At 31.5% G+C, this 57721-nt stretch overlaps 1 protein-coding gene and 1 long non-coding RNA gene across 3 annotated transcripts; one reads left to right on the top strand and one right to left on the bottom strand.

The window, feature by feature from the left end:
* The first annotated feature begins 4014 nt into the window (after positions 1 to 4014).
* Positions 4015 to 5979, top strand: LOC103492298 (peroxidase P7-like). The gene is made up of 3 exons (XM_008452603.2): positions 4015 to 4262; positions 4569 to 4760; positions 5250 to 5979. Exons 1-3 carry the CDS (start codon positions 4056 to 4058, stop codon positions 5796 to 5798), a joined length of 948 nt encoding a protein of 315 aa, XP_008450825.1. The 5' UTR covers positions 4015 to 4055; the 3' UTR covers positions 5799 to 5979.
* A 1873-nt stretch (positions 5980 to 7852) lies between these two features.
* LOC103492296 (uncharacterized) lies at positions 7853 to 51966 on the bottom strand. Of its 2 annotated transcripts, XR_007818962.1 has the most exons (9): positions 51754 to 51966; positions 50767 to 50833; positions 50477 to 50543; positions 50187 to 50253; positions 49898 to 49964; positions 49609 to 49675; positions 49320 to 49386; positions 8549 to 8684; positions 7853 to 8148 (listed from the first exon to the last, which is right to left on the bottom strand). It is a non-coding gene; the product is annotated as an uncharacterized LOC103492296 (long non-coding RNA). The 2 variants fall into 2 exon arrangements; XR_007818961.1 differs by lacking the exon at positions 8549 to 8684 and having other exon boundaries at positions 51754 to 51961.
* Between the last annotated feature and the right edge of the window lie 5755 nt (positions 51967 to 57721).

Raw genomic sequence — 57721 nt, 5'->3', positions numbered from 1 at the left:
TTTTTTGGTTTTATTTGCAAAGGGATGATATATTTGAATATGACTTGCTTTAAATTGACAATTTATAGAGATTATTAAATAATAGGCTTGATCATAGATATATTGAGGATTCAAGTACCACTTCATAGATTATTAAATAATAACATTGACAATCTTTGTATGCATACAAAAATCACATAAAAGTGGGCCAAAAATGGTACCCCATGAACAAGAAAAAAAAAAGGTCAAAAAAATTTAAGCAATTAAGGATATGTTTGAATATGAGTTGCTTAAATTATTAATTTATTTTTGTTCATGGGGTAGCATTTTTGGCTCATTTTTTATACATAAAAATTGTCAATGTTATTATTTAATAATCTATAAAGTCTCTCTTGCCTTAATTCCCCAATCAATGAAGAGAAGTAATATCTTCTTTCCACTTTTACCACTAACTTGCATCGATGCATTTTTCCTTTTACAATAATAGATCGATAAAAGTAGGAAAATTCGATCTATTAAATAATATGATATTAAATTTTGTTTCTCTAATTAATTTAAGTTTTTGGTTACTCTAATCTAAACGAGATAGAAAAAGAGGAGAAAAAGAAGAAAGACGATGGAAAGAAATCGTGCAAAAAAAAAAAGAAGAAAAAAAGAAGAAAAACGATAGAAATAAATCAGAACCGAATCTAAGCAATGTTGAAAAAAGAAAAAGAAAAGAAGAAAGACGATAGAAAGAAATCGCAACGAAAAAAAGAAGAAAAAAAGAATGAAAAACGAAAAAAATGACAGCAAACAGAAAGACAAAAAGACAAACTTGGAATATTTAAAAATGACTAACTTTATAAACTTTGTTACAGAATCGTAAATATTTTAGTAGTTTGTTATATTTATGAAAATTAATTTAATAAAATAGATAATTATTTTAAATAAAATTTTTTTAAAAATATTTATAATTACAAAAAAATAATTACAATTTATTTATGATAGACTACGATAAATCAAAATAAACTACAATATGTATCTCTAGATCCATCGTAGATAAATATCATCATATTTCATTATATTTTGTAAATACTTTGATTCATTTTGTTATATTTAAAAATAGTTTTAATAAAATATTTAAAAAGTATATTAAAAAAAAGCGAAGAAAATGGCACTTAAAATTTTCTAAAGTATAATAATTGTAGAAATGAGATGGAAAACCTCATTTTAACCTAAACTGACCTTAGCAACTTTGACTGCAATGCTTAAAATTTAATTAATCAATATATATTACGACAAACCATAAATGTCATTAGGTTTTGAGATTTCCTAAATTTGTTCACTCTTTAATATTATTAGGACTAGAAAATGGCTATTTACATTTTTTTCTAGAGAATTAAATTTTCCGTACAAAGGGTTGATTTTTCAAGTTTTAATTTTAATTAGTCAATATATTATAAGAACCATCAATATAGGAAAATTATAAAAAATAGTAAATTTAATTAACTATTTACAAAATCTAGTCAAATTTCAAATTTTTATCGATGATAAAATTAATAAACAATGACATTGATAGATAATGATAGAAGTTTATTGATTTTTATTGTTAAAATAATTTAAAATTTTACTATATTTGAAAATACTACATATAATATAATATATATAGCTAATTAATCTTATTATTTTAAGATATATTTTTGTAAATTAGCATCGTTTTTCTTTTCTTTTTCTTTTTTTTTTTCTTTTTTATCCTTTTTCATTTTAGGAATTAGGGTTACAATAATTTAAACCACAAATCTTTGACTAACTATGCTATTTTAGAGACTTTTGACTAAAGTTTAGGGTTTAGGGTTTAATGCTTATCTCTATTCAAATAAAGGTGAGAGTACTCATAAAAAATTTGATGGGTTGATACTAAACACTCTTTATACTTATCATACACATCTATACAATATTCAATTGGGGATAACTGATTTAAACTTCTGACTTTTTAAAAGTGTATGCTTTATGCTAATTGAATTATGTTCGTATTAATTTTAAACATTTTGACGTGTGAAACAATGATAGCATTAATTAATTTGGAGGATCGATAAAGACTTGAGTTGTTTGTAGTCATAGAGTTGTTTCTTTTAGCCGTGGAGTTTCTAATTATGGTAGCAACTTACCAAAAATTTTATATCCTATCGATTTTCTTGACATCCGAATGTTGTAGGGACATACATTTAATTGTTCCCTAAGATTAATTGAGATACGTGTAAGTGCTGGTCTCTCTACTTCTTGGGTAGGTTAAGGTGGTGGCCAAAGTTCGAAAAATGTTTAGTGGGTGTGGTTTTTCCAACTATGTAATAATTAGTTCATACATTTAATTTTTTTTTCAAACAATTCAATTTGGAGTTTAAGAATAAATAAAAATTATAAATTCTTTATACTTGATGACACAAAAAAAAAAAAAAAGGAAAAAAACTACAAAATGGACAAAAATCATTACACTTGCCATTTTTAACAACGCTCTATTCAAATTTTTGATCTTATTTTGTACGAAAATTATTTGTTATAACTTATTGATAGTTTTAGTTGTTATTTTTGTTTGTTCTCTTAAAACACCATTTAGATATAGGCTTGTATAATTTAATGTTTAGATTTATTATTATTATCATTTTAACATGTCGAAAATATAGAAAATGTAAACAGTGTATGGAAAGCTGAGTTATGTCAAAGTTGTTAGCTTTAATTTTAATTTAAAGCGTGGTCCAGTACATAAGGGCCGTGCGGACTTGACGTCATCCCCACCTTCCTCCAGTATCTCACTGGCAGTCCTTCGTGAGTGCTACTAAACCCACTTCGTACCACACCACCGATGGCTCGCCTGAATGCCGATTTAGTAAAGTTTGTCAAAGTGAGTTTAACTCAACGATGGTATGACCTTTTATTCTAGTGATGATAGGTCAGGTTCGAATCATCTCAATTTTTGTACTAAAACACTCATACTTTGAATATGCATATAGTTGTTGTTATTTTTGTATTATTATTATATAAAAGAGTTGGAAGAGGTGTTCATAGCTTTGCTCTTTTAAACGAGTTAAATTGTTACCAAACAAACAAACGCTAGTTAATTTTGTAATATCAAAAGTTCATAAAGTAAACCGATACAAAACTCAAAATTAAGATATTAAATTTGTAATGGTAGAGTGCAATGCCCTAAATTCATATCGAACACATGTGTTTATTTATGAGTTATTTACAATTTTGACCTTAAGATTTATAGGAGTGCAATACATAAACTTTCTATTCTAGTAATACTGTTTTGTATTAAGAAAACATTTGTCTCGTAGACTTAGCTAGTACACTAATATAATATGAATCACGTATATCCATATATCGATTTTTATACGTTTTCTATATTTCTTAATCGTTGGTTTTGTAACAAGAATTTTTTGTTATATTTACAATATTTTAAAAATATGGTTATACATTCAATTATTAGTTCTAAAACTACCATAGTCATGGCAATTATCAAAGGTTTTTACACTATATCATAAGTCTTACAATGCATAATGTTTTTGAGTTGACAAATGTATAGTTAGGTTTCTACATGATTGGGCAATAGAGTGTCCTTCCCTACCAAACCCTCCTTTTTGTTCAAAATAAATAAACAATAAGAAAAAAAAGTCAATCTTTCAACTTTTTTTTTTTTTCTTTTTTCTTTTGCTTGATATTCATATATATAAATATATATATATATTTTCATTTCCCCATGATTGAAAAATTCTTCCCTATTTCCCTCACAACCCAACGTTTACAAAGTGGAGAGAACTTTGTTTTTATATAATTACCATCAAACTTTGAATTCTATACCTTCACAAAGTCACAAATACCCCACGTCTTTGTCACGTGCATAACATTTTTTTTATAATTATTTGTTTTAAAAATATAATAATAAAAATAATTATTGTTATAATAAAATAATAATAATAATAATAATTTGAATATTTTTGTTCTATAAATAAATCGACTTTCCAAAGCTAAACCCTCACAGTACTCTCTAAGTTTCATATTCTTCTTCTTCTTCTTCTTCTTCTAGTTGTTCTCTAATGGCATCCATTAACGTTTCTTATCTTTTTATCCTTCTTTTCCTTTTAGCCTTCTCAGCCAATGCTCAGCTCTCATCTCGTTTTTACTCGAAAACTTGTCCCAAACTCGAATCGATTGTTCGTGCTGGTATGGCCAAAGCTGTAAACCAAGAAAAACGAATGGGAGCTTCGATCCTTCGCTTGTTCTTCCACGATTGCTTCGTAAATGTACGTACAAGGATAAGAAGAACATCATAATTTATTTTGTCCTTGTTTTTCTTAAGTAGAGAAGTGGAAGTTTAAACATTTATAGTATCCTAACTTTTTTTATCTATGCTTGTTTTTTTTCTTAATTTTTTTAGAAAGATAATGTTTTCAAGAACTTAGACAATTTCTTAATTTTTAAAATTTAGCTTGATTTTGAATTTTTATGGGTATTTGTTTTTAATTTAAACAAACGAGACTATAAAAATAGCTTTAATTCAATAAGACAGAAGTTTAAAAGTGAATTTTGTGATAATCTTTTAAATGCAGGGTTGTGATGGTTCTATATTACTTGATGATACTCCAACAATGAGGGGCGAAAAAAATGCATTGCCAAATAGGAATTCAGTTAGAGGGTTCGAAGTAATTGACGATATTAAAACTCAGGTGGAAGCTGCTTGCAATGGAACCGTTTCATGTGCTGATATTCTCGCTCTTGCCGCTCGTGATGGGGTTGATTTGGTAATAATTTTAATCCTTATTATTTTATTTCAATTTAGTCTTTTTCTTAATATAGTGAGTATCTATATATCTATATATATATAGTTGTGATCTTACGTAAAACCGTTTTATGTAAGATAAAATTGCAACAATTTTTTATTAAATTTATTATAGTTTAGACAACTTGATAAGCATATGATATTCAATATTCAATTATCTTATTATTTGTGTTATATGATCTACTTTGAAATATTTAATATATTCTTGACCTTTTCATGCATTATTATCTTGCATGCAATTAATACGTACAAAATAATATTGAAAAAAAAAATTATATTTTTGTGTATTCTACGAACAAGAAAGAAAAAATATATATATATATATAGTCCAAAATGCCTAAACAAAACAAATTTATTATAAAACCAAATTGTTTGTTAATTTTTTTTAAAAGTCTTTTAAAACACAGTTAACGATTTCTTTTATCTGCCTTAAAATTTTTATTCTTTCTAGCTTGGAGGACCAAATTGGGTTGTACCACTTGGTCGAAAGGACTCGAGGACAGCAAGCGAGAGTGAAGCAAACAACAATCTTCCTGCACCAAGCTCCAACCTCTCAACACTAATCTCAACGTTCGCTGCTCAAGGCTTTAACGCCCGCGAAATGACAGCTCTTTCCGGCGCTCACACCATAGGTATGGCACAATGTCGATTCTTTCGATCTCGGATCTACAATGATACCAACATCTATGGTGCCTTCGCTGCCCAGCGACAAGCTAACTGTCCAATCAACGGTGGCGACAATAACTTGGCCCCTCTTGACTCAACCAACAGTATGTTTGACAATAAATATTACGTTGACCTAACTAATAAGCGCGGCTTGTTCCATTCGGATCAAGAACTCTTTAACGGTGGTTCACAAGATGGATTGGTTCGAATCTATAGTTTAAGTTCCCTTATCTTTAGATTGGATTTTGCAAATGCGATGATCAAGATGGGAAATCTTAGTCCTGCGAGTGGAACGGTCACTGAAATTAGAAAAAATTGCAGGGTGGTGAATTAATTAATCTAAATTAATTAAACAATAAGAACAAATAAATATATGCTTAATTACAAAGAAAGATGCTTTTTTCAAAGAAAATTTACTTATTTTCTGTTACTTTGTTGGTTTCTACGTGTGTTGTTGTAGAATCAGAATATTTCTTTTTCCAATTGAAGGATTAAATGCCAAAGTACTAATGAAATTTTAATTTACTTTTTAGTCCTTTACTCATTCGTCCCTGGTAAATTATAGAATTGAAATAATGGCCTTAATTAATTCATCTTTTTTTAGTCCCTTTAATTAAATTAAAAAAAAGTTAGAATTTAAAAATATTTAAAAAGAAATTTGACACATAGTAAAATATAATTTGACTATTATTGAGTGATTTATGAGTGCAACTTCGAATGTCTATTGTTTTTCTTCTCTGTATTAATTGTCATATTGAATTAATTCTGAAATAGTATCGCTGACAAATTACTTATGCTTTCCGAATAAAAGTATTTAACATATAACTTAAACATTTTTTTTTATCAATGAGGGGATAAACAACAATGAATTTATTGAAAAACATTTTTTTCTCTAGTCTCCAAACGTATTTTATCCCAATACAACGTTTGATCGAACAATTTGATGAGATGTACAAAGATGTATACTAGACACACCTAATCTTTTTTATTTTCATAATTTGCTGTTTAAAATTGTTGCTTGCTAGTGAATCTTTGACAAACTATAACCAAAGGACTTTTAAGTCTGAATTTGTTTACATTATTATTTGAACTTTCTAATAGTACTAGCAACCCGAAAACATGTTGATAGTAATCTATACGCTGACACACAAAAAACCATCGACAATATTGTCGAGAGGTAAGAGTTGGGAAGGGATCTCTTGGTACATAATACATGTCATCGGCGTATAAAACTCCATCAGTATAGAAAATATCCACTGACGATATATCCCAATGGTTTTAGGATATCATGAGTTGATCTCGACAACACTGTTGACAATTTTCTGTGCATGGTGTATAAATTGCCAAGTCCTAGGGATTAACTGTTTGACTTACACTGTTTAGTCAAACATTTATTGTTGTTTCTCTGTAGGTGATAAAACAACAATAGTGTTTGATAGTTTGTATTATTAACTTCAAGGTCAGAAGTTCAATTCCCTCACCCTATCTATTAATATAATACCCTAAAAAATAAAGACAGAAAAAGAATGATTCAGTTGTTTGATGATGGCCTGACATCAATTAAGAAACATTCCAATTGATCAATACATACGTACTTTATGCTTAGATTTCATCAAAAAATCGTTTTCTAAAGGCCATCGGTGGCCATAGAGCAACAACACATCAGCTACCTACATGAAAAAATTGGGCCTCCAACTATACTAAATATAACTTATAGAATTGGCGTTACAAAAAGTCTTCAAAACTGAAGCTAAGAAAGAAATATGAAATCTAACAAGGGAGTGCACTTCACTAGGATCATTATCCTTAAATATTTGATTGTTCTGCTCCCCAAAGCTATCACAAAATACACAAACCCTAGTGAGTGATAAAAACAAACCTTTCTCACAAAAGGGTGGGGTTGGAGGAAAATTTCAGTTCAACAAGTTCAGAGAAAAAATAACATATCAATATGAATTAATACGCCACTTAAATCTAATATTTTAATAGAGCAAAAAGAAATATATAAGATAGCCAGCCAGACATAACATCCCAAGAAAATTTAAGCTAAAAACTTGGAGAAAGCCTATCAGCCAGCTATGAATCATGGTGGGTCTTACCAGAATATATAAAAAATAAACCCAAAGCTTTCAAGGAAAAATATTACAGCCTCACCAAATGTAAGATCGATGCTCGACATCCAAGGATACTATGTTGGCCCAAAATTCTAACATACCTAGAAATAGTTTCATTGTTTCCAAATAAGTCGATCATTAAAAAAAAAGTAAAATAGTGTGTTGATTGTGAATGAGATTGTCACCTTTTCAAGTGGTTAATTCTTGGGTTATGGGAGATATTTCTAATTTTAGTTTGAGGGGTATTTGATATCTCAGTCACCACTTATTCAAGTTTATAGAATCCAATCAAATATTATATTAGATAAAATTTAAATTCTAAATTGGCATATTGTTGAACAATTGGGCATGATATGAAAGGGGAGGACAAAGCGTCGGATGAAATAGAAATAAATACCAAGCACCTGCACAAAAAGCAACATTCTCAAGATCTAGCTATATTTAATGCTTCTATTTTCAAGGGTTACAGATTCTGAATAGTATTGGCCTCGGTGAAAGACGTGCTTGTTTTAAAAGAACAAAATTTTTCATTGATACAACAAAATGAAATTAATGTCGCCAGAATATCACCTGTATATAAGACAACATCCAAGTTATACAGAAACATATAACGAAAATTTTATGATAAATTGACGACATAAACATGAGCATAGATTTATCATGCCTAAGAAAATCAAAAGTTCTTTCATTTCAAAGAAATATATTTCAGCAACATAAAAATCATAAATCCCATTAAGATATATAGATCACCAAAGGAAGAATCAGAGGCATGAGAAAATAACTGAGTTAGCAGAAAGATATTTGGGGGATGAGCATATAGGCCTTGGATATTTGGCAGTCGTCTTTGACTTTTTGGGATTTGGATCGATAAAACTCAAATATATTGAGATATAAACAGTAACCAAACTAGAAGATAACTAAGTACAACCAAAATAATCCGACTTTTCTCTAACAACAAATACCAAATTACCTTTTATAGTGCTTCCTTCGAAAGAATTCTCTCAAACTTCTTTTTCCTCATCTCTCCTTCAAATTACTCCATGTAGACTTGTGAGCTCTCCACCAATAAAGACTTGTATGAGATCTTCCACCCCAGTCAAATATTTCTAAAGCTCAAAATCATTTAACAAGAATCTCCAAATTTTTTGGATAACAAATTATTATTCTAAAAAGAAATCCTCAACCCAAAAGGAAGTGCTTCTTAACTTTCCTCACACAAAAAGTATTACGCGCAGGCTTATTATGGCATATGAAATTTTATTTCGTAAGCAACTTTCCTGGAATCTACATTCAAAGCACGTCTCTAACGTCTTTTTCTCATTGCATTCCTCCATGCAATTCGACCCATTATATTGTGGCACCTCAATCATTATCTTGAGTCCATATAACAAAAATTTTAGCCCACCTTTCAAAATCATAAATAATCAGACTAGAAGGCAAGGCCTGATGATCTCATTTGTTGCTAAGGTTTTGTTACGACTCTGTTACTTGCCACTCAGAAAATCCCAACAAGACTAGAGACAAACGAAGACAGAACTCTGTGATGATATATGTAAAGAAATAGAGAGGAAAATAGTCTTCACAAATAATTCGAGGAGGCTGGTTCCTCTCTTCAAAGCTTCCCACAGCTTTTTCCCAAAAATGACCTAATCTTCAGCAACCCAAAACATTCCTTAAGTACTCCAATTCCCCAGCCCAGGTGAGTCCCACAACAGATATTCCTCCAATGATAATAGGGGCTGTCAATGTGTTTAACTCCCCCATGTAACAACTTGGCAAGGGTGTGGCAATATCCCCATAACCTTTTACAAACCATATGTAGTAGCCTGTGAGGCCCAAAAATCCACTCAATTTGGTACGTCTCTCGGCTGTGGCCGATTGACCATCACTTTCCCTTTTTCACTTTCAGCCTCTACTCCTTTACTAGATATCCAACGGCCAAAGTACCGAATACGGGGTGTCCAATGACACATTTTTTCTCATTGGCAAACAATTTGTGGTCCTTCAAAATATTAAACACCACTCCCAAAGTGTCTTTCATGTTCAGTGATATTTGTGCTATAGACGAGGATATCGTAAAAAAAGCAGCACAAAATGCCTCAAGAAAGGTATGATGAACTAAACTTGGCTCATCAATGATTGGAAGGTGGCCGACGCATTGGTTAATCTGAAGGGCATAACCATGAATTCATAATGTCATTCATGGGTGCGAAAAGCTGTCTTCTCGATATCCTCCTCCTTCATGTAGCTCATCAAGGAGTTCTTCAATCATGGGAATGGCAAATATATCTACTATGGTCACTTGATTTAATTTGCAATAGTCCAGACAGAAACGGCATCTCCATCTCTTTTCTTAACCAGTAATACAGGGCTTGAATAAGGGCTTCGACTGAGTCTGATGATTACTGCTTGCAACATTTCAATCACTAGTCTTTCAATCTCTTCCTTTTGGATGTGCCCATACTTGTGTAACCTGACATTGATGGGTTTCTCTCCATCCAATGTCAGTATCCTATGGTCTACTGCCCTTTGAGGAGGTTACTCCTTCGACATTTCAAAAACCTCTCTATATCTCTTTAACAATTTTCAAATCATGGGTAATTCAGACTCCTCTTTCTCCTCATTATCACTTTCATCTCGATTTCCTTCTTCAATTTCCATGTTTTGAAATTCCAATAAGAATCCTTGGTCTTCCACTTCCCAGGTCTTGGAAGAATGACTTGACGGGTCCCCTTTAAGAATGACTTGAGAGTTTCCGACCGTGAAAGTCAGTCATTGACGGCCAATGAACGCCCGTGAACCAAGTAGTACTTAGCCACTTCATACCCAACACTATCAATCTTACCCAATTCCCTGATGGATGAAATTGTGTGTCCAACTCCACCACCTCAGGTTTGGTACCCTCCTCGACTTCCGCCTCTTCACTGTCTTCTTCTTCATTCATAATGAATAACATCAACCCACAATTCTCATCGATCTTGCATCTGTGCCCCTGAGAATATTTGTCGTTACAGTGAAAACGTAACCCCCTATCCAATCTTTTGCCCTAAACTCATTGTCCGACAAACGTCTCACCGTTGGCTTACCTCTCGGGCCGTTGCCCTTGATGGGATCAAAATTTTCCTTATAGAGTACTCAGTTCATCTTCCCTCTTTCTTTTTCGAATTAGCTTCTTTCCTATCTTTCAAAGCTCGTATTTGGGCCTCAAAAGTACCTCGCCCACTTTAGTTAGGCCAACTTGAGAGCCAAATTTCTCTCTTTCATTAATTAGGCCTCTCTCATACAGCGTAATCGCTTAATTTGATTATATTAGTAGATTATCTTTCCTGACTGCCCTTCATATGTAGGTGTTGTATCACCTAACTGAGTTACTAACTCTTATATGTTATTGTTGTTTCTCTTTCTGTTAATTTGTTTGTTTCTATGATTATTCTAGGACGTTTTGTGTGACAACTTGAATCCATGCAAGAGAACTGCATTCCAAAATAGCACTAGCTTATCTTCCCTTCCACCTTACATACATAATCAAATACCAAGAAATCTCCAATTTGAACAAGCTTTGAGTCCAACAAAAAACCACTACTGTGAAACCTTAATGGTGAGGACCATTTCATACCTACTCTATAAAATTTCCTCTCTTATTTATGTCATCTCATTCTACAATTAACGTTTAAAAAAATACTAAGTTTTTCAATTTTAAAGTCTATTCCAATGAATAAATCTTCCATCGGCACCTCATTTCATCTATGTACCATTTCCTTTCTTCAATACATGATTTCTATTGTTAATTTCTCATATCAAACACTATAAACTATCGCTAGAAATCATAGAAAGTACCTTAATTTGCCTACTTTCTTAAGTTTTATCTCCTCGACCAATTCTCTACCATTCCATCCAAAGGATTGTTAGACCTCTTCGATAAAATAGTTGAACTTAAATCCCAAACTAACTCTCTCTCTCAACACACTCAGAGAATATTTATATTATACTTCCAAGTGGTCCCCACACCCTACAATTCCCTTCCTCGCACTATTCTTTCCTCTCCTCTTATACTGATGCACTATTGGCAGCCCAACAGTATCTTCATCTCATGTGTCCACTTTCTGAACTCTTCACAACCAATTTTTTACTTACTAATCCAAATAATGGCTAGGCCTCTACTATCAAAAAGTTGAAATCCAATCTCATACTTTAATCCAAAATTCACTAACTTATCTTTCCGTTAAGACACTTAACAACAAAACAGCGTAAAACACTGACTAATGGCTAAAATAGGTACAGTACTCTGCTGGTTATATATTTATGTAGCCAAAATAGGATAAAACATTCACAAGATGATAAGGAAAACAAGAATAACCGTAAAGATCATACCAGCCCTTCACACTGAGCTGGAAAATTCCAGGGGAAGTGTGGCCTGCCATAAACAGTTTGGAAGGAGGTAGTCTTTGCCGAAGCATGAAAAGTGGGGTTGTACCACAACCCAGCCCAAAGAATGGACTTGTCCCATCTATTCGGTTGTTCATTGCAAAAGCACCTCAAATAGGTCTCCAAGCATCTATTCTCTCTCGGATTATCCATCCGTTTGGGGATGGAAAACAGTGCTCCTCTTTAAGATAGTTCCCATGATAGCAAACAATTCCCTACAAAAATTACTTAGGACAATCTTATCACGATTTGAAATAATTGACTTAGGAATGCCATGTTTCCCAATGATTTTATCAATGAACACCTTCGCTACCTGTTTAGCTGAAAAAGGGTGTTTGAGAATGATGAAGTAGGCATACTTACTTAACCGGTCATCCCTCTATAAAGTCCATGGTCCAATCTTCTAGTATTTGTTCCTTTGACAAGTATCACATTGTTCCACATACCTTTTTCTATCATTTTTCATGCACTGCCAGTGTAGTTGCCTACTCATCCTTTTGTAAGTCTTTAGGAAACCCGAATGGCCCTATAAAATTGAATCATGGAAAGTATGGAGCAGGTTCGGTATGAGGGAGGAAGTTTTTAAGATAGATAACAACCCTTGCCTTGTATAATAACCTCTCATTCTCCCATTGATATCTAGCCCTCTTCGGGATTCTTCTTTAAGCTTTCTATTATTTTCTATAATTCCTCATCTTCCTCCACTTCCTTTCCTACTACTTCCATATCAACTATCCCTAGTGTGTCATGGAGTTCAACTCAAGTGGCTGTTCTATACAGGTTAAGGCATTAGCAACCTTGGTTGATAAGAGAATTTCGAAATCATAGCCCAATAGCTTAGTTAGCCATTTCTGAAACTATGGCTATACCTCCCTCTGTTCAAGCAGAAATTTCAATGTCTTTTTATCATATATGATAGTGAACTTCCTACCGAATAAGTAATGTCTCCACTTCTGCGCCGCAAGGACTACGACCATCAATTCTCTTTCATATATCTTAGTTTGTGCTTTTGAAGAAAGTTACTGGCTGGAAAAAGCAATTGGATGCCCATTCTGAGATAGAACAGCCCCCCAACCGAAACCTGATGCATCTGTTTCAATTACAAAGGGTAGAGACCAATCAGGCAATCCTAGCACCGATATGGTTGTCATGCTTTTAAATGTTCAAATGCTACCGTGGCTTCTTCATTCCATTCTTTTGTAGGAGCTTGGTTAAAGGGGCAGCAATTTCTCCATATCCCTTCACAAACCTCCTATAGTAGCCAGTTAGGCCTAGGAAACTTTTCATACCTGTCACATCTTTAGGTTGAGGCCAACTAATCATGCTTTTTTGCTGGAAATTTGATGCCCTAAATATTCAATCTTTGAAAGTGCTATCACACTCTTCTTCTTGTTGGCAAGCAGTCCGTTATCTCTCAAAACCGCAAACACCGTTCCCAAATGCATTTCATGCTTGGTAATATCAGCACTAATACACAGTGTTAAGAAAGGTTTAAATACTTGATTCATAAGGGATTAGAAGGTGGCTGGTGCATTAGTGGGGTCGAAAGGCATGACAAGGAACTCATAATGGCCTTCATGAGTCTTGAATGCTGTCTTCTGTATTTCTTCTTCCTTCATTCTGATCTGGTGGTAACCAGATTTCAAATCCAGCTTCAAAAAAACCTAGGCCCCATGCAACTCATCCAATAATTCTTCAATTACAAGAACGAGAAACTTGTCAGAAATGGTTACCTGGTTAAGCTTTCTGTAATTCACACAGAACCTCCACCCTCTATCCTTTTTCGTCACTAGGAAAACTGGGCTGGAATAAGGGTTGTGGCTAGGTCTAATCACTCCTGCTTGGAGAATTTCAGCGACCGATTTCTCTGTTTCTTCCTTCTGGGCATGGCCATACTTCTAGGGTCTTGCATTAATGGGTTTTTGTTCGAGTAAGGTAAGTATGTGGTGATCGATATTTCTGTTAGGAGGTAGTCCTTTTTGGACTTCCAATATGTCATTATATCGTTTCAGCAATGATTTAATCATAGATAGGTCTTCCTCATCTCCCTTGATTCATGGTTCTTCATCATAATCATCTTCTGATTCCATCTCATAGTATTGTAGTTTTAAGTTTAACCTTGGTCTTCTTCATCCCAAGTCTTTTCCAAGGTTTTTAAAGAACATTCAGTCTTGATGAAAGTGGGGTCCCCTTTTAGAACAACTTGTTTTCCCCAACCCAAAAGGTCATGGTCAAGGACGGCCAATGAACTTTCATGGCGCCGGTAGAATTTAACCACAGCATACCAAGAACCAGATCCATACTGCCTAACTCCACCACCAAAAAATCTGCGACAATGAGCAGCTCCTTCAACTTAAGCTCCAATCTTTTACACACCCCTTTCCCTTTTCAACGTGTGCCGTTACCAATCGTGACTCTGAAAGGAGTTACTTCCATTGAGATTTGCCTCTCTTCCACTAAATTTTGGTGTATGAAGTTATGAGTGGCTCCACTGTCAATCAACACCACTACTTCCCTATCCATCAGCACCCCTTTCAGCTTTATGCTCCCCTTAGATGAGAAGCCTTTACACCAAACGGAAAATAAAAATGACCTAAAAACAAAAGACCTAAATGATCCTATATATAGCACTCCTCAAATTCCTCCGCGTTGGCCCCACTGCATAATCCTCCTGCAGACTTCTTTTTCAGCACCTTTTTTCTTCAATAAGTAATCATCCAATTACCTTTTTACCCCACTTTTTATGGTATCCAAACATATGTTTTCGTCATCCTAGCATACATAGCATATCTTTTCTTCACTAACGAATTTAAAATATAAAATCTCTCATCTTGTCTTCCTTCTTCCTATTATACTCAAATACCAATGAATATACAGTTTGAACAAACATCGAGTCCAAGAAAGAAAACACAACTACGAAACCTAAATGGTATCCTTATCTTTTCCATGCATGCCTAGAAAATTTCCAAACTTATTTTTGTCAAAGCATCCAAAATAGGCATTTCAAAGATACTCCACTTTTTTACTTTGATGTCTTTTCTAATGAATTACTTCCCCACGTGTGTTTCCCCTTATTCAGTACATAATCTCTAATGTTATCTTCCAATATCATCACCTAAGAAAATTTTTGATATTTGAAGAAATATTTCATTTGTCCATTTTCAAACTCTTCATTCAATTTTCTACTTTCTTGTCCTGAGAATGTTCAGTAAAAATGTTGGAGTTTTAATCTAATGTCTCAGTCAAAAATTCCCTTATTCTAACCCCTCTTCCATTCACCTCACATATACAAAAAATTACCCACAAATCCTGAATCCAAATTTCTCTTACTCTAATTTATCTTCATCCCAACTAATATCAAATACCAACGAATCTCCACAATTTGAAAAAACTTCAAGTCGAAGAAAAACCATAATTATGAAACCCAAATGGTCCTTACTTATTCCATGATAAACCTTTCAAAGAATAGTTCACTTTTGCTATTTGACGACTATTCTATAAAATTACACCATCCATCGTAGGTCCACACTTCATGTGTGTCTTTACCTTTTCCAGTATATAATCTCCATCCCAACTAATATAATAATGTTTTAAACAAAAATTATAATGTTCAATCTCATACTTCAAACCAAAATTTTTTATCTTAATTTTTTTGCTTTCTAATACAATAAATGACTAGACATTGTCAATAAAAAAGTTGAACCCAATCTCATTCGTTAATTCAAAAATCCTCTTACGCTATCTTCATTGGACCATTTTCATTATTTTTAATCTAGATTTGTACTCTTTCATCCAAAGAATGACGAGACTGCTACACTCAAAATGTTGAAATTAATCTCATACTTTAAACCAAAATTTCTTGTCCAAAGTAAACATAATTTGTTCATTTCCTCAACTCTTCAACAAATTCTCTCTTTCATCCAAATAATGGTCTAGAACTTTAAACCAAAATTATCTACCTTCCTTCGTTCCAGCGTACATCACCAATATCAATGAATCCAATATATACAATATCCCATTTTAACTATCTTCCTCTCCCAGACATACATAATCAAGTACCAACGAATCATGAATTTGAATAAAAATCCACAACTATGAAACCTTCATGGTACCTTTATCTTTCCACACGTACCCTAGAAGATTTCCAATCTTATTTATGTCAAAACCTAACCCATAATAAACTTTTCAAAGCATAATTCAGTTTTTGATTCTGATTTTCCTCCATCCACAACACTCAACATGTCTTTTTCCACCTTCGATACATACATTCTAATGTTATCTTCTCCCCAATCAAACATCATGGCAAGTCACCGCCAATTCTTAGAAGTTAGAAGTCCCTAAGATTTCTCCACTTTCTTAACTCTTCATACAATTCTCTACTTTTTCAATCACATCAGTCGACAATTCTCTAATCCCATAGAAGTTAGAAGTCCCTAAGATTTCTCCACTTTCTTAACTCTTCATACAATTCTCTACTTTTTCAATCACATCAGTCGACAATTCTCTAATCCCAACTTATCTTCCTTCCATCTCACATGGTATAGCCATTTCCAACAAATCCAAACTCCAAAATACTCTTATTCAACATTATCTTCTTTCCTCATGACATACAACATCAGATACATATTTAACTTCCAATTAAATTTTCTACTCTTACTCAAATTCTTAGAAGTTAGAAGTACCTTGATTTCTCCACTGTCTTAACTCTTCATCCAATTACCTACTTTTTTATCCAAAGAACCTTTAGACCTCTTCAATTAAAAATTGAAAGTTCAATCACTTCAATCCACAATTCACATCAAATACATATTTAACTTCCAATTCAATTTTCTACTCTTTCTCCAATTTTTAGAAGTTAGAAATACCTAGATTTCTCCACTTTCTTAACTCTTCATCCAATTCTCTACTTTTTCATACAAAGAATGTTTAGACAACATCAATAAGAAATTGAAAGTTCAATCACTTCAATTCACAATTCTCTCATCCTAACTTATGTTCATTCCATCTCACATGCTATAGCCGTTTCCAACAAATCCAACGCCAAAATACTCTTATTCAACATTATCTTCTTTTCTCATAACATACAACATCAAATACAAATTTAACTTCCAATTCAATTTTCTACTCTTTCTCCAATTCTTAGAAGTTAGAAGTACCTTGATTTCTCCACTTTAATAACTCTTCATCCAATTCTCCACTTTTTCATCCAAAGAATATTTAGACCTCTTCCATAAAAAATTGAAAGTTCAATCACTTCAATCAACAATTTTCTCATCCTCACTTATCTTCTTTCCATCCCATACGATATTGTCATTTCCAACAAATCCAAACTCCGAAATACTCTTATACTATCTTATCTTTTCCTCATGACATACAAAATCAAATACAAATATAACTTCCAAATCATTTTTCTACTCTTTCTCCAATTCTTAGAAGTTAGAAGTATCTTGATTTCACCACTTTTTTAACTCTTCATCCAATAATCTACTTTTTCACCGAAAGAATGTTTAGACTTATTCCGTAAAAAATTGAGAGTTCAAACCTCCAAAATACTCTAATTCAATATTATCTTCTTTCCTTATGACATACAATATCAAATACAAATTTCACTTCCAAATCAATTTTCTACAATTTCTCCAATTCTTAGAAGTTAGAAGTATCTTGATTTCTCCACTTTCTTAACTCTTTATCCAATTCTCTACTTTTTCATCCAAAGAATATTTAGAACTCTTCAATAGAAAATTGAGAGTTCAATCACTTCAATCCACAATTCTGTCATCCTAATTTATGTTCCTTCCATCTCACATGGTATATCCATTTCCAACAAATCCAAACTCCAAAATACTCTTATTCAACATTATCTTCTTTCCCCTTGACATACAACATCAAATACAAATTTAACTTCAAATCAATTTTCCACTCTTTCTCAGTTTCTTAGAAGTTAGAAGTACTTTGATTTCTCCACTTTCTTAACTCTTCATCCAATTCTCTCCTTTTTCACCCAAAGAATGTTTAGACTTCTTCCGTAAAAAATTGAAACTTCAATCACTTCAATTCACAATTCTGTCATCCTAACTTATGTTCCTTAGATCTCACATAGTATAGCCATTTCCAACAAATCCAAACTCCCAAAAACTCTTATTCAACATTATCTTCTTTTCTCAAGACATACAAAATCAAATACATATTTAACTTCCAATTCAATTTTCTACTCTTTCTCCAATTCTTAGAAGTTAGAAGTAACTTGATTTCTCCACTTTCTTAACTCTACATCCAATTCTCTACTTTTTCATCCAAACAAGGTTTAGACCTCTTCAGTAAAAAGTTGAATGTTCAATCACTTCAATCCACAATTCTCTCATCCTAACTTAACTTCCTTCCATCTCACAATGGTATAGGCATTTCCAACAAATCCAAACTCCCAAATACTCTTATTCAACATTATCTTCTTTCCTCAAGACATACAACATCAAATACATATATAATTTCCAATTCAATTTTCTACTCTTTCTCTAATTCTTAGACGTTAGAAGTACCTAGATTTCTCCACTTTCTTAACTCTTCATCCAATTCTTTACTTTTTCCTCCAAACAATGTTTAGAACTCTTCAATAAAAAATTAAAAGTTCAATCGCTTTAATCCACAATTCTATCATCCTAACTTATCTTCCTTCCATCTCACATGGTATAGTCATTTCCAACAAATCCAAACTCCAAAAAACTCTTATTCAACATTATCTCCTTTCCTCATGACATACAACATCAAATACATATTTAACTTCCAATTCAACTTTCTACTCTTTCTCCAATTCTTAGAAGTTAGAAGTACCTTGATTTCTCCACTTTCTTAACTCTTCATCCAATTCTCTACATTTTCATCCAAACGAGGTTTAGACGTCTTCAGTAAAAAGTTGAATGTTCAATCACTTCAATCCCCAATTCTCTCATCCTCACTTAACTTCCTTCCATCTCACAATGGTTTAGGCATTTCCAACAAATCCAAACTCCCAAATACTCTTATTCAACATTACCTTCTTTCCTCATGACATACAACACCAAATACATATATAATTTCCAATTAAATTTTCTACTCTTTCTCCAATTCTTACAAGTTAGAAGTATTTTGATTTCTCCACTTTCTTAACTCTTCATCCAATTCTCTACTTTTTCATCCAAAGAATGTTTAGAACTCTGCAATAAAAAATTGGAAGTTCAATCACTTCAATCCAGAATTCTATCATCCTAACTTATCTTCCTTCCATCTCGCATGGTATTGTCATTTCCAACAAATCCAAACTCCGAAGACTCGTATTCAACATTATCTCCTTTCCTCGTAACATACAACATCAAATACATATTTAACTTCCAATTCACTTTTCTACTCTTTCTTCGATTCTTAGAAGTTAGAAGTACCTTGATTTCTCAACTTTCTTAACTCTTCATCCAGTTCTCTACTTTTTCATCCAAAGAATGTTTAGAACTCTTCAAGAAAAAATTGAAAGTTCAATCACTTCAATCCACGATTCTCTCATCCTAAGTTCTCTTCCTTCCATCTCATATGGTATAGTCATTTCCAACAAATCCAAACTCCAAAAAACTCTTATTCAACATTATCGCCTTTTCTCATGACATACAACATCAAATACAAATTTAACTTCCAAATCATTTATCTACTCTTTCTCCAATTCTTATAAGTTAGAAGTACCCTGATTTCTCCACTTTCTTAACTCTTCATCCAATTCTCTACTTTTTCATCCAAACAATGTTTGGAACTCTTCAATAAAAAATTAAAAGTTCAATCACTTTAAACCACAATTCTATCATCCTAACTTATCTTCCTTCCATCCCACATGGTATAGTCATTTCCAACAAATCCAAACTCCAAAAAACTCTTATTCAACATTATCTCCTTTCCTCATGACATACAACATCAAATACATATTTAACTTCCAATTCACTTTTCTACTCTTTCTTCAATTCTTAGAAGTTAGAAGTACCTTGATTTCTCAACTTTCTTAACTCTTCATCCAATTCTTTACTTTTTCATCCAAAGAATGTTTAGAACTCTTTAAGAAAAAATTGAAAGTTCAATCGCTTCAATCCATGATTCTCTCATCCTAAGTTATCTTCCTTCCATCTCCTATGGTATAGTCATTTCCACCAAATCCAAACTCCAAAAAACTCTTATTCAACATTATTTTCTTTCCTCATGAAATACAAAATCAAATACAAATTTAACTTCAAATCAATTTTCCACTCTTTCTCCAATTCTTAGAAGTTAAAAGTACTTTGATTTCTCCATTTTCTTAACTATTCATCCAATTCTCTACTTTTTCATCCAAAGAATGTTTAGCACTCTTCACTAAAAAATTGAAAGTTCAATCACTTCAATCCACGATCATCTCATCCTAAGTTATCTTCCTTCCATCTCACATGGTATAGTCATTTCCAACAAATCCAAACTCCAAAAAACTCTTACTCAACATTATCCCCTTTCCACATGACATACAACATCAAATACAAATTTAACTTCCAAATCAATTATCTACTCTTTCTCCAATTATTAGAAGTTAGAAGTACCTTGTATTCTCCACTTTCTTAACTCTTCATCCAATTCTCTACTTTTTCATACAAAGAATGTTTAGACATCTTCAATAAGAAATTGAAAGTTCAATCACTTCAATCCACAATTCTTTCATCCTAACTTATGTTCCTTTCATCTCACATGGTATAGCCAATTCCAACAAATCTAAACTCCCAAATACTCTTATTCAACATTATCTTCTTTTCTCATTACATACAAAATCAAATACATATTTAACTTCCAATTAAATTTTCTACTCCTCCATATCTTAGAAGTTAGAAGTACCTTGATTTCTCCACTTTCTTAATTCTTCATCCAATTCTCTACTTTTTCTTTCAAAGAATGTTTAGAACTCTTCACTAAAAAATTGAAAGTTCAATCACTTCAATCCACGATTCTCTCATCGTAAGTTGTATTCCTTCCATCTCACATAATATAGTCATTTCCAACAAATCCAAACTCCAAAAAACTCTTATTCAACATTATCTCCTTTCCTCATGACATACAACATCAAATACATATTTAACTTCTAATTCACTTTTCTACCCTTTCTTCAATTCTTAGAATTTAGAAGTACCTTGATTTCTCCACTATCTTAATTCTTATCCAATTCTCTACTTTTTCATCCAAAGAATGAGTATAACTTTTCAATAAAAAATTGAAAGTTCAATCACTTCAATCCACTATTCTCTCGTCCTAACTTTTCCTTCCATCTCACATGGTATAGTCATTTCCAACAAATCGAAACTCCAAAAACCTCTTATTCAACATTATATCCTTTCCTCATGACATACAACATCAAATACATATTTAACTTCCAATTCACTTTTCTACTCTTTCTTCAATTCTTAGAAGTTAGAAGTACTTCGATTTCTCCACTTGTTTAACTCTTCATCCAATTGCCTACTTTTTCACCCAAACAATGTTTAGACCTTTTCCGTAAAAAATTAAAAGTTCAATCCCTTCAATACACAATTCTCTAATCCTAAATTATCCTCCTTCCATCTCGCACAATATATCCATTTCCAACAAATCCAAACTCCAAAATAATCTTATTCAACATTATCTTTTTCCTCATGACATACAAAATCAAATACAAATTTAACTTCAAATCAATTTTCTACTCTTTCTCCAATTCTAGAAGTTCGAAGTTTTTTGGTTTCTCAACTTTCTTAACTCTTCATCCAATTCTCTCCTTTTTCACCCAAAGAATGTATAGACCTCTTCCGTAAAAAATTGAAAGTTCAATCACTTCAATCCATAATTCTCTCATCCTAACTTATCTTCCTTCCATCTCACATGGTATATCCATTTCCAACAAATCCAAACTCCCAAATACTCTTATTCAACATTATCTTCTTTTCTCATGACATACAAAATCAAATACATATTTAACTTCCAATTCAATTTTCTACTCTTTCTCCAATTCTTAGAAGTTAGAAGTAACTTGATTTCTCCACTTTCTTAACTGTTCATCCAATTCTCTACTTTTTCATCCAAACAAGGTTTAGACCTCTTCAGTAAAAAGTTGAATGTTCAGTCACTTCAATCCACAATTCTCTCATCCTAACTTAACTTCCTTCCATCTCACAAAGGTATAGGCATTTCTAATAAATCCAAACTCCCAAATCCTCTTATTGAACATTACCTTCTTTCCTCATGACATACAACATCAAATACAAATTTAACTTCAAAATAAATTTTCTACTCTTTCTCCAATTCTTAGAAGTAAGAAGTACTTTAATTTCTCCACTTTCTTAACTCTTTATCCAATTCTCTACTTTTTCATCCAAAGAATATTTAGAACTCTTCAATAGAAAATTGAGAGTTCAATCACTTCAATCCACAATTCTGTCATCCTAATTTATGTTCCTTCCATCTCACATGGTATATCCATTTCCAACAAATCCAAACTCCAAAATACTCTTATTCAACATTATCTTCTTTCCTCTTGACATACAACATCAAATACAAATTTAACTTCAAATCAATTTTCCACTCTTTCTCAGTTTCTTAGAAGTTAGAAGTACTTTGATTTCTCCACTTTCTTAACTCTTCATCCAATTCTCTCCTTTTTCACCCAAAGAATGTTTAGACTTCTTCCGTAAAAAATTGAAACTTCAATCACTTCAATTCACAATTCTGTCATCCTAACTTATGTTCCTTAGATCTCACATAGTATAGCCATTTCCAACAAATCCAAACTCCCAAATACTCTTATTCAACATTATCTTCTTTTCTCAAGACATACAAAATCAAATACATATTTAACTTCCAATTCAATTTTCTACTCTTTCTCCAATTCTTAGAAGTTAGAAGTAACTTGATTTCTCCACTTTCTTAACTCTACATCCAATTCTCTACTTTTTCATCCAAACAAGGTTTAGACCTCTTCAGTAAAAAGTTGAATGTTCAATCACTTCAATCCACAATTCTCTCATCCTAACTTAACTTCCTTCCATCTCACAATGGTATAGGCATTTCCAACAAATCCAAACTCCCAAATACTCTTATTCAACATTATCTTCTTTCCTCAAGACATACAACATCAAATACATATATAATTTCCAATTCAATTTTCTACTCTTTCTCTAATTCTTAGACGTTAGAAGTACCTAGATTTCTCCACTTTCTTAACTCTTCATCCAATTCTTTACTTTTTCCTCCAAACAATGTTTAGAACTCTTCAATAAAAAATTAAAAGTTCAATCGCTTTAATCCACAATTCTATCATCCTAACTTATCTTCCTTCCATCTCACATGGTATAGTCATTTCCAACAAATCCAAACTCCAAAAAACTCTTATTCAACATTATCCCCTTTCCTCATGACATACAATATCAAATACAAATTTAACTTCCAAATCAATTATCTACTCTTTCTCCAATTCTTAGAAGTTAGAAGTACCTTGATTTCTCCACTTTCTTAACTCTTCATTCAATTCTCTACTTTTTCATACAAAGAATGTTTAGACATCATCAATAAGAAATTGAAAGTTCAATCACTTCAATCCACAATTCTCTCATCCTAACTTATGTTCCTTCCATCTCACATGGTATAGCCATTTCCAACAAATCCAAACTCCCAAATACTGTTATTCAACAATACCTTCTTTCCTCATGACATACAACATCAAATACATATATAATTTCCAATTCAATTTTCTACTCTTTCTCCAATTCTTAGAAGTTAGAAGTACCTTGATTTCTCCACTTTCTTAACTCTTCATCCAATTCTCTACTTTTTCATCCAAAGAAAGTTTAGAACTCTTCACTAAAAAATTCAAAGTTCAATCACTTAAATCCACGATTCTCTCATCCTAGGTTATCTTCCTTCCATCTCACATGGTATAGTCTTTTCCAACAAATCCAAACTCCAAAAAACTTTTATTCAACATTATCTCCTTTCCTCATAACATACAACATCAAATACATATTTAACTTCCAATTCACTTTTCTACTCTTTCTTCAATTCTTAGAAGTTAGAAGTATCTTGATTTCTCCACTTTCTTAACTCTTCATCCAATTCTCTACTTTTTCATCCAAAGAATGTTTAGAACTCTTCAATAAAAAATTGAAAGTTCAATTAATTCAATCCACAATTCTCTCATGCTAAGTTATCTTCCTTCCATCTCACATGGTATAGTTATTTCCAACAAATCCAAACTCCAAAAAACTCTTATTCAATATTATCTCCTTTCCTCATGACATACAAAATCAAATACAAATGTAACTCCCAAATCAATTTTCTACTCGTTCTCCCATTCTTAGAAGTTAGGAGTACCTTGATTTCTCAACTTCTTAACACTTCATCCAATTCTCTACTTTTTCATCCAGAGAATGTATAGACCTCTTCCGTAAAAAATTGGAAGTTCAATCACTAACTTATCTTCCTTCCTCTCATATGGTATATCCATTTCCAACAAATCCAAACTCCAAAATACTCTTACTCAACATTATCTTCTTTTCTCATGACATAGAACATCAAATACAAATTTAACTTCTAAACCAATTTTCTACTCTTTCTCCAATTCTAAGAAGTTAGAAGTACCTTGATTTCTCCACTTTCTTAACTCTTCATCCAATTCTCTAGTTTTTCATCCAAAGAATGTTTAGATCTCTTCACTAAAAAATTGAAAGTTCAATCACTTCAATCCACGATTCTCTCATCCTAAGTTATCTTCCTTCGATCTCACATGGTATAGTCTTTTCCAACAAATCCAAACTCCAAAAAACTCTTGTTCAACATTATCTCATTTCCTCATGACATACAACATCATATACAAATTTAACTTCCAAATCAATTTTCTACTCTTTCTCCAATTCTAAGAAGTTAGAAGTACTTTGATTTCTCAACTTTCTTAACTCTTCATCCAATTCTCTACTTTTTCATCCAAAGAATGTTTAGAACTCTTCAATAAAAAATTGAGAGTTCAATCAATTCAATCCACGATATCTCATGCTAAGTTATCTTCCTTCCATCTCACATGGTATAGTTATTTCCAACAAATCCAAACTCCAAAAAACTCTTATTCAACATTATCTTCTTTACTCATGACATACAACATCAAATACATATTTAACTTCCAATTCACTTTTCTACTCTTTCTTTAATTCTTAGAAGTTAGAAGTACCTTGATTTCTCCACTTTCTTAACTCTTCATCCAATTCTCTACTTTTTCATCCAAAGATTGTTTAGAAGTCTTCAATAAAAAATTGAAAGTTCAATCACTTCAATCCACGATTCTCTCATGCTAAGTTATCTTCCTTCCATCTCACATGGTATAGTTATTTCCAACAAATCCAAACTCCAAAAAACTCTTATTCAATATTATCTCCTTTCCTCATGACATACAAAATCAAATACAAATGTAACTCCCAAATCAATTTTCTACTCGTTCTCCCATTCTTAGAAGTTAGGAGTACCTTGATTTCTCAACTTCTTAACACTTCATCCAATTCTCTACTTTTTCATCCAAAGAATGTATAGACCTCTTCCGTAAAAAATTGGAAGTTAATTCACTAACTTATCTTCCTTCCACTCATATGGTATATCTATTTCCAACAAATCCAAACTCCAAAATACTCTTACTCAACATTATCTTCTTTTCTCATGACATAGAACATCAAATACAAATTTAACTTCCAAATCAATTTTCTACTCTTTCACCAATTCTAAGAAGTTAGAAGTACCTTGATTTCTCCAATTTCTTAACTCTTCATCCAATTCTCTAGTTTTTCATCCAAAGAATGTTTAGAACTCTTCACTAAAAAATTGAAAGTTCAATCACTTCAATCCACGATTCTCTCATCGTAAGTTATCTTCCTTCCATCTCACATGGTATGGTCTTTTCCAACAAATCCAAACTCCAAAAAACTCTTATTCAACATTATCTCCTTTCCTCATGACATACAACATCAAATACATATTTAACATCCAATTCACTTTTCTACTCTTTCTTCAATTCTTAGAAGTTAGAAGTACCTTGATTTCTCAAATTTCTTAACTCTTCATCCAAAGAATGTTTAGAACTCTTCAAGAAAAAATTGAAAGTTCAATCACTTCTATCAACGATTCTCTCATCCTAAGTTCTCTTCCTTCCATCTCATACGGTATAGTCATTTCCAACAAATCCAAACTCCAAAAAACTGTTATTCAACATTATCCCCTTTCCTCATGACATACAATATCAAATACAAATTTAACTTCCAAATCAATTATCTACTTTTTCTCCAATTCTTAGAAGTTAGAAGTACCTTGATTTCTCCACTTTCTTAACTCTTCATCCAATTCTCTACTTTTTCATCCAAAGAATGTTTAGAACTCTTCACTAAAAAATTGAAAGTTCAATCACTTCAATCCACAATTCTCTCATCCTAAGTTATCTTCCTTCCATCTCACTTGGTATAGTCTTTTCCAACAAATCCAAACTCCAAAAAACTCTTATTCAACATTATCTCCTTTCCTCATGACATACAACATCAAATACATAATTAACTTCCAATTCACTTTTCTACTCTTTCTTCAATTCTTAGAAGTTAGAAGTATCTTGATTTCTCCACTTTCTTAACTCTTCATCCAATTCTCTACTTTTTCATCCAAAGAATGTTTAGAACTCTTCAATGAAAAATTGAAAGTTCAAACAATTCAATCCACAATTCTCTCATGCTAAGTTATTTTCCTTCAATCTCACATGGTATAGTTATTTCCAACAAATGCAAACTCCAAAAAACTCTTTTTCAACATTATCTCCTTTCCTCATGACATACAAAATCAAATACAAATGTAACTTCCAAATCAATTTTCTACTCGTTCTCCCATTCTTAGAAGTTAGGAGTACCTTGATTTCTCAACTTCTTAACACTTCATCCAATTCTCTACTTTTTCATCCAAAGAATGTATAGACCTCTTCCGTAAAAAATTGGAAGTTCAATCACTAACTTATCTTCCTTCCTCTCATATGGTATATCCATTTCCAACAAATCCAAACTCCAAAATACTCTTACTCAACATTATCTTCTTTTCTCATGACATAGAACATCAAATACAAATTTAACTTCCAAACCAATTTTCTACTCTTTCTCCAATTCTAAGAAGTTAGAAGTACCTTGATTTCTCCACTTTCTTAACTATTCATCCAATTCTCTAGTTTTTCATCCAAAGAATGTTTAGATCTCTTCACTAAAAAATTGAAAGTTCAATCACTACAATCCACGATTCTCTCATCCTAAGTTATCTTCCTTCCATCTCACATGGTATAGTTATTTCCAACAAATCCAAACTCCAAAAAACTCTTATTCAACATTATCTTCTTTACTCATGACATACAACATCAAATACATATTTAACTTCCAATTCACTTTTCTACTCTTTCTTTAATTCTTAGAAGTTAGAAGTACCTTGATTTCTCCACTTTCTTAACTCTTCATCCAATTCTCTACTTTTTCATCCAAAGATTGTTTAGAATTCTTCAATAAAAAATTGAAAGTTCAATCACTTCAATCCACGATTCTCTCATGCTAAGTTATCTTCCTTCCATCTCACATGGTATAATTATTTCCAACAAATCCAAACTCCAAAAAACTCTTATTCAACATTATCTCCTTTACTCATGACATAGAACATCAAATACATATTTAACTTCCAATTCACTTTTCTACTCTTTCTTTAATTTTTAGAAGTTAGAAGTACCTTGATTTCTCCACTTTCTTAACTCTTCATCCAATTCTCTACTTTTTCATCCAAAGAATGTTTAGAATTCTTCAATAAAAAATTGAAAGTTCAATCACTTCAATCCACGATTCTCTCATGCTAAGTTATCTTCCTTCCTTCTCACATGGTATAGTTATTTCCAACAAATCCAAACTCCAAAAAACTCTTATTCAACATTATCCCCTCTCCTCATGACATACAATAACAAATACAAATTTAACTTCCAAATCAATTATCTACACTTTCTCCAATTCTTAGAAGTTAGAAGTACCTTGATTTCTCCTCTTTCCTAACTCTTCATCCAATTCTCTACTTTTTCACCCAAACAATGTTTAGAACTCTTTAATAAAAAATTAAAAGTTCAATCACTTTAATCCACAATTCTATCATACTAACTTATCTTCCTTCCATCTCACATGGTATAGTCATTTCCAACAAATCCAAACTCCAAAAAACTCTTATTCAACATTACTTTCTTTCCTTATGACATACAACATCAAATACATATATAATTTCCAATTCAATTTTCTACTCTTTCTCCAATTCATAGAAGTTAGAAGTACCTTAATTTCACCACTTTCTTAACTCTTCATCCAATTCTCTACTTTTTCATCCAAAGAATGTTTAGAACTCTCCAATAAAAAATTGAAAGTTCAATCACTTCAATCCACAATTCTCTCATCCTAACTTATTTTCCTTCCATCTCACATGTTACAGTCATTTCCAACAAATCCAAACTCCAAAAAATTCTTATTCAACATTATCTCCTTTCCTCCTGACAGACAACATCAAATACATATTTAACTTCCAATTCACTTTTCTACTCTTTCTTCATTTCTTAGAAGTTAGAAGTACCTTGATTTCTCAACTTTCTCAACTCTTCAACCAATTCTCTACTTTTTCATCCAAAGAATGTTTAGAACTCTTCAAGAAATAATTGAAAGTTCAATCACTTCAATCCACGATTCACTCATCCTAAGTTATCTTCCTTCTATCTCATATGCTATAGTCATTTCCAACAAATCCAAACTCCAAAAAACTCTTATTCAACATTACTTTCTTTCCTCATGACATACAAAATCAAATACAAATTTAACTTCAAATAAAATTTCCACTCTTTCTCCAATTTTTAGAAGTTAGAAGTACTTTGATTTCTCCATTTTCTTAACTCTTCATCCAATTCTCTACTTTTTCATCCAAAGAATGTTTATAACTCTTCACTAAAAAATTAAAAGTTCAATCATTTCAATCCACGATTCTCTCATCCTAAGTTATCTTCCTTCCATTTCACATGGTATATACATTTCCAACAAATCCAAACTCCAAAAAACTCTTATTCAAAATTATCCCCTTTCCTCATGACATACAACATCAAATACAAATTTAATATCCAAATCAATGATATACTCTTTCTCTAATTCTTAGGAGTTAGAAGTACCTTGATTTCTCCACTTTCTTAACTCTTCATCCAATTCTCTACTTTTTCATCCAAAGAATGTTTAGAACTCTTCAATAAAAAATTAAAAGTTCAATCACTTTAATCCACAATTCTATCATCGTAACTTATCTTCCTTCCATCTCACATGGTATAGTCATTTCCAACAAATCCAAACTCTAAAAACCTCTTATTCAACATTATCCCCTTTCCTCATGACATACAACATCAAATACAAATTTAACTTCCAAATTATCCACTCTTTCTCCAATTCTTAGAAGTTAGAAGTACCTTGTATTCTCCACTTTCTTAACTATTCATCCAATTCCCTACTTTTTCATACAAAGATTGTTTAGACATCTTCAAGAAGAAATTGAAAGTTCAATCACTTCAATCCACAATTCTGTCATCCTAACTTATGTTCCTTCCATCTCACATGGTATAGCCATTTCCAACAAATCCAAACTCCCAAATACTGTTATTCAACACTATCTTCTTTTCTCATGACATACAAAATCAAATACATATTTAACTTCCAATTCAATTTTCTACTCTTTCTCCAATTCTTAGAAGTTAGAAGTAACTTGATTTCTCCACTTTCTTAACTCTACATCCAATTCTCTACTTTTTCATCCAAACAAGGTTTAGACCTCTTCAGTCAAAAGTTGAATGTTCAATCACTTCAATCTACAATTCTCTCATCCTAACTTAACTTCCTTCCATCTCACAATGTTATAGGCATTTCCAACAAATCCAAACTCTCAAATTCTCTTATTCAACATTATCTTCTTTCCTCAAGACATACAACATCAAATACATATATAATTTCAAATTCAATTTTCTACTCTTTCTCCAATTCTAAGAAGTTAGAAGTACTTTGATTTCTCCACTTTCTTAACTCTTCATCCAATTCTTTAATTTTTAATCCAAACAATGTTTAGAATTCTTCAATAAAAAATTGAAAGTTCAATCACTTCAATCCACAATTCTATCATCTTAACTTATCTTCCTTCCATCTCACATGGTACAGTCATTTCCAACAAATCCAAACTCCAAAAAACTCTTATTCAACATTATCTCCTTTCCTCCTAACATACAACATCAAATACATATTTAACGTCCAATTAACTTTTCTACTCTATCTTCAATTCTTAGAAGTTAGAATTACCTTGATTTCTCAAATTTTTTAACTCTTCATCCAATTCTTTACTTTTTCATCAAAAGAATGTTTAGAACTCTTCAAGAAATAATTGAAAGTTCAATCACTTCAATCCACGATTCTCTCATCCTAAGTTATCTTCTTTCCATCTCATATGGTATAGGCATTTCCAACAAATCCAAACTCCAAAAAACTCTTATTCATCATTATTTTCTTTTCAAATGACATACAAAATCAAATACAAATTTAACTTGAAATCAATTTTCCACTCTTTCTCCAATTCTTAATAGTTAGAAGTACTTTGTTTTCTCCATTTTCTTAACTCTTCATCCAATTCTCTACTTTTCATTCAAAGAATGTTTAGAACTCTTCTCTAAAAAATTGAAAGTTCACTCACTTTAATCCACGATTCACTCATCCTAAGTTATCTTTCTTCCATCACATATGGTATAGTCATTTCCAACAAATCCAAACTCCAAAAAACTCTTATTCAACATTATTTTCTTTCCTCATGACATACAAAATCAAATACAAATTTAACTTCAAATCAATTTTCCACTTTTTCTCCAATTCTTAGAAGTTAGAAGTACTTTGATTTCTCCATTTTCTTAACTATTCATCCAATTCTCTACTTTTTCATCCAAAGAATGTTTAGAACTCTTCACTAAAAAATTGAAAGTTCAATCACTTCAATCCACGATCCTCTCATCCTAAGTTATCTTCCTTCCATCTCACATGGTATAGTCATTTCTAACAAATCCAAACTCCAAAAAACTCTTATTCGACATTATCCCCTTTTCTCATGACATACAACATCAAATACAAATTTAACTTCCAAATCAATTATCCACTCTTTCTCCAATTCTTAGAAGTTAGAAGTACCTTGTATTCTCCACTTTCTTAACTCTTCATCCAATTCCCTACTTTTTCAAACAAAGAATGTTTAGACATCTTCAATCCACAATTCTTTCATCCTAACTTATGTTCCGTCCATCTCACATGGTATAGCCAATTCCAACAAATCTAAACTCCCAAATACTCTTATTCAACATTATCTTCTTTTCTCATGACATACAAAATCAAATACATATTTAATTTCCAATTAAATTTTCTACTCCTTCTCCAATTCTTAGAAGTTAGAAGTACCTTGATTTCTCCACTTTCTTAACTCTTCATCCAATTCTCTACTTTTTCATTCAAAGAATGTTTAGAACTCTTCACTAAAAAATTGAAAGTTCAATCACTTCAATCCACGATTCTCTCATCGTAAGTTGTATTCCTTCCATCTCACATCGTATAGTCATTTCCAACAAATCCAAACTCCAAAAAACTCTTATTCAACATTATCTCCTTTCCTCATGACATACAACATCAAATACATATTTAACTTCTAATTCACTTTTCTACCCTTTCTTCAACTCTTAGAAGTTAGAAGTACCTTGATTTCTCCACTTTCTTAACTCTTATCCAATTCTCTACTTTTTCATCCAAAGAAGGATTATAACTTTTCAATAAAAAATTGAAAGTTCAATCACTTCAATCCACAATTCTCTCATCCTAAATTTTCCTTCCGTCTCACATGGTATAGTCATTTCCAACAAATCGAAAATCCAAAAACCTCTTATTCAACATTATCTCCTTTCCCCATGACATACAACATCAAATACATATTTAACTTCCAATTCACATTTCTACTCTTGCTTCAATTCTTAGATGTTAGAAGTACTTCGATTTCTCCACTTTTTTAACTCTTCATCCAATTGCCTACTTTTTCACCCAAACAATGTTTAGACCTCTTCCGTAAAAAATTGAAAGTTTAATCCCTTCAATCCACAATTCTCTCATCCTAACTTATCTTCCTTCCATCTCACACAATATATCCATTTCCAACAAATCCAAACTCCAAAATAATCTTATTCAACATTATCTTCTTTCCTCATGACATACAAAATCAAATAAAAATTTAACTTCAAATCAATTTTCTACTCTTTCTCCAATTCTTAGAAGTTAGAAGTTTTTTGGTTTCTCAACTTTCTCAACTCTTCATCCAATTCTCTCCTTTTTCACCCAAAGAATGTTTATAACTCTTCCATAAAAAATTGAAACTTCAATCACTTCAATAAAAAATTCTCTCATCCTAACTATCTTCCTTCCAACTCAAATGGTATATCCATTTCCAACAAATCCAAACTCTTAAATACTCTTATTCAACATTATCTTCTTTTCTCATGACATACAAAATCAAATACATATTTAACTTCCAATTCAATTTTCTACTCTTTCTCCAATTCTTAGAAGTTAGAAGTAACTTAATTTCTCCACTTTCTTAACTCTTCATCCAATTCTCTACTTTTTCATCCAAAGAATGTTTAGAACTCTTCAATAAAAAATTAAAAGTTCAATCACTTTAATCCACAATTCTATCATCCTAACTTATCTTCCTTCCATCTCACATGGTATAGTCATTTCCAACAAATCCAAACTCTAAAAACCTCTTATTCAACATTATCCCCTTTCTTCATGACATACAACATCAAATAAAAATTTAACTTCCAAATCAATTATCTACTCTTTCTCCAATTCTTAGAAGTTAGACGTACCTTGATTTCTCCACTTTCTTAACTCTTCATCCAATTCTCTACTTTTTCATACAAATAATGTTTAGACATCTTCAATAAGAAATTGAAAGTTCAATCACTTCAATCCACAATTCTCTCATCCTAACTTATGTTCCTTCCATCTCACATGGTATAGTCATTTCCAACAAATCCAAACTCCCAAATACTCTCATGCAACATTATCTTCTTTTATCATGACATACAAAATCAAATACATATTTAACTTCCAATTCAATTTTCTACTCTTTCTCCAATTCTTAGAAGTTAGAACTACTTTGATTTCTCCACTTTCTTAACTCTTCATCTAATTGTCTACTTTTTCATCCAAAGAATATTTAGACCTCCTCAGTAAAAAATTGAATGTTCAATCACTTCAATCAACAATTAAACTTAACTTCCTTCCATCTCACAATGGTATAGCCATTTCCAACAAATCCAAACTCCCAAATACTCTTATTCAACAATACCTTCTTTCCTCATGTCATACAACATCAAATACATATCTAATTTCCAATTCAATTTTCTAGTCTTTCTCCAATTCTTAGAAGTTAGAAGTATCTTGATTTCTCCACTTTCTTAACTCTTCATCCAATTCTTTACTTTTTCATCCAAAGAATATTAAGACCTCTTCCGTAAAAAATTGGAAGTTCAATCACTTCAATCCACAATTCTCTTATCGTCACTTATCTTCTTTCAATCTCATACGGTATTGCCACTTCCAACAAATCCAAACTCCGAAATACTCTTATTCTACCTTATCTTCTTTCCTCATGACATACAAAATCAAATACAAATGTAAATTCCAAATCAATTTTCTACTCGTTCTCCCATTCTTAGAAGTTAGAAGTACCTTGATTTCTCCACTTCTTAACTCTTCATCCGATTCTCTACTTTTTCATCCAAAGAATGTATAGACCTCTTTCGTAAAAAATTGGAAGTTCAATCACTAACTTATCTTCCTTCCTCTCATATGGTATATCCATTTCCAACAAATCCAAACTCCAAAATACTCTTCCTCAACATTATCTTCTTTTCTCATGACATAGAACATCAAATACAAATTTAACTTCCAAATCAATTTTCTACTCTTTCTCCAATTCTAAGAAGTTAGAAGTACCTTGATTTCTCCACTTTCTTAACTCTTCCTCCAATTCTCTAGTTTTTCATCCAAAGAATGTTTAGGACTCTTCACTAAAAAATTGAAAGTTCAATCACTTCAATCCACGATTCTCTCGTCCTAAGTTATCTTCCTTCCATCTCACATGATATAGTCTTTTCTAACAAATCCAAACTCCAAAAAACTCTTATTCAACATTATCTCCTTTACTCATGACATACAACATCAAATACATATTTAACTTCCAATTCACTTTTCTACTCTTTCTTTAATTCTTAGAAGTTAGAAGTACCTTGATTTCACCACTTTCTTAACTCTTCATCCAATTCTCTACTTTTTCATCCAAAGAATGTTTAGAATTCTTCAATAAAAAATTGAAAGTTCAATCACTTCAATCCACGATTCTCTCATGCTAAGTTATCTTCCTTCCATCTCACATGGTATAGTCATTATTCAACATTCTTATTCAACATTATCTCCTTTCCTCATGACACTATTTGTCCAATTTCTTAACTCCATTAATATTCTAAGTTGAATTTCCAGTCTCATACCTTAGTTCAAAATGTTCTTATCCTAACTTATCTTTCTTCATCCTAACGTGCATAACCATCACCAATGGATCCAAAATATAAAATATCTCTTCCTAACTTATCTTCCTTCCACCCAACATACACAATCAAATAACAAGAAATATCCAATTTGAACAAACTTTGAGTCCAAAAAAAACCCACATCTATAGGACCCAAATGGTGGCTCGACCTTTCCGTGCATACCCTTGATAATTTCCAAACTTATTTATGTCAAAACGTGTTCCATACTGAACTTTTTAAAGAATACTTCATTTTTTATTTCGATATCCATTCTCCAATCAATTACTCCTCAATCCACCACACTCCGAAGTATCTTAATTTGTCCATTTTCTCAACACTTCGACCAATTTTTTACTCTTTCATCAAAATCAAAAGGTTGAAGTTCAACCTCATACACTTTAATCCAATCCTCAATTATCTTAGAGTTCATCCTAGAATACATAGTCATCGCCAACAAATCAAAAAATATCAACTCTCATCCTAAAGTAGTTTTTCTTCCTCTTGCATGCATAATCAAATGCAAGCAAATTTTAGTTCGAACAATTCTCAAGTCCAAGAAAAACCACAACCACACCACCCGAAAATTATGAACTTACTTATGTCCACACTTATTCAATAATTACTTTCAAGAGAACACTTTCACTTTTTTCATTTTGATATCTGTTCCAATGGATTACTCCTCCGCCCACCACACTCCATGCATCTTTTCCCATCTTTAAATACATAATCTATAAGTTTTCAATTTAGTTTGTATTCCCCTAGTTCTTTTCTTCTTAGTAAAATACCATTGTGTACTTTGAGCTCTAAATCTCATATATTATCATTAAAAAACGAGGCTTTAATCCTAAACTAAGAGTCCAATGTCAATGCCACATTTCACAAAGAGCTTTATGTCCAAAGGCAATGTCAATGCCATTTGAGAGAGTTGTCAAGTTTTTGCTATGTTTTTAGCTTTCTACAGTTGAATCACCTTGAAAAGGCTTTATTTTGTTTGTTACGTTTCTATTTGACTGGTTTGTTTATGCTTTCTTCTTCTTGTTGCTTAAGTTTTCATTTTAGTTTGTATTCCCCTAGTTCCTTTGCTCTTAGTACAATACTCTTGTACTTCGATCTTTAAGTCTCGTTATTATCATTAAAATAGAGGCTTTAATCCTAAACTAAGAGTCAAATGCCAATGTCAATGCCCTTTGATAGAGTTGTTAAGTTTTTGCTATGTTTTTAGCTTCTACAGTTGTTTCATCTTAAAAAGGCTTGTTATGTTTCTGTTTGACTTTGTTTGTTTAAGATGTCTTATTCTTGTTCCCTAAGTTTTCACTTCAGTTTATATTCCCCTAGTTTCTTTGCTCTTAGTACAATACTCTTGTATTTTGATCTTTAAGTCTCATTATTATCATTAAAAAATAGGCTTTAATCATAAACTAACAATCCAATGCCAATGCCACACTACACTAAGAGCTTTAAGTCCAATGCCAATGTCACACTCCACACTCCACACGTTTCAAATAAAAAGAACAATGGAAAGACTCATTTATTTCTAAACTACGAGTCCAATGTCACACTTCAATCCAAAACTCTCATATCTTAATTTTCTTTTTATTTCGTCTAATGAGTTTTCCATGTGTCCTTTTCCTATGTCATTAGTGTAGCAAAACACCTCATCCCTTAAAATAAACTTAGCCCAATTGGCTACTCTCACTCTTAGTACACTATCACATCACTAATCCAATTTGATAATATTTTCTCCAAACAATAGCAAGAGATAAATTTAAACTTGAAGTTCAATGTCACACTTCAATCATATCCCTTAAATAAAAATGTAATCCAATCGACAATTCTCACTCTTAATGTACTATCTCATCACTAATCCAATTTGACCTGTCCACAAACAATTGACAAGAGTTCTTTAATCCAAAACTTGAATTCAAATGTCACACTTCAACCCAAAACTCGCATATCCTTACTTTTTTTTGTGAAGTCTATAGTCTTCCGTATATCTTTCTCCAACTTCATTTGTATAGCCTCACCATTAGTGCACAACACATGATTAAATTGAATAATTCTATTGTCTAAACAATGGCGAGAATTCTTTAATATTAATCTTGAAATCATATGTTACACTTAAATTCAAAACTCTCATTTCCTAGCTTTTTTATGTCCTCTACAATCCTCCACGTGTCTTTTTCTAATCTTATTTATCCAAGTGTTTTTTCCTACATCCATGTCCACTGCAAATCACCTCAATTCTTAAATAAAAATTTAATCCAATTCGCTAGTCTCACTCTTAATCACTATTAACACTTAATCGAGTTTGAAAATCCTTTTTCCAAAAAATGGAAAATGTTCCTCCTTTATCCAAAACTTGAAGTTCTCTACACATCTCCACAACAAATCACATCATCCCTTAAATAAAATCTTAATCTAATTGGCTAATCACACTTTTTAGTACTATCTCACAACTAATCCTATTTGATAATCTTTTCTCAAAATAATGGCAAGAGTTCTTTAATCCCAAATTTGTAGTATCACGCCACACATCAATCAAAAGCTCTCATATCCAAAGTTTCCTTTTTGTGACTTCTATAGTCACCCAAGTGTCTTTTTCCAATTTCATTTGTACAACCAAACATTTTATTTTTATATCGATGTCCAAAGCAAATGACTTCATTCCATAAATAAAAACTTAATCCAGTAGGCTAATCTAACTTTCTATGCACTATCTCAACACTTTCATATCAAAGACTTGAAATCCAATGTCACACCTCAATCCATACTTTTCTTTTTGGGTTGTTTATTGTCTTCAATGTGTTTTTTATCCCATTTCATTTGCATAACCAAACTTTTTTTCTATATCAATTTCAACAACGAAACATATCCCTAAATAAAAATCTCATCCAATTAGATAATCTTACTTTTAGTGCATTATCTCAATACTTAATTTAATTTGATAATCATTTCTCCACACAATGACACGAGTTCTTTGATCCAAAATACGAAGTCCAATGTCACACTTCAATCCAAAACTCGCATGTCATTACTTTTTTTTTTTTTGTCGTTTATAGCCCACTATTTGTCTTTCTCTAATTTCATTTGTATAACCAAGTTTTTTCTACTATATACTTGTCCAAGACAAATCACATCATCCCTTAAATAAAAACATAATCCAATTGGCTAATCTCACTCTTAGTTAAAGTAAGAAAGTGGAAAAAGAAAATATCAACATAAAAGACAAGAAAAAAAAACAAGAAAAGTGACAAGGAAGTGATGATTATTGATTTAGCTTTTAGAAAATAATGATACCAACAAGTATTTATAACCCATCATTACCCTAGTCCGGCTCTACGGTAATGACGGGTAATACAGACTTTTTGGTACCATCCTCTACTAAAAACCAAATCAATAATCATCATCACCTTCTCAATTTTCTTGTTTTTTTATTATTTTCTTGTCTTTTATGTTGGTTTTTTTTCACTTTTTTACTTTGGTATTTTCCTCTCATTTCTTCCTTTCCTACGGCCTCAACGCTTATTCGATTTGATAATCATTTCTCCAAAAGATTGCAACTAGTTCCTTATTCCTAAACTTAAAGTAAAATGCAAAATTTCAATCCAAAACTCTCATATCCAAATTTTTCCTTTTGCGTCGTCTACGGTCCGCTACGTGTCTGTTTCCAATTTTATTTGTACAATCAATATTTTTTTCTATATCCATGTCCATAGCAAATCACCTCATCTCTCAAATAAAAACTTAATCCACTAGGCAGATTTTATCTTAGTGCACTTTCAACAATTAATCAATTTGAATAATTGTTTCTCCAAACTATGACAAGAGTTATTTAATACTAAACTAGTCCAATATCACACTTCATTCCAAAACTCTCGTATCCTGACTTTTCTTCATATGTCGTCTATGACTTTTCTTTTTATGTCTTCTATAGTCTTCCATATGTCTTTTTGAAATGTTATTGCAAAACATTTTTTCCTATATCCAATTTTATAATTCTTTCGACGACCAATGGCAAAAGTTCTTCAATCCAAAACTTGTAGTGAAATGTTACATCAATCCAAAAATCACAAAACCTTAACTTTTCTTTTTAGGTCGTCTATAGTCCCTCCATGTGTTTGTATAGCCAAACTTTTTTTCCTATATCCATGTCAATAGAAAAATCACATATCTCTTAAATAAAAACTTAATCCAATTTGATAGTCCTTTCTCCAAACAATAGCAAGAGTACTTTAATCCAAATTTCTCTTGCGTGAATGCATAAATTTAAACCTTGTCGTTTATGGTAGCTTGCTTGATATGGCTTTTGTGTTTTGGTCTTTGTTTTTTATCGCTTGCCAAAGGGGAGCTTTAAGTACAATGCCATTTAAGAGAGTTGTCAAATTTTTGCTATGTTTATGACTTTCTACAGTTGTTTCATCTTGAGAAGGCTTTATTATGTTTGTTACGTTTCTATTTGCCATAGTTTCTTTAGGCTTTCTTCTTCCTGTTGTCTAAGTTTTCACTTTAGTTTGTATTCCCCTAGTTCCTTTCCTCTTAGTACAATATTCTTGTACTTTTGAGCTTTAAGTCTCATATATTATCATTAAAAAAGATGTTTTAATTCTAAACTAAGAGTCCAATGCCAGCCACATTTTACTAAGAGCTTTAAGTCCAAAGGCAATGTCAATGTCACTTGAGAGAGTTGTCAAGTTTTTGCTATATTTTTAGCTTTCTACGGTTACTTCACCTTGAAAAGGCTTTTATTTTGTTTGTTACGTTTCTGTTTGACTAGTTTGTTTAGGTTTTTTTCTTCTTGTTGCCTAAGTTTTCAATTTAGTTTGTATTCCCCTTGCTCTTAGTACAATACTCTTGTACTTTGAGCTTTAAGTCTCATATATTATCATCAAAAAAGAAGCTTTAATCCTAAACTAAGAGTCTAATGTCAATGTCACACTTCATTAAGAGCTTTAAGTCCAATGTCAACGTCAATGCCATTTGACAGAGTTGTCAAGTTTTTGCTATGTTTTTAGCTTTCTACGGTTCTCTCGTCTTGAAAATGCTTTATTCTGTTTGACTTTGTTTGTTTCGGCTTTCTTTTTCTTGTTGCCCAAGTTTTCACTTTAGTTTGTATTCCCCTAGTTCCTTTGCTCTTAGTACAATACTCTTGTACTTTGATCTTTGTTATTATCATTAAAAAAGAGGTTTTAATCCTAAACTAAGAGTCCAATGCCAATGTCAATGCCACTTTATAGAGTTGTTAAGTTTTTGCTATGTTGTAGCTTTCTACAGTTGCTTCGTCTTGAAAAGGCTTGTTACATTTCGGTTTGACTTTGTTTGTTAGGATGTCTTCTTGTTGTTGCCTAAGTTTTCACTCAGTTTGTATTCCTCTGGTTCTTTTGCTCTTAGTACAATACTCTTGTACTTTGATCTTTGTTATTATCATAAAAAAAGAGGTTCTAATCCTAAACTAAGAGTCCAATGCCAATGCCACACTACACTAAAAGCTTTAAGTCCAATGTCAATGTCACACCCCACACTCAAATAAAAGCTTAATCCAAGGTAAACCAGCTTAAATAAAAGCTTAATCCAAGTATAGCTAATCTCACTTTTATAGTGTACTATCTCAACACTAATCCAATTTAGTAAAAGGATGACAAAAGTTCTTTAATCCAAAACTTGAAGTAAAATGTCACGCTTCAATCCAAAACTGCTCAAAAACGCAATTAGAGATCATGTCAAGGTAAACCAGCTTATGCCTTACACAAATGAAAATTAAAAGTGGTTGACAGCACCAGAAGAAGTTTTTTGATACCAGAAAAATCCATCAAGAAGAGAGTTGGAGGTGTTGATTAGTTGGAAGGATCTACCACCACATGAAGCAACGTGGGAAGACTAATGACTTCAAGCAACAATTTTCTGACTTCCACCTTAAGGACAAGGTGATTTTGGAGGAGGAATGTAATGTTAGACCTCCCATTGTTATTTAAAGATAGTATGAGAGAGAAGAAGGATAAGGCATGTGCGAGTAGGGGAGTGAGCACTAAGGATGGGGACCATAGTTAGTTAGAGAAAAATTAGTGAAATAGGGAAGTTGCAAAAGGAAGGGGGGGATGATTTTGTGAAGGATTTATGCAAACTTCCTTGAGACAGATGAAAAGCAAAGAGGGTAGTTCTTTTAATTCTGTTCTTGGTTTTTTGTATCTTTCATTCCAGAATTGAGATTATCAATTCTTTACAGTAATCGTTGATGTTTATATCAATACAATACAAACACAACTTCTTGGTGTTCTATCATAATCCAATTGGCTGATCTTACTTTTAAGTCACTATCTTTAACACTTAATCCATTATAATCATTTCTCCAAACATTGGCTCTTCATTCCAAAAGTTAAAGTCCAATAAACTCAAATATCCTTACTTCTTCATTTGTGCCATTTATAGTTCTCCATGTTCTTTTTACCAATTACATTAGTATAGCCAACTTTTTCTCTCCAATAACAATGTCCATGGGAAATCATCAAATTTGTTAGATAAAAACTTAATCCAATTGGCTAATCTTTCTCTTACTGCACTATCGTAACACTTGATCCATTAATCTTTTCTCCAAACATTGGCTCTTCATTCCAAAAGTTAAAGTCTGATGCCACACTTCAATCCATAACTCAAAAATTCTTACTTTCTATTTGTCCCTTTTATAGTCCTCCATGTTCTTTGTACCAATTACATTAATATAGCCAACTTCTTTTCCCAATAACCATGTCCATGGTAAATCACCAAATTCATTAAATAAAAACTTAATCTAATTACCTAATTTCACTTTTGCACTATCTCAAAACTAATCCAATAGGATAATCATTTCAATAAACAATGGAAAGAGTTCATTAATCCAAACCTTGAAATAAAATGATACACTTCAATCTAAAACTCTATCTCTCATATACAACATTTTCTTTTTCTGCTGTATAAAGTCCTACATGTGTCTTTTACCAATTTTATCTACATAGCAAGACCTTTTTTCCAATATCCATGTATACAACAAATCAAGATAACCCTTAAAAAAAAAAAACATAATTCAATTGGCTATTCGCACTCTAAGTGCATTATCGCAACACTAATCCAATTTGATAATTCTTTCTCCAAACAATTGACTAGAGTTCTTTAATCCAAAACTTGAATACCAAAGTCACGCTTCAATCCAAAAGTCTCATCCTAACTTTTCTTTTTGTCTCGTCTATAGTCTTCCTTGTATCTTTTCCCAATTTCATTTCTATAGCCAAACTTTTTTCCTAATTTCATTTTATTTCACAACAAATCACATCATCCCTTAAATTAATATTTAATCCAATTGGTTAATCTCACCCTTAGTCAAAGTAAGAAAGTGGAAAAAGACAATACCAAAATAAAATACAAGAAAAAAAAACAAGAAAAGTGATAAAGGCGGTGATGATTATTGATTTAGGTTTTAGCAGCGAATGGAACCAAAAAGTATTTATTACCCATCATACCCTAGTCCGGCTCTAGGGTAATGATGGGTAATACAAATTTTTTGATACGAACTCTACTAAAAACCAAATCAATAATCATCACCACCTTCTCACTTTTCTTGTTCTTTTCTTTTTTTTCTTGTTATTTTCTTATCTTTTATTTTGGTATTTTCTGTTTCCACTTTCTTACTTCGATAGTAACCTCTCCACCTTCTCTTTTCTTCCTTTCCTACTGCCTCAACACTTGATCCAATTAGATAATCTTTTCTCCAAAAGATGGAAACCAGTTCCTTGTTCCTAAACTTGAAATAAAATGTCACATTTCAATCCAAAACTCTCATATCCTAACTTTCCTTTTGCATCGTCTACGGTCCTGTTTCCAATTTTATTTGTACAACCAATGTTTTTTTCCTATATTCATGTCCACAGCAAATCACTCCATCCCTTAAATAAAAACTTAATCTCATGGAAGCACTATCTCAACAATTAATCAATTTGAACAATTGTTTCTCCAAACAATGGCAAGACTTGTTTAATTCCACAACTTTATGTCCAATGCCACACTTCATTCTAAAACTCTCATTTTCTAACTTTCTTTTTTGTGTCATCTTATAGTCATCCGCATGTCTTTTTGCAATGTTATTGTCAAACATTTTTTCCCATATCCATGTCCAAAGCAAACCACCTCATCCCTTAAAGAAAAACTTAATCCAAATGGCTTAACTAATTCATAGTGCACTATCTTAACACTTATCTTAGTTTGTCCATTATATTAGTCTTCATCAGTGAATTTGCTAATCTTACTTCCAAAGAAAGACAAGAATTCTATCAAAAACTTGAAGTCCAAAATTCCGATCTACTTACAAATAATCATTCCCTTATTCAAACTTATCTTCCTGCCTCCTTTTCAGCAATTCCATAAGATGGCCCGTTATCTAGCTTATAACCAATAGAATCCAACTTTGCATTTGCACCAATTATCCAAAGAACTTTTATTCAAGTACTTCCTTTGATTAAAAACCTTCAGACCTCTTTTTTTGGTTCCTTTAAATACACCTGCTAGGCTTATAAGTTTCTCCACCAATCCTTCAAAAATTTTAATACTCAAAACCTTGTGCCAATGAATCTCCAAATATAACAACTTCATGTCCAAGCGAAAGCCACGAAAACTAAATGAATGCCTGCCCCTTATCTCTGTCCATCTTAACATTTCATCCCTTATTTCATCCAAAGAAGAACAAGAACTCTTCTTTGAAAAATTAAAGCTCAATCTCATACCAATCTATCATATTAGACCAATAGGACCTTTCTCTTGCAACAATCAACCCAAACACTTTTTATTTTAGAGTTACATTTACTTGAAATTCTTTCGATGAATTACTCCATCATCCACCACACTCCATGTGTCTTTTCTCCCCTCTTTAAATTCATAATCTCTAATGTTATTTTCTCGTATAAAACATCGTGGCAAGTTGTTGCCAAATCTAAAAAGCATCTAAGTTTTTCCATGTTCTGAACTCCCCATCCAATTGTCTACTCCTTCATTCAAAGAATGTCTAGACCTCACCAATCGCCAAAATGTGGAAGTTCAATCTCATAGTTGAATAGGAAATTCTTTTGTTATAACTTATTTTCCTTCTCCAAACATAATGATTCAACTCAACAAATCCAAAACCTTTTTCTGATAGTAATGTTTACAATCCAACTTTTCTCTTCAATTATTCTTCTTTAGACTTGTGAGTTTCTTGACATCTAAAATCCAAAATCATAAAAATGTATCTTCAAATCGAAAAAACTTCTGAACAAGTATCAACTCATACCCTCATGTATGAAAACCAAATGAAGTGCTTAAGTCCATTTTATTCCAAACAAATTCTTCACATAATACTTCAATTTTTAGTTTTGATATTGATTACAATAAATACTCTCGATCCACCATACTCCGGTATCTATTTTCCTTTAGCATATAATCTTGAACGATATCTTCTAACATCATTTTCCGTGTTATAAGAAAGTCCCTTATTTTGTCCATTTTCTCAACTCTTCATCCAATTGTTTAATGTTTTATCCAATAGAATGCTTCCATAAAAAATTGAAGTCCAATATCTTACCATATACTAATCCATAATTCTCTAATTATACTTATCTTCCTCCCACATTACATATGTAAACTTCAACTCAACAAGTGACCAATACGGTGCAACTTTTCTTATCTTCTAATTACCCAAATACCTTTTCTTCTAACGCCTCCTTTCTTTATTTAGAATTCTCTCAAAACTATTTCCATGATCTGTCCAATTACTCCTTTTAGGAAAATGGGTTTCTCTAGCATTTATCCAAAAAATTTATAGAAACCTAAAAACCATATACCAATGGATCTCCCATGTGACTTTTTCATTTTTAATGACATACTCCAATGTTATCATCTAGTCTCATATCAATCTCCATGGCCAATTATCCGCTACTCAAAGAAAGTATTTTAGTTTGTCCATTACATTACCACTTCAGTGAGTTTGCTAATCTTTCTTCCATCGAAGGACAGGAATTCTATCAAAAACTTGAAGTCCAATCTTATACTTTAATTTGAATTCCCTTATTCAATACCTAACAAACTCAACAATTCCATAACATTGCCCGTTATCTAGCTTATAACCAATAGAATCTAACTTTGTACTTGCACCAATTACCAAAAGAATTTTTATTCAAGTACTTCCTTTAATTAAAAACCTTCAAATGTCTTTTCTTGGTTCCATTAAGTACACCTATTAGGCTTATAAGTTTCTCCATCAATCCTTCAAAAACTTTTAATACTCAAAATCTTGTGCCAACGAATCTCCAAATATAACAAACTTCATGTCCAAGCAAGGTTGCGAAAACCAAATGGATGCCTCATCTCTGTTCATGTTACCATTTCATCACTTATTTCATCCCTTAAATTAATATTTAATCCAATTGGTTAATCTCACCCTTAGTCAAAGTAAGAAAGTGGAAAAAGACAATACCAAAATAAAATACAAGAAAAAAAACAAGAAAAGTGATAAAGGCGGTGATGATTATTGATTTGGGTTTTAACAGCAAATGGAACCAAAAAGTATTTATTACCCATCATACCCTAGTCCGGCTCTAGTGTAACGATGGGTAATACAAACTTTTTGGTACGAACTCTACTAAAAACCAAATCAATAATCATCATCACCTTCTCACTTTTCTTGTTATTTTCTTATCTTTTATTTTGGTATTTTCTGTTTCCACTTTCTTACTTCGGTATTTCCCCTCTCCATCTTTTCTTTTCTTCCTTTCCTACTGCCTCAACACTTGATCCAATTTGATAATCATTTCTCTAAAAGATGGCAACCAGTTTCTTGTTCCTAAACTTGAAATAAAATGCCACATTTCAATCCAAAACTCTCATATCCTAACTTTTCCTTTTGCGTCGTCTACGGTCCTCTATGCGTCTGTTTCCAATTTTATTTGTACAACCAATGTTTTTTGCCTATATTGATTAATCAACTTGAACAATTGTTTCTCCAAATAATGGCAAGACTTGTTTAATCCTAAACATTATGTCCAATGCCACACTTGATTCCAAAACTCATTTTCTAACTTCCTTTTTGTGTCATCTATAGTCCTCTGTGTGTCTTTCTCCAATGTTATTGTCAAACATTTTTTCCCATATCCATGTCCAAAGCAAACCAATTCATCTCTTAAATAAAAACTTAATCCAAATGCTTAGCTAATTCATAGTGCAATATCTTAACACTTATCTTAGTTTGTCCATTATATTAGTCTTCATCAGTGAATTTGCTAATCTTACTTCCAAAGAATGACAGGAATTCTATCAAAAACTTGAAATCTAAAATTCTGATCTACTTACAGATAATCATAATCATTCCCTTATTCAAACTTATCTTCCTGCCTCCTTCTCAACAATTCCATAAGATGGCCCATTATCTAGCTTATAACCAACAGAATCCAACTTTGCATTTGCACCAATTATCCAAAGAACTTTCATTCAAGTACTTCCTTTAATTAAAAACCTTCAGACCTCTTTTTTTTTTTGTTCCTTTAAATACACCTATTAAGCTTATAAGTTTCTCCACCAATCCTTCCAAAATTTTAGCACTCAAAACCTTGTGTCAATGAATCTCCAAATATAACAAACTTCATGTCCAAGCGAAAGCCACAACTGTGAAAACCAAATGAATGCCTTATCTCTGTCCATCTTAACATTTCATCACTTATTTCATCCAAAGAAGGACAAGAACTCTTCTTTGAAAAATTGAAGTTCAATCTCTTACTAATCTACCTTATTAGACCAATGGGACCTTTCTCTTGCACCAATTAATCCAAACACTTTTTATTTTAGAGTTTCATTTACTTGAAATTATTTCGATGAATTACTCCATCATCCACCACACTCCATGTGTCTTTTCTCCCTCTTTAAATTCATAATCTCTAATGTTATCTTCTCATATAAAACATCGTGGCAAGTTGTTGCCAAATCTAAAAAGTATCTAAGTTTTTCCATGTTTTGAACTACCTATCCAATTGCCTACTCCTTCATTCAAAGAATGTCTAGACCTCACCAATCACCAAAATGTGGAAGTTCAATCTCACAGTTGAATAGGAAATTCTTTTGTTATAACTTATTTTCCTTCTGCCGAACAAACATAACGATTGAACTCAACAAATCCCAAACCTTTTTTTGATAGTACTGTTTACAGTCCAACTTTTCTCTTCAATTATTCTTCTTTAGACATGCGAGTTTCTTGACATTTAAAATCCAAAATCATAAAAATGTATCTTCAAATCGAAAAAATTTCTGAACAAGTATCAACTCATATCCTCATATATGAAAACAAAATGGAGTGCTTAATTCCATTTTATTCCAAACAAATTCTTCACATAATACGTTAATTTTCAGTTTTGATATAGATTTCAATAAATACTCTCGATCCACCATACTCCGGTATCTATTTTCCTTTAGCATATAATCTTGAACGATATCTTCTAACATCATTTTCTGTGAAAATTGTAGCCAATTATAAGAAAGTACCTTAATTTGTCCATTTTCTCAACTCTTCATCCAATTGTTTAGTGTTTTATCCAATAGAACGCTTCCATAAAAAAATTGAAGTCCAATATCTTACCATAAACTAATCCATAATTCTCTAATTATACTTATCTTCATTCCCACAGTACATATGTAACACTTAAACTCAACAAGTGACCAATATGGTGCAACTTTTCTTCGCTTCCAATTACCCAAATACCTTTTCTTCTAATGCCTCCTTTCTTTATTTAGAATTCTCTCAAAACTATTTCCATGATCTGTCCAATTACTCCTTTTAGGAAAATGAGTTTCTCTTGCACTTATCAAAAATCTTGTAAAAACCTAAAAACCATATACCAATGAATCTCCCATGTGACTTTTTCATTTTTAATGACATACTCCAATGTTATCATCAGGTCTCATATCAATCTCCATGCCAATTATCGGCTACTCAAAGAAAGTATCTTAGTTTGTCCATTATATTACCACTTCAATGAGTTTGCTAATCTTTCTTCCAAAGAATGACGGGAATTCTATCAAAAACTTGAAGTCCAATCTCATACTTTAATTTGAATTCCCTTATTCAAACTTATCTTCCTATCTACTTACAGATAATCATTCCATTATTCAAACTTATCTTCGTCTCTTTCAATACCTAACAAACTCGGCAATTCCATAAGATTGCCCGTTATCTAGCTTATTGCCAACAAAATCTAACTTTGCACTTGCACCAATTACCAAAAGAATTTTTATTCAATACTTCCTTTAATTAAAAACCTTCAGACCTATTTTCTTGGTTCCTTTAAATACACCTATTAGGCTTATAAGTTTCTCCGCCAATCCTTCAAAAACTTTTAATACTCAAAACCTTGTGCCAACGAATCTCCAGATATAACAAACTTAATGTCCAAGCAAAAATCACAACTGTGAAAACCAAATGGATGCCTCATTTCTGTTCATGTTAACATTTCATCACTTATTTCATCCAAAGAAGGACAAGAAAGTTTTCATTCAAAAGATGAAGTTCAATCTCATACTTATCTACCTTATTAGACCAAAAGAAACTTTTCTCTTACACCAATTAACCCAAAACACTTATTATTTTAGAGTTTCATTTACTTGAAATTCTTTCAAATCTTCTTTTCATGATCAATTCTATTATTCTCCTTCTTGTCCTTCATGAAATAGGTCGCTTGTGGTTTGTTAGTCTTTGTGGTATTTTGTGGGTTTGGGGGTGAAATAAATAATAGGATTTTAGAGGGATATTGAGAGATCTTGAGTTGGGTATAACCTTGGTAGATATCTCACCTTTGAATGGGAAGTGTGTAAAGCTTTTTGTAACCACGCTTTGTGTCTTGTTCCGCTTTACTAGAGGCCCTTACAAGGTTAATAAATCACATCTCTCTATAAGAATCCCTTACGTCTTATGTCTTAGTTGGAGTTATTTTGCATGGCCGGAGCCCTTTCCTCTAAAGGGCGGTGTCTTTTGTGGGCAAGGTTTTATGTAGACCCATGTATTCTTTCATTTTTATCTCAATAAAAGTCACTATTCTTATTTCTAAAACATGTCGTATGGATTATGTTGCTTTATTAGGTCTCTTTCTAAGGTTAATAAATGAACTCCTGTTGGGGTGGTTTTTTTCTTTTATTCCCTTGTATTCTTTCATTTTATCTCGAATAAAAGTTTGGCTTTTCCTAAATAATAATATTTATTATTATTAATTTTAAAACTAGAGTTCAATGCTCCATTCCTAACCACCAAAAACAATAAAGGATGTTATAATTTCATTCCTTGCTCATCAACTTCTCTCAAATCCTTCATTACAATCAGTCCTAGTATTTGAATCACTTACTCTTGAGACAAAAACACGATATCTATTGACAAAGAACACATAAAAACAAAACAAAGATATTCCCATGAAGCAATATTTAAATCAATGCTGTATATGTATAAACTAATCCTAGGTAGTTTATCATAAACAATTTCCTACGACTACGAAGCAAAGCTATTAAGACACCCAAACTTCTAATGAAACAACTGAAAATGTATTTCATGGAATTTCATCAATTTAAATTCACTTACATCAGAAGCTTACACCTTTTCCGGACCCTGCCTTTTACTCCTCAGTTAACCAAGTTTGTTCTTCTACCTGTAAAAGAAAACATAATGTAAAGAATATGTCTAAAAGTTTGAACTTGTAAATTTAATTATGGGAAAATAAATCAATGTTGTATATGTATAAAATAATCCTAGTTGGTTTATCATAAACAATTTCCTCCGACTATGAAGCAAAGCTATTAAGATACCCAAACTTCTAATGAAACCACTGAAAATGTATTTCATGAAATTTCATCAATTTAAATTCACTTACATCAGAAGCTTACACCTTTTCCAGACCCTGCCTTTTACTCCTCAGTTAACCAAGTTTATTCTTCTACCTGTAAAAGAAAACATAATGTAAAGAATATGTCTAAAAGTTCGAACTTGTAAATTTAATTATGGGAAAGTAAATCAATGCTGTATATGTATAAAATAATCCTAGGTAGTTTATCATAAACAATTTCCTCCGACTATGAAGCAAAGCTATTAAGATACCCAAACTTCTAATGAAACCACTGAAAATGTATTTCATGAAATTTCATCAATTTAAATTCACTTACATCAGAAGCTTACACCTTTTCCGGACCCTGCCTTTTACTCCTCAGTTAACCAAGTTTATTCTTCTACCTGTAAAAGAAAACATAATGTAAAGAATATGTCTAAAAGTTCGAACTTGTAAATTTAATTATGGGAAAGTACATCAATGCTGTATATGTATAAAATAATCCTAGGTAGTTTATCATAAACAATTTCCTCCGACTATGAAGCAAAGCTATTAAGATACCCAAACTTCTAATGAAACCACTGAAAATGTATTTCATGAAATTTCATCAATTTAAATTCACTTACATCAGAAGCTTACACCTTTTCCGGACCCTGCCTTTTACTCCTCAGTTAACCAAGTTTATTCTTCTACCTGTAAAAGAAAACATAATGTAAAGAATATGTCTAAAAGTTCGAACTTGTAAATTTAATTATGGGAAAGTAAATCAATGCTGTATATGTATAAAATAATCCTAGGTAGTTTATCATAAACAATTTCCTCCGACTATGAAGCAAAGCTATTAAGATACCCAAACTTCTAATGAAACCACTGAAAATGTATTTTCATGGCATTTCATCAATTTAAGTTCACTTACATCAGAAGTTTACACCTTTTCCAGGCCCTGCCTTTTACTCCTCAGTTAACCAAGTTTATGCTTCTACCTGTAAAAGAAAACATAATGTAAAGAATATGTCTAAAAGTTTTAACTTGTAAACTTAATTATGGGAAAATAAATCAATACTGTATATGTATAAAATAATCCTAGGTAGTTTATCATAAACAATTTTCTCCGACTATGAAGCAAAGCTACTAAGACACCCAAACTTCTAATGAAACCACTGAAAATGTATTTTCATGGAATTTCATCAATTTAAATTCACTTACATCAGAAGCTTACACCTTTTCCAGACCCTTCCTTTTACTCCTCAGTTAACCAAGTTTATTCTTCTTCCTGTAAAAGAAAAAACATAATGTAAAGAATATGTCTAAAAGTTTGAACTTGTAAACTTAATTATGGGAAAATAAAACAAGATGCATCCTTCATTGGTAAATTAAAACAATGGAAGGTACAAAACGGCGAGGTAGGGAAACTGCATACATCACGCGTTGATGACTTAATCAGAAGGATGTTATCATGTCATATTACAGCCTAAACGAAATTTGGTAGAACAGAGAATGAGAATTCAGAGTGTGGCAAAAACTTCTTTATCAATCGAAGGATGTGCTAGAGCAAATTACCCCTTTGATCAAAAGATATAATTGGTTTGAGAATCATAAAATTAAACGAACCAGAAAAAAAACCCTAATTCACCGTAATCGAAACAAAGGATGTGCTAGAGCAAATTACCCCTTTGATCAAAAGATATAATTGGTTTGAGAATCATAAAATTAAACGAACCAGAAAAAAAACCCTAATTCACCGTAATCGAAACAAAGGATGTGCTAGAGCAAATTACCCCTTTGATCAAAAGATATAATTGGTTTGAGAATCATAAAATTATACGAACCAGAAAAAAAAACCCTAATTCACCGTAATCGAAACAAAGGATGTGCTAGAGCAAATTACCCCCTTGATCAAAAGATATAATTGGTTTGAGAATCGTAAAATTAAACGAACCAGAAAAAAAAAACCCTAATTCACCGTAATCGAAACAAAGGATGTGCTAGAGCAAATTACCCCTTTGATCAAAAGATATAATTGGTTTGAGAATCATAAAATTAAACAAACCAGAAAAAAAAGCCCTAATTCTCCGTAATCGAAACAAGGGGGAAAATACTTAATCGGAATAGACGCCTCCCCTAAGATTTCATGTCAGAAAAAGGAAACAATTGAAACCCTAATACTAAAAGAATGGAACGGATTTGCATTACCTTTTACGAAAAAAAAAACTCCGTCGGCCGGACTGCATTGCCTTTTGAGAATGTTTGAGAAGAAGAGAGTAGAAACTGAGGAAGAAAATAGGAACGGAAACAACCGCCGCCGGCAGAGATTTGGTGCCTTCCGACCGTGGAAGAGACGAACGGCTATTTTCTTTTCTTGCGGAGAAAGAAGCCAAGGGCAGAAGTATTTTAAAGAGATTTGAACTGTTCTCTAATTTGAGTGGCTGTCTATATTTACGTATAATATTCCATTTAATTTCTACAAAAGTAAAAAATTAAATGGTCGATTGTTCCCATAAACAATATTTTCAAAATCCTTCCTTTGTTATTATTATATACTATTTGCTTTTATTTTTATTATTTTAGGTTTAATCTATTATAATTCTACAATTTTTTACCATTTTTTCTTATAATTCATGTTAAAATAATATACGAATAAATATATTCTATTACGATGTGTTTGGGGTGAGGTTCTAGGGAAAAAAAGTATTAGAAAATTGGGCTAAACTGTATTTGCCCCAAGGATTATGATAAATGGGGATTAGGGTTATCCTAATCCCTAAATAAACCTATCTTATTCTCTTTTTTTACTTTTCTGCAACCCTATATTACCCTATTCAACTAACTCAATCCAAATTCTATTATTATTTTTTAAATTATTGTCATAATCTTTCTCCCAAACACATATTATTATAACACTATTATCATAATCTCTCCTCCAAGCACATGCTATCATAACACTACATTTTATATTCTTTCCCCCAAACACATATTATCATAAAACTAGAATTATCATAATCCTATGATTATTATAATCTTTTTCCCTCATAACTCTTTCCTTCCCCCAAATGCACCCTTGTAATTCAACTACAATAAACTCTCGTAAACAAACTTCTTATCCTAACCGCGCCAAAAATCTTTGTTCGTTCCCTACAAATCTCAGAGTTTTTATGTATTTTTTATTAGAAAATGTTCTAATGTATTTGAGTTTAGTTTTTATTTTGTTTTGAAGTTTTAAAATGTTACCTTTATAGTTTTTAATTGTAAAATTATTTTAAATGACAAAATTGTTGAAAATGTTTACAAATATAGAAAAAGAAAATTACTTTTTATCCATGCTAGACTGCGATCATTTATCACCTCGTTTCTATTTGAGTTTTTCGTAACTTATCGCAAATAAAAGATAATTGTGTTGTACTTAAAAACATCTCTAAATCAAAATGTGTTCCCGTTTTAATTTGTTCTTCAAAACTTTTATCTCCTTGACTCATTTGATAACTTTTACTCCTTTCTAACATTTTTAAAATTTTCGCCATCCCCCTCTTTTTTAAATTTGCAATCCTTTTCTTTTTCTTTTTTTTTTTTCACTTCAAGTTTTCTCTTAAAAGTGTTCTCTTGCTCTCTTTTTTTTTTTTTCTTATTATTAAAAAAAAGAAGAAATACCCTTATATCTGCCCTAATTTTAAACTTTGTATCCAACCTTTTCCTCTTTCAATCTCAAAAGACCAAATTGTCCCTTATTTCTCCCAAGCTTTATCCTCTCTAATCTTTCCTAAGTAAACTAAAAAGGTTATTTTGGGCCATCGGTTGGTGTGTGTTTCCAAGGCCTCAATGTATGGTGGTAAGCTAGAGTGAGTCCATGAGCCTAAATGTTCAAATGTCTTTCATCTTTGCTACATTTGTTTCTAGACCTTTTGTATACAAATTAAATACCTTGTTCAAAAGAAAAATTAATTTTATGTATTGCATAGGGAGAAAAACCTTCTCTAAACCTCTAAAAATCGGTTTTTCGAACGTTTTCATTTTGAGATCCTATCATTCTTTTGAACTTTATTAACACAATTTCGTGTAAATCTTCTAATATTGATGTAAAAGGTACTAGTTTTATGTTATTGAACTATGTCTGTGTTGTTCTTAATTTTACTGAAGTGTTATTCTTTATAAATAAATATATTAACTTAGTTCTAAAACTCAATTAAAATATATGTTTTCATTTTAAAATCCTATAGTTCTTTTGAACCCTATGTGGCACGATTTTATATAAGTTCTATATTGAAGTTAGCAAAGTTGAAATGTATGTTTTGTTCTCTGAACTTTTAAAATTTAAATTTTTTTTAAAAGGAAGCTAACATTGTGTGAAAATATAAACTTTTAAAATGTACATTTTGTTTCATAAATCTTCAAATTTATTTTAGTTTGTCAAAGTGAATTTATCATATTTGCAATTGACTGAGTTAGAAGGTTTGATCATCCTTCTTTACCGTTATTATACTAAAAAAGAAGTTTTTTTTTATAGTTATAACCTATGGGAAAGAAAAACAATTATTTGTGATTTACTACATTGCTTTTCTTCTTGAAATTTTCTTTCTTCGATGGTGGCTTTTCATACCTAACTGACTTAAAATTACGCAATGACATCATTAATTTGTTAAAACTTAAAACAAAGACAAAAGGTCAATTTTTTTAAACAAGTTTAGCTCAAAATTAATTGACATGCTCTTTCATTCTAAACGTGTGAAAGGTTCGATCACACATCTTCATAGCTCAAAACAATAATAGTATCAACTTCTTTAAGTTTTGAAAATCAAAATAAAGTTTCAAAACTAAATTAAAACAAAAACTCACGTATTGTCACCTATTGTTCTGTAATTTGAACAATTATCTCTCTACTCGTAAACATTGCCAACATATTGTCAATAAACTACGCAACATATTGTCAATAAAGAGAAACCTCTTTATTTGTATCAATTTCACAACAAAAGAATTAAAAGATTAAAACATAGTTTAAAAAATATAATTAACGAAGATTAAATTACGTAAAGAAATATACGCAAACATTAAAGACTAAAACATGTACTTAGCATATATCATCCGTGACACATAGTTTTTATTACAACGACCAAGTCTAATATCAAGTGTATATCTCTAACTAGAAAATCTTATAGTCATTTTCAAAGTGACCTAAGCTATTGTCATTGTCATACATCATAAATGTAGGTTGAAATTACCAATCATTGACTTGGCCCCAAAATTGGTCTCTCGATAGTCGGTGGTCATTTTCATAGAACTTTCCCATACACTAAAGTCTAAAGATTTGATCCATTTCATATTATTTTGTTTCAATTAAGTAATTCTAGTTTTATTTGGTTTATTTAGCGATGTTTATTTTTGTTTTTATACTTTTAACTTTGGTTCATTTGGTCCTTAAACTTTCAAATGGTGATTGACTTACTTCATTTTTAAGGGATCAATACGGTAAAGTTGTGAAGATTTGAAAGTATAACAAATAAATTAAACATTTTTAGAATTAATGGACCAAAACGAACAAAAACAAAAAGTGGAGCAACCAAATTAGTTTTTTTCTTCTTTAAATCTTGAACGGTTGGATTGATTCAACTGTGCCTTAAATTTTAAAAAGTTGTCAGAATTTTTTTTTTTTTTGAATTGTTTTCCACTAAAATGAAAAATGAAAACGAAAGTGAGATGATTGGTGTGTAAATTTTGAAAAACGTATACAATATAATATACGTGAGTCAATTATAGAAAATTAAGATCATCCTTACAAATCATTTTTTTCCAACGATATCTCCAACGCCCCTTATAACATCAATCAATAAATAAATTATGTACATACGGTGTGACATCAATTTTAACAAATGATACTTTTAATTATGTTATTTACAACTATAAGCATTAATAAGAACACGAAAACTATGTTTTCAAAATAGTGACGTAACTGAAATCATACCACACACGCGATATATGGATATTTCGTAAAATTTAACCTATATTTATTTAACTACGTGGCCCCACTAGGAAATTAAATAACTCCCAACATCATAAAAAACTTTCTCCAAACTTGGAAAAAGACTAGACATTGGAAAAAAAAGAAATCTCAACATCTACCAAATAATATTAACTTTTGTAAAATCCACAAACATACATTGGAGTTTAATATATGATGGATGAATAATATATATATATATATATATATATCACAACTAGAAAGTATGTCTAGGAGCTTCCATTGTACGGCATTCACCGACCTTAAGAAAATGTAATAGGAGGGCAGAGTTGGAAATTCATTAATAAGAAATTGCCACGTCAGAGGAATGGTTGTTGTTTGTTGAGCTGTAAACACGTCCGTGTTCATTGATGACGTGGAGACGGGAGCCACATGAGAGTGACCTGGAGGGCTTCCATTGGTTGGTTTGTTTTTTTGAGTTATCACAAAAAGCGCTTTCTTTAACCACATTAACTTTTTGACTTTTTTTTTTTTTTTTTTCTTTTTTGCTTGCTGTGCTGTCAATGAATTGGTCAGCGACAAGACGCAGTTGATAACAATGACGTTTAACACGTGAGAAACCATGTCGTTTAAAGAACAAAATTAATTGCCTTTTTCTAATTTTGTTTTTGAAAATATAAAACTCCCTCTATATATATATATATATATATATATATATATATATATATATATATATATATATATATGTATGCAATTTTTATTTTGTTTGGCACATGGGGTTCTATAAGCTATCAAATCCAAATTTTGACTATAAAAACGTTCAATCACAATTACAATTCTCTAGTTAGGGAATTCAAAAGTATCAAATTGGGAATAAAATTGAACTAAAGGATGATCAAAATTGTATTTTTTTTTATGTTTTTAGGTATTTTTTTAAACCTATGTGTTTTGTAACACATGTCCCAAAGTTAGGGCGTTGGACGGTTGGAAGCCAACTTTTCGAGCATATGAATGTATATCAATTATAAAATTTAATTGAATTGGCTGAATTTGTTATTTCTAGTCTCAAATACTATAAACAACTATAACACTGTAGAGTTACTCATGACTTCAGGTGATTGTCAAAAAAAGAGCATTGTTTGATGATCCTAAAAGAGAAGAGTGAGTAATATCCATCTTAATTTTTATTGGTTCAGATGAATAATACAATCTTATATCAAGTATCAAGTGTGATAGTCTCGACACCACACGAGTGCAATCATCTCTTACATATGTTAGCTTAGAAATCGATATTGGAACATATATATCAAGAAAAGTAGATCGGAGGTCAAACCGACGAGAAACTCGGGACAAAGACAGGCAGATACAAAATCCAAGCACAACCATATATATGTACAAAAGAAAGCTATATTTTATGCCCTTTAAATTTTAAAAGCCATCAAAAAGTTTTAATTAAAATAAAAGATATCATATCATCCAAAAAGTAATCCATTTGAAAAAAAGACATAATAATCGCCATATTGAATACTAAACACGTCCTTAGGCATCATATGGATTTTTATTTTATTTTATTCTTTACAAAAATAATTAGACAATAATATTAGCAACCCCTACATCATATCATCTATTTACATTTTGAAATAATTAACAACAATTACGTATTTATGTATCCTTGTTTGTTACAAAATTTCAAACACGTACATTATCCAAAACTTTGAGATAGTATACGTTAAAAAAGAAAAAACAAAGCAAACATAGTTCAATTATTATGTTAAGTGATAAAAGCATAAATTTTGTCGACAGTAATTTTTTATAGTTCAGTAAAAATAATATAAAAAAGTATATAAAAACTGAAGCTGGAACAATTTAGAGAGAGCTAGAGAATGACGATTCTACCACTAGACTAACCAACAACATTAATGCAAGGTCGGTCTTTTAAAGATATATTATATAATGAGCACAAAGTTGAGAGAGGTTCAAACCCCCAACCTAGAATAAATTAGTTAGTGATCATATCGTAAGTTACTAAGAAAATTTGTCGTTCAAATTTGTCTCCTCCCATTAAACCAAAATTTTCATTTTCACAAAACATATTATATTTTTGTGTTGATCTAATTTCTTTAAAAAAAACATAATTTACCAAATTTAGATTTGAAGTATGTTGAATAAGAAATTTTGTAACTAATCACAAATTGCATTTGAGATTAACTAAAA

The sequence above is a fragment of the Cucumis melo genome, chromosome 2 (assembly GCF_025177605.1).
Source record: "Cucumis melo cultivar AY chromosome 2, USDA_Cmelo_AY_1.0, whole genome shotgun sequence".
NCBI classification, from domain to species: Eukaryota; Viridiplantae; Streptophyta; class Magnoliopsida; order Cucurbitales; family Cucurbitaceae; genus Cucumis; species Cucumis melo.
Note: the sequence above shows the minus strand (reverse complement) of the source record. Positions and strands in the feature narration are given on the sequence as shown.

What these genes read in the sequence shown, in the direction of transcription:
- LOC103492298 (XM_008452603.2), top strand. Translation starts at nt 4,056, where the DNA reads ATGGCATCCATTAACGTTTCTTATCTTTTTATCCTTCTTTTCCTTTTA. An exon ending in TCCACGATTGCTTCGTAAAT is followed by an intron (nt 4,263 to 4,568) that starts GTACGTACAAGG and finishes TTTTAAATGCAG; the next exon opens with GGTTGTGATGGTTCTATATT. An exon ending in CTCGTGATGGGGTTGATTTG is followed by an intron (nt 4,761 to 5,249) that starts GTAATAATTTTA and finishes TATTCTTTCTAG; the next exon opens with CTTGGAGGACCAAATTGGGT.